Here is a 72,089-nt window from a genome sequence, read left to right on the forward strand (position 1 = left end):
ATATAATCCCTTTGATCAATTTGATGAATCTTTTCTAAACAAAAGCATTATTTTTTATTTTATTTTTTATGTACTGATTCACACAATTTATTCACATACACAAACAAATGTCTCATTCATTAATTTTATTTGTTCTCAAACTTTTCTATGGTTATAAACCAGCACAAAGGACTCAAGATAAATGTTGCATACAGGACTTGATGTAGAACTTTTCTCTAAAATGAAAATGAATTCACTTACATTTTAATCATATGGGTTTGGAACCACACACAAGGATGAATAAACACAATTATTATTTGCACCTAAAATAAAAACCTGTAAGCAGATTCAGAATAAAGGTTTGAAGAGATTCTTTCAAGTGCTGTTTTAGTGCTTAGAACTGCAAAAAAATAAAATAAAAAAAGAAGTCAATTCCCCTTCAGCCCACCTTCTATAAATAAAACACCAGCTAACAATCTCAATTCCACTGACTCGACTGGACATCTCTCTTTCCACTGGGTCACAAGTTCAAACATTGATCCGAAGAATATATAAAGCCTGTTACAGCTGACTCAATAAAACAGAAGCACAACTCATTACAGAACAGCTCTGAAAGAATTCAGTCTTTAATGACTTTGTTCTTTATGCTTCAGCAAGCACAGACAAAATTCAAATCCTAAAGAAAATCAGTGCTCTAGGAAAACTTACTAATGTATTTTCTGGACATTAGGCTTGGTTGTGTGATCAGCATGAACTGCGGAGTGCATTTACAAAACCGGTCCTACGAGGGATAGAAATCATGCAAAAAAAACATGATTGCATCTACACGGGGTATATTTATGTAATAAATAATATGGCTGACTGGCAGTTATCTATAACTATTTTTGTTTGAGGATGTTTGTAATGAAGTGTATGTGATTCATCCATTTTTAGCATGTTAAAAATGATCTTCTACAGTTGAGAGAAAAGCTGGGCAGCATTATCCACATTGACAGCTTCTCGTGGAGCTTTCTCTGACCACCTGAATACAGTTTACATGTGACGGTCAACATTACGCATTTACAGCACACACAAAAAAAGTATTTGGACACGAGGCATTAAATGTCAATGCATTTGATAAAAAATGTATTAAAAAAAAACATGACAGTGACATTTAGAGACAAAGAACAAAAACACTTAATGGAAAAACAGCTGATAGAAAGTCAAGTTCCAGATTCATTTGGACATAGTTTACAATTTAAAGCTACGAATAAAAAATAAAACAGGAAAATCTGACCTTCTGTGCTTTTTGGGGTTCACTGGATGTTGATTTTGATATACTTCTGACATCTCGCTGTACTTCTGTGAACATCTGATTTAAGCTCTCCACTTTTTCATTTCTCAAAGTGTTTATCTGTGGGCAGAATATCATCTTTTATATTCCAAATCTCTAGAACTGTGTACAGTCCTGATGGCGCATTACTGATGTAAACAAAACTTGAACTCACATGTTTCAAAGAGGTCTTGACGGGTTTCGCTTTGGTCTTGGGTTTGATTGTTTGTTCGCAACCTGAAATACATTCTGTTGCTTTTTGCCTTTCTGTTTATTTTTTGCCATTTTCCCCTGTAGACCTTCTGATGAAAACTCAACTCGAGGCCGCAATCTGGACGTCTAAAATAACGTTTAACGACTGATCCAAACGCAGACAGCAGACGGAGAACAGTATGTGGCTATATCACGCTTAGATGACACTCGATTCCAAACTAAACGTGTCTAACAAAAAATTATAATTACTTATATTCACGTCGCATCTATTCTATAAACAGAAAAGCGTTGTTTCAACTATCAACTATATTTTCCCCACATCCACGTGCCTGATGTGTGCTTTTTCTTCACTCTACAAGCGCATTATCGCCATCTAGTTGGTGTGGAGAGTACACGAAACTTTAAATAAGGTCACGACGACAACTGATCCAGGCATTACAAATAATAATAAAAAATAAAAAATAAAATAAAATAAAAAATAAACATTGGAACAACATTGGTCAATTAAACTCTACAAATATGACACTGACCTACTCTCAGTCGCAAGAATACAATCAAGGTTCATATTTATAAAAATAATCAATTAAAAAAAATCTAGATTGACGTAATATACATATTAGCTAAATTAATTTGATTAAATAGTGAAACTGTACACACACACGCGAAATGTATAAATTCATATGAGGTCTTCACATATTCTTACAAGAAAAATTTGAAAGCTACATTTGGCCCTTCTTTGAATTTAAACATGAATTTATTAGTTTTTTTGTTCAGTTTGCGGTCAATAGTAGTTTCAACACTCGACCACCAGATGGCAATCATTCACTTTATATTGCAATTTCAGACACAAGTACAATGACAGAGCTTCACAAATCAGAATTTTGTAACTTTAAATATGCATATGCATGAACAGTTACAAATAATATACACGCTATTTATATAAAAAAAGACTAAAATAGCATTGGTTTCAGTATCGGCAGAAATTACAAGCCATATGTATCCTGCAATGTTTATTAAAATCTACATTTCATATTTTTATTCCCTATTATTTATTCTTGAGCCAATAATAAATAGTAAACATAATAATTATAATAGGCTAATAATTACAACATGACACAAATTACTCTGGCTACTAGCTATTAGTGTATTTGTTAGTGATATAGGCTACACATATTAAAGAATTATGTTTGTAATACTAAATTCATTATGAGTAAGGTAGCCCGTTTATATATCTATATATTAAACCTTCCTTTTTCCATATATCTATTTTCAGTTACGGGCTCGCTCTTTGTAAAAAAAGCAGAGTGTTGCGCAAAACCGCCATTCATTCGCTGTGCTAGTGATGAATCATTACTGCACTCATTGTCATTATTACTAGCCTGTCACACTGTCACTCTACGTCACCAGAACCAGCGCGCCACAAGTATCTGATTATGCAATCACAGGATGGTAAAAATGCAATAACATAGCAGCAGATCACAGCAGGAGATTCCCGCATTCCGAGAGAGACGCGGATGGAGAGCGCGCAGGATCGATCGATCTCTCTGTAGCTCCTCCTGCTGCTGATCACACCAATGTACGGTCATGTGAGCGAACAGCGTCCAGAAAGCCGCTATATAAACCCCCAGCTCATCTGGCCGAGGTCACTAACACTGCTTCAGGACACTTGAAGACTCTTGCGGCGCAGCTGTCATAATGTCCAACGAATGGGGATACGCAGACCATAACGGTAAGACCCCTCATGTAATTATGATTTCAAAAATTCATTCGCGTTTTCATAGGATGTGTCAATATGAAATCTATCACAGGTTCTCTATTTTTCCCCTCTGTATCTGCATGTGCCCTCTTTGCAACTGTTCACCTTGGCTACTGCACAGTCAGCACTATCAGTGACAAGTGCAAAATGTACAGATTTTACATATATTATGTGCATAATAATGTATACATATTTGAATTTTTGTGTCAACTGTATGTACTTTTTTTCTTCACACGAATGTGGATTTTTATTTTATTTCATACCAAACGCAGGAAATACCTTAGATACTGTGCAAATGAAATGCATTTTCTTTCCATTAAAATGCACATACAATCATAATAATAATAATTATTCCAAATAATAGAATTAAATATAATTACTTTTTTGTACATTTTGTTTGAACATAAATACATTATTATTATTATTATTAAAGGCAATGATGTAAGGGCATTTTTCTTCTTCACATAATACATTGGTGGACACTGCAATTCAAATGCATGTTTTAAATGCACATTAATATATTTTTATATTATTATTGTTATTATTATGATAGTTATTAAAGGCAATGATGTAAGGATATTTTTATTCTTTAAATACTTGTGGGTTTTTATTTAATCCCAAATGCAGATTATATCTTGGACACTGCATATCAAATGTTGTAAATGCAGGTAAAATGCATGTAAAATATTTGTTTGTTATATAAATAATTAGTTATATTAGTTATTTAAAATATAGGCTACCATTAGTTGTTGTTGTTGTTTTTGTTTTCATTTTTTCTCCGATGCATTTTTAAAAAAAAAATTTTTTATAAAGGCATATATAATATTTGTCTTTTATTTTATTTTGCCTTAAAGGCAAGGATGTAGTTACTGTCAAATTTGCAGAAAGTGGTCTTTAAAATAAAATATTTTGTGCTGTAAATGTTTTTTGTCCCGGATGCATATTGTTTAACCTCTGTATATCACCTTCCACTGCAGGACCTGAGAAATGGTGTGAAAACTACCCCATTGCTAATGGACCTCGCCAGTCTCCAATAGACATTCAACACAGTGGAGCATCTTATGATGAATCGCTGAAACCGCTTCATCTGCAGTACGACCCCTCCACTTCACTGGACATCCTGAATAATGGACACTCCTTCCAAGTCACCTTCGCCGATGATGACGACAGCTCAAGTTTGTGACCTTTTTATAATCAACTAAGCTACGTCTATTCCTGTATTAATCATTAGCTTTGCTTAGGCAGAAGGTTCTTGAAACGACTGCAGTGTTAACCTTGATAATATCTAGAAGGAAAAGTTATATAATGATGAGGCTGCATCTGATACTAATGCAAGTATTACTGCAGTATTACTACTGAATATAGTACTAAACATGCTCTTTCAGGAAGCATTGGAAAACATTTCAGAAGTTGGCGTTTGCTCTAACTACATAGTTAAACATTAATTTACAAGAGTATGCTGTACTAGAGTGTTTAAAAGCCTTTGAATAGACCGTTTGCACACAATTTTTATAGGTTAGGTTTATTTATAGGTTATAGTTGATTTTATTGCATGTCTAAGCAGTTGTAAAGCCTAAAATTAAATGAATGTGAAAATATTAGTGTAACACCACCTTGACCCTTTAGCAATATCATCCTCCAGTGACACTTTTGGTTAGAAGTATGGGAAATCACACGTGTTCACACAAATGATTGCACTGAAGCTGCTTAGCAGTGAATGATTTAAGTGTCCTTCATGTGAACTTTGACAGAATCGGTAGATGGAACCTGTGTAGCAAGTTTAACCATGTTTAGCCTGTTTAACAATTGTTAGCTACTGTATAGAGTATGTAACAGACTTTGACATCACATTCATCATTTTTTCTGTGTTTGCCCACATTAGCTCTGACGGAAGGCCCGATCTCAGGCAAATACAGACTCAAGCAGTTCCACTTCCACTGGGGTGCCAGCGACGACAAGGGCTCCGAGCACACAGTCGATGGGAAATGCTACCCAGCTGAGGTATGACTATCTTGGAAAATTGGGGAAATGAAGATGTGAGATGTTTTCTTTTATCATTAAGTATTAATGTTTCTCATAATCTCAATTTTAGCTCCATCTGGTCCACTGGAACACAGAATATCCCAGTTTTGGGGAAGCAGCCAGTAAGCCTGATGGTCTTGCTGTGGTGGGAGTTTTTCTAGAGGTCTGTATGCAGTTGTACAGTTTTAGAGCCTATTTACTAACCACATCGTCAGCAAACACTGGGCTGAATTCATTAAAACTTTTTTTAGGGGCTATTTTCTAACCACTTTGTCAGCAAACACTTTTACAAATTTACTTAATAGATGCATCACTTTTGCTTATGACATTTATGCCCTAAAATAAAATAAAAATATTGTGCCTAGAGTTTTTTTTTTAATTAGTATTCATTTTTTCATTTTTAGGGCCTATTCACTAACCACTTCATCAGCAACACAGAGATGAATTCACTTAATCGCATCATCACTTTTGCTCATTGTGTTTTTACTAAATAATAATATAAAATTTAATTAAATATTGTGGCTTAGACAGATTCTTCCCACAAATTTGTAAAATTGGGTTGAAGAAAAATGCAAATTTAATTTAAGTCACACATTTAGTCTCATATTTATAAATAATATAAAATAAAATGCAAAGTAAAATTAAAGAAAATATTGTGGTTTAGTCATATTTATGCCACTTTTTTTTTAGTTTAATTAATAAAAATGTTTGTTTTCTCGTCAGATTGGTGCAGAAAATCCTAATCTTCAGAAGCTTCTGGATGCTATGGATGCAATCAAGTGCAAGGCATGTCTACCAATTCAATTACATTTTGTTTTCAGTTTTACTTCATGCTAAATATTGAAATCAGTTCTGCTTCATGGTTCATTTGTGGGTGTTATCTTGCAGGGAACGCAGACCTCATTCACAAACTTTGACCCAACCGTCCTGCTCCCAGAGTCTCTGGATTACTGGACGTACCTGGGGTCTCTGACCACCCCTCCTCTGCTCGAGAGCGTCACATGGATCGTCTGCAAGCAGTCAATCAGCGTCAGCTCGGAGCAGGTCCTGCTTATGACACAATTTATACCAGTAATACAAGCATAGATGTGGAATTTACAAGTCACATGCTTCATAGTGAAGTGTGGCATCTCGCATAATATAGATTTGGATGTGCATCTTATTAAGAACACCTTGCTGACTCAATTAAAAAACACAGGTTGCTTATTCGAACAGGATTAAGATCACAAATTATGTCTATAAAATACAAATGTGTATAACCTCCTTAGGTTGTGTAATCAATGTGAATGAATGAATAAATATCTATATAAAAAAATGTATTTATATACTGCAATCACTACTTAATGTGAGCTACCCAGAAGCATACAGTCTAGAAAAAAATGTATTAAACATTATTACTTGTTTCTTTAGCCTTTAGGCCTTACACTTTCAAAACCATCTCTCATCTGAGGAAATTGTAAGCAAGTGTACAAAACCTTCATAGTCAGTTGTATTTTCTTCTCCATTCAACCTCTGTGGCATCTAGCCCTCATGTGAAAATGAACACAACCCTGTCGAATGTTTACATCACAACTTTGGTTCAAGGCTGGTAATGTGTGCATAACCTCAGGTGGCATTGGCTCATTTCCTAGCTGCCTGTTCAATTATTGACTTCATAAATACAAAATAACTTAACAGGATATTCTGTTCAAAATGTAAGAATGAATGAAAATGAGTTTGCTTAGGACAGTTAATGTTTAACCAGTTTGGAGAACTATTAGCGTTTCCCCAATCCAAGTCAAATCAAGATTATTTATACAGCTTTATATAGTCAAGATCGATTCAAAGCAACAAAGCTGTGAACAGTTATTAACAGGAAAATGTTAATGTTTCAAATTCTGCTGTAAAGAAAATGTCATTATTCAGCTCAAGTCAGTTCAGTGTTGATTCAGAACAGTTCATTCACTGTGTAGTTCATCGATTGTGAAACAAGTTCAAATTAGTGATAAGCAGCTCTACACAATGTTATTACTCAGCTCGAGTCAGTTCAATCTTGATTCAGTTCAGTGAAATCCAGCTTGAGTCAGTTCAGTGTTGATTCAGTTCAGTTCAATGCAGCCCGAGTCAGTTCAGTGTTGATTCAGTTCAGTTCAATTCAGCTTGAGCCAGTTCAATGTTGATTCATTTCAGTGAAATTCAGCCTTTTCCGTTCAATGTTGATTCAATTCAGCTCAAATCAGTTCAATGTTGATTCAATTCTGGGTAATTCAGCTGGAGTCAGTTGATTGTTGATTCAGTTTATTTAAATTCAGCTCGAGTCATTTTAATGTTAGTTAAATTCCATTTATTTCAGCCTGAGTCATTTCAATGTTGTTTCAGTTTAGTGAAGTTCAGCTCAAATCAGTTCAGTGTCCGTTACATAGTAACAGATGCTGAAAACTCATTATTTGTCTTTCTTTCTCTTCCTCTACAGATGAAGAAATTCCGATCTCTGCTTTTTACAGCAGACAATGAGGAGGCTTGCTGCATGGTGAACAACTATCGCCCCCCTCAGCCTCTGAAAGATCGTGAGGTCCGTGCATCTTTCAAATAAAGGACCCACCCCCCGGACCTCACTTCCTCCCCTTCCCTCCCTTCTTTAGCATGATATGCAAACGCTATGCCCCCAGGTCAAAGCACCTTCACCCTCCATGCAGTGATGCTGTGCAACCTGCCAGCTGTCCAGCAGACCAGATGTGCTGTTTGGAGAGTAAAGAGGCTATGCAGGGAATCATGTCTTTGTACTGTCCCTCTCTTTCTTTCTTTCTCCTTCTTCATTCATTAGTGCAAATGCTTGAATTATTAGGACTTAGAATATGGTGCCAATTTTGTATAAGGCTCTGATTTACATGTGATGCATTGACAGACAAGAGGAGTAATATATACATGGGGTATTTAATATTTAAATTGAATATTTAACTATATTTGTATTGCTTTCGAGCAGAGATGACCAAATCTGGACAAAGCTGGGGCCTGTGATGACCTTCATTTTGGCCCGTCATAATATATTTACATTTATGCATTTGGCAGATGCTTTTATCCAAATGACTTATATTGCATTGATGGTATAATTTTTTTTTTTTTGTTCATGCATTTCTTTTTGCACCTCTTTTTTTTCACAGTAGATGGATACAATGCAACATTTATTTTTGAATAACAGACCTCAATCACGTTTGATTTCTGGTCCTTTGTATTAAAGTTTGAGCACCTCTGTTCTATAGACTAGACCAGCATCTCAGATTGAAATGCAAAGGTACGGCAGATTGGCAGATTCCCGAACAGATGCCATCTGTGCTGCTGTACTTCCCTGCCAGGCTGTAATCTCTGGCTGTCTCAGCAGTGCTGAAGCTTAATGAAACCCAATGCACACTGTTATCAGGCTGCAAGGTCTAGAAAATTCCCCTTTGGTAAACGAACACACATGGCAAAACATCCATGTCGGCACGTAGGGAAATAACGCACAAAATCTAGCATGTACTGTACAATCAGAGCAGTTTTGATTTGACGTATTTGTGCCTCATATAGTAATTGCATTTTCCTGTGTGTGTTTCTGAAAGATGTCATTGATTGCAACTGATATTCATAAGATTTCAGTTTAAAAGCAATAGCAATAATTGCATGAAACCCTTATAATTCCTTAATGTGCCGTTTCTTGTTCTATGCTTTAATCTTGGACTTTGAGTTATTAGTCTCTTCAGCTGTATTGCAAAGCGATGCACAAGCAACACAGTGAGTCTTAACAGAAGCCAAAATGCCAATAGACAAATCTTGCAGGTTAAGCAAGGAGGTCAACATCAGCTCTTCTAAAGCACTGGGACCAGGGCTTGTGTCTTATGTTGTGTTTGTAAAGTCAGCTGGTTGGAAATATATTGTGTAATGTGATATTGAATGTATTTTACTTGAATATGAGGGCTTTGTTAAGCAATACTGTTCAGCCATACTCTGTTCTGCTATTTTCAAAAAGGATATTTTAAGTAAAGATATTTTATGCTTATTCTGTGTTGTGTTTTTGGGATGATTAACTAATGCCCTATTTGAATGGTAACTTATTTAATATGAGAACATGATGTAATTGCAGCAGTTATAGATGCTAGGCAATGATTTTATTGCCATCTATTGAATTTTGATGTATGTTTTCTCCATCCATCCTTGCCGAATTACATTTTCAGGAATGAGTATAACTTAATTCCCAACAAGTCATATATATTTATCTGCGAAGGGGTCAAGCTTTTGTGTTTTCATCCAATAGTGTATGTACAGTTAGACTTGTACAAATGTATAAATGTACAAATATATAAATATATGAAAATTTTAACTAAATGACAATTAGGAATTAGGAAACATGACAACTACATGAAACAAAGAAAAATAATATATATTACTAATAATATATTACTAATACAAAAAATAAATAATAATTTATAAATAATAATAAAATAAGGAAATACTCAAATAAAGAGGGGCGGCCCAAGATCTGAAGAATATTGGAGAGATTTGAACCATTTGCAGCGTCTTTAATGATTTAATGATATTGTTGCCCTCCAAGTGGATCATAAAGCCATTAATAAAACCTAATATGCCATGCCGTCCTCTATGCTGTTTCCAGTTAAAATCAGTGGGAGCCAGAGGACTCTTCGCCTCACAAGCTGTATGGCATCATAATTCAATCTCATTTAAATAATTATTGATTTACCTGCCAGCGCAGCATCGCACACTGACGTCAAAGTTCACAGCGAGAGCCGAGGAACAGGATTATGCTAATGACGACACCATGACACACCCCGCTTTCATGACAAGGCGACAGACCCGAGCTCGCAGAAATCAATGCGTTACATAAGAACAGTGTCTGGTGATATAAATCAGAGCGAATAAGCGCATAAATCTCTCACTCATACACATGCCAACAAGCAGCTAATCTCTACTGCAGTAAATCCCAAAGAGCATCCTGGCATGTACACAGCAGTGCGGCATGAAACATGACCTACAGTCAAGGACACACAGACACAGTTTCCGCAGGCTTTCATGCTAATGCGATTCAAGGAGAGCAGGCATATCGTCACACATTAAGAAAGACATATATAAAGACGCAGTTTCAAATATACACATGACATGCCTTTCTTGAGTTACTGTTGCACTTAATAAAATCTAGCTTTGTGTAGTTAATGTGTACTGTGATGCTTAAATGTAAATCCCCTTAATTGAGTAAGAGACCTTCTTTGTGAACACATACACTGTTTTTATAGCTCTCTTTACTGTAAATTGCTCAATAAAGCTGTCATGAAGAGCTTGGGAATATCTGCTCTCTGAGGTTCACATGGCACTTGGCCACAAGGTCCGAGGACACAGTGAAGGCCAAATTAGCAGGTCTACTGTAATTTTAATGTGCAATGCAAAACCACTATTCTGAATCAGTATCTAAGCCTTGTTTTCATGCAACAATATCTATTTAAATCTGTTGTGTTTAAACAGCCATAAAACAAATATGTTTTTTGTTCTTATTATGATATATGTGACCCTGGAGCACAAAATCAGTCTTAAGTCGCTGGGGTATATTTTTAGCAATAGCCAAAAGTACATTGTGTGGGTGAAAATTATAATTTTTTATTTTATACCAAAGATTATTAGGATATTAAGTAAAGAGCATGTTCCATGAATATATTTTGTAAATGTCCTACCATAAATATATCAAAACTAGATTTTTGATTAGTAACATGCATTGCTAAGAACTTCATTTGGAAAACTCTCAGTACTCTCAGTATTAAGATTTTTTTGCAACCTCAGATTTCAGATTTTCAAATAGTTATATCTTGGACAAATATTGTTTTATCCTAACAAACCATACATCAATGAAAAGCTTATTTATTCAGCTTTCAGGTTTTGTGGTCCAGTGTCACATATTATATTTAATTGATCATGGTGCAGACAGATGTAATAAAATATATGTAAATATCTTGTTTTTGGTCTCATTTACTATGGATAAGAATTTACGAACTGGCATGAAAATGTCTGTTCAACATATTAATAATACTGCCTCTGAATGCATTTGACCTCAAAAAATAGTGGCCTCTAAGCAGGGGATTTCTCACTGAGGTGTTATCTGAAGGAAATAGTTTTTCTCAATAACTTGTGGTATAGGATATCTTAACAGCTTTGATCACAAGATAACTACTAATGCTACATCTTCTAAAAATCCCACATAACTTTCCTTTCTCTATAGAAAGATCTACTTTGATCAAATATATACTTGGCATCTTTAAGGTCAAATAAACCTACATACAAAGGATAGGAACTTCACACATCACTCTTATCTTGCACTTGCACTGTGCTTTCAGTTGTGTAGGCATTATAAAAATAAAAATAAACAGTTTCCATAACCCCCGAAACAATATATCATAATCAAAGAATTATATAATCTTTTAAACCGGTTTAAATAGCAGGTGAGCTATAAGCGGACTCTGAAATTCTGAACATTCACTGGAGGTTCATTTAAATATTCAGTTAATTTGATACTGCTTCCAGAGAATAAAGATTAACCAACTCAGACAGCCAGTGTACTGTAACTAGACCAGCCAAGCTTTCTCTTATCTAGTTTCTCCTGATAATGTGAGCTTGGACTTCAGCAGACACTCTCTCCATCCTGGCCAGAGCACAGAAGAGTTAGTGTGACAGGAGGAGAGTGTGTCACCTGAGACACCACAGTTCGCTTTGCAAATGGGTCACCTAGGAACTGCTCACCTTCCTTAAATAGATGAACGCACAGCTCCTGACTGCAGGTTAATGCAAACACAGGAACCAAATAGCCTAGAAAGTACAAAGTTAGTATATGAATAGTTCACCTTAAAATATCAGTTCTGTCATTAGTTGCTCACCCACATGATGAGCTGTGAAGCTCTTTCTTCTGCAGAGCATAAAAGGTGCTTTTGGAGCAAGGACTATGGATGTCATACTGAAAAAAATAAATAAAAAATAAGAAATCAGCATAGAAGCTTCATAAACGCGGCCTACATGACTCATGCAGCATATTTAGAGTCTTTCAAAGACGAACAACATTTATTGTGTGAGGAACATATTGAAATCAAGACACTACTGGCAAAAACATTACTTTTTCGTACATTGGTGCTGTAGTGTTAAGAAAAATGTAAAAAAAAAACTTATAAATGTTTACTTTATTGCACTTTATTTATTTGCATATTTGTTCAATTGCAATACATACATGACCTTTACTTTTCTCAAAATTATTATTGTATATTCTATAGGTTTTAAAACAGAGGTATGTTGATAAATATATAATTTTTTTTGGCTGTTGACAGTGTTCTGTGATTTATGGTGGTGGGGGGGGGGGTGACATATCAAAACTACTTTTTGGAAAAACCTCTGACTCTAGTACCTCAACAAAATGAAACATTTTTAAACTGGCTTTATACAATGTTTATTTAAATTATGCAGCCAACTATGTAAATATTGTGATATTTATAAATTTTAACCTATTAATGTGCATTTTATTCTGAAATACATTATTCATTAAAAAATCACTCAAAGCTGTCACAAAAAAAAATGACGGCATATTTTTAAAGAAAATCTGTAATGCTTTAGATTTGTAGGTATTAGGTAGGGGATCTAGAATATGGTTATGCAGAATAATGCATTAATATTTGCTTTGTAAGTTCTAATAAACATCCAAAATTCTAGCAATATGCATGCTAATAAGCAAAAAGTCAATAGTGAATAGCTTCCCTAATCTAAAGTGTTACCAGAAAATCGACAGAAGAAAGTGTCACACTCATGTTGGGAATGAAAATAGAGTAAATGATGACAGAATGTGGGTGAACTATCCGTTTAATGAAGATAAATGATGCATTCTGTGCTCATTTTTCCACAGTCTTTCATCTACCTTCTCATCTCCTCTTCAGCGTGTTGCAATGCAGAGCAAGCGTCTATACTCAGATATGCATCGCTAGAGTTTCTTTTTTAGCCATCGGAGGTTCAAGTTCCTCACATTACCACCTGTTGGCATCCGTCTAACCTGCACCTAAAAGTTCATTGCAGATCTTGTCTAAATTTGCCAGAATCACCACCACATTTTATTGTCCCTCCGCCTCTGATGTAAGCACATCTGTACATTCCAGAAAAAGCTTGCATGGCACATGCAAGACATATGCTGTGCATTCACCACACATACGGAGACACTGAAATGAAAGGATTCTGAAATTATTGGAATCAATCTTCATATAAGGATTATTTCTAAAACAGTTCAAATCCTCATTCCTGGAATAGATTAAAATAGGACAGATTAAGTCAGAACAGGACACAAGATAAGATCAAATACAAACCTGTAGAGACACACTCTAAAAAAAGGAAATGGGGATAGATGTTGTCTGTTAGTGGTGTTTATTCACGGGCAACAATATAACACGATATAATACTTATATTAAAGTTATAGCTCCCTCAAAAAAGTTTTCTCATTTACTTACCTGTTTAAATCTCATCACTTTCTTTCTTCTATAAAACACACAAAAAATTCAATTTCAAGACAAAGTAATACATATTAAAGCTTTAAAAAAGGCAAATAAGTGCATTAAGTATGAAAAAGATTTAATATATGCTGAATTAAATTCCAACTTATAATATGCTTAAATGTAAATACAGTTTTACATTTCAGAAACTGCCATTATCAACCTGGTGAATTTGGAGAAAACAGATCCTTTAATTTCTTGACTTGATCTGAACTTGAACTGATGTCAAAATATTGAAATGTTACACTAGTAGAACCAAATTTCAGTAATACATAACATTAACCAATGGCAGTGAGTATACACCCAAAACATTGTAAATAAGAACAGTAACATAACTTGATTCGGTTCTTTCTGTGTTCATAACCACTCAAATAAAACAATTATTCACTAAATATGAGTTCACTGTGATAATTTTCATTTGTCAGCTTGAGTCATAAGGTATAAGCTGACCTCAGAGTTGCTATAAGGTCCAGGAAACTATACAATTAAAAACTCAGTAACATCAACAGTGCAACATATCAGTTATGAGGGCTTTCATGTGGCCGAGTTAAATAAAATAAAGTGCAAATACAGAGTACACTAGCTGTACATTTATGTTGTTAAATAACACTGATCAGCTAATCATGTTGTGTTTAAACAGAAATGATAAAGCTCTAACGCACACACCTGCAGAACCTCGGCCGATACGTGGGATCCTAAGAATGCATATGCTGTACATTCACATATGGTACAATCACCATAAATGGGCCATCCGGGATAGAGACAAACACAATGAATCCTTAAATAGCTAAAACATAACAAAATGAGGAAACAACAGCTCACTGTTGTCATTTTCCTAAGAGAGTCTGGCGGTCTGAGAGCCGTCTGATGCGGAACTGTTTGAAAGGAAGCACTACACTGAAGTTTCATATTCTCCTACGTGCCAAAAAAAGGGTAACAAAATGTCACATGTAGCTGATGCATCACTAAATGGTTGCAACATAGTATTGAACAGTATTTTTGTGCAAAAACATGCATCTTACTCAATAAGAACCTATGAGAGAAAAACATGCTTTCAATTTAACAAAACATGCTTTTTTAATGCATAAAAAATAGGCTTTTGTTACTACTTATTTTGCCTCATTCACACATACACACCATTTAACATTGCACTATTACTGCCAACAGAAAACAGGAAAAGCATGTTTGTGTACATTTGATGTTTGTGTACATTCGATGGTTGAGTTATAAAAAAGTCATGCAAGTGCATTAAAAACAACTGGAATATAAGTGTCATTTCTTCAGAAATCATGGAAACTAAGATTCTGTGCAAAACTCAGTAACATTGACAAAGCTAATGAATCAGTCATGAGGGCTAGTTGTTTGGACAAGTTAAAGCGAGTTCACTAGCTATAATTTCTTTTTAAACTGGGCACACTTTGTTTTCTTTTTCCGATTCACTAAAAATAAATTAATCATTAGAATCATTCATTTGGGAGTCAAAATTCAATGCTCGCAGTGTATGTACTTGATTTAATAAAAATAAATGAATTATTAGAATCACTGGAATCAAACTACAATGGTCACACTGTGTGTTTTTGATTCACTAAAAATAAATGAATCATTAGAATCATTCGGTTTGGAATCAAACTACAATGGTTGCTCTGTTCTTTGATTCACTAAGGAGAACTGGCTCATAAGAGTCATTCTTTTGGGAATTGGACATCATTGGTCACACAATATGTTTTGCAATGCATTTTGATTCAGTAGCAATATTGTGGCACTGTTGAAAAATTAGGAAACACTCTCAAAAATATTTGAATACAACATTCTTTTTGATTCTGTGTACAAGTGCATGCAGTTTCTCTTGCTGCAGTTTCAATAAGGTCTCAATATGAATGCGCTCAGCAGCACACTGCAACAACTTACAGCAATAACCATTCTCATTTCTAATTTCCTCTTTCTTGACATTACCAAGTCATTCAGTTTAACAAGTACTCACTGTCAGGTGACTTTTACTATCGTCCCTCATGGAAACATTTAGTGACCAGAAAGTGACCCGTAGGAGCTCAATGTGGATGAAGATAAGAGCTAATCTGTCTAAAGCCTACTACCATCAGATGAAACAGTGATATTTTTTTTTTTTTAAGAAACTTAAAAAATGTGCTTATGATAAGGTGACCAGACATGCCACTTCTCGGGGATACATTATGCCGACGATTTATAAATTGCTGATAGATTGTTGTACGACATCAAAGTGCCAGAGCAGAGCAGATGGCTCCTTATGCTTTCAAATAGCTCTCATGGTACATTGATGTCATACAACTATCGATCTGTGCAGCGCAAACAACCAAAACCTGGTTATTTTTAGGCAATTTAGAAATCCTGGGCAGGACGTGTGGCCAGGAAGAGGCATTTCTGGTCACCTTAGCATAAGATAGTTAGTGGAAGATGGAGATTATGGTTTATCATGGTTTTCTCATGCACAAATGCATCGATTCACTTCAGAAGTCCATCATTACCCCCCAGAGCCATATAGAGCACTTTTTATGATGGATGGATGCAGTTTATTTCACTTCAAAATAAAAAATCTCAACCCCCATTCACTGCCACTCCAAATCTTGGAAGAGCCAGGTCATTTTTTTAATAATGACTCCGACCAAATCCAACTCCAATCCTTTTAGTTGCTTGTAGTGCGGGCAGCAAAAAAGAAAATGACCTAAAACATATGAAATCCAATCCAAAAATCAAGCTTACAAACCCAGATCCAACATCAGTCCTGCTGGAAGTGTTGTGGATCCCTATTTGCTGTTATTTATTTGGCAGATGCTGTAATCCAAAATTACTTATATTGCATTCAAGATTATATATTTTACCAATTCATGCATTCCTTAGCTTTGCCATTACAGCAGGATTATTTACTCTTTCAGATGCAAAACTTTCTTGACCATTAGCTACGGCTCAAACTACTCTAAATTTACCAATGAAAAAATCATAATGAATTTGTTGACTGCTTATGTATTCAAATATACATTCTCACACTTGCTACATTCTACACACTCACACATTTCTGACTCTCTTCACTCACTTTAAAAAAGTTGAAAAAGCTGCTTGATTCATGTCCTTATCAGATGAACACAAACATCCCAACATGATAATCTCAGTAAATCAAACTCTGTCGACAAATACAAGAATGCATTCTGTCTCTGCATGTAAGTCAAATCAAGTTATATAAGTAGACAATAGAAAAAGGTCACAGACCAGCACTATGGAAACCTAGATGTTGCCAATGCAAACACAAATACCCCGTCCTCTCTGAAATCAAAGCAGGTCGTATTAGACATGCTGATTGTCATCAGACTTCCTCCTTGGTGATCAGGCAGGTCTAAGAACATGAAAGTTCAGACAAACGTTCTGCAGTCAGCTAGCATGTATCAGGCTGCTTGGAGTCTGTTCATAAACATTCATGAGACAGTAAACATACGGTTTGTGATAGGAGCGATGAATACACATCCTCTAAACACATTGTGGTGTGATGTTTCTGAAGACAAAGTCACTGTCTGTATTTACAGACACAGAAGTAAGCGGCCCTCATGCGATTCCTAAAGATTCCTATCTTTTCTTTGACCTGTCACCTCCACTGTACAAGCAGCAAAAAATATTTACACTAAATATAAACGATTACATAAAGTTTAGCTGAAGGACAGAATCATAAGCAAATATTCCAAGTAAGATGTCAGTGGAGAATGACATGCACAGAAACAGAAAACAAATTATAGGGAAGAATGACAGACTGATGATGAAAGTCTTTACTAAAGCCATCAGTCTGCATTTCCTTTTTGTATCTAAACCATATTATAGTCCCAAAAGAAGCTTATTGAGTAACAAAGCCTTGCATTATTATTAATTTGGCTATTGGTTTAATGGCTCTAATTCACTTTGCACATTGAGCTCAGCTGTTTTCCAGGTAAATGAAAACGGCCAGAAATCCACAATAGCAAGTCTTTGGCCTCTCATTAAAAAACAATAAGGCTCATTGTGAAAGATGCCGAGTTAAGTACTTCATGAGGCCAAATAGTTCTTCTGTGCAATTTCATTGCAGATCTCACGGTAGATCTCATTATCTTTATATAGAACTCGGAGCAATAAGCATCTTACCTAAATCCACATCATTACGGCATATGGAGGCTGTTCCAACCCTTCACAACAGTATCCGCGGTGTTAACTGAACATCTCGACACAGTTAACAAGATTGCATTACCTGGTTAATAAGAACAGCAGATACAGCAGGATTAGAATCACATTATACAAGCACATTCATTTTTTTATTTTAATACACTATACATTTAAATTAGATATTTATATTTCTTGTGAGGAGAATGTGAGATCTGAGGAAAGGTGTTTGCTCCTCACTCGGTTAGACCTTCCTGGGTAATAAAGAGATTTGTACTGTATATATACAGCTACCCATAATCCACAGCATGTGCCAGATGCAGCATTATTCATTGCTGAAAGATGTGGTGCATGTGGGTTTAGAAACAGCAGCTGTTTGTCCCTCTCAATATATCTACCTTTACTTTTTTGTCTCATGTGCTATTTTCTGACAGAATGGGACTGATAAACATTAGGAAGAACGGTTTTGCTTGGCCTGCTTCCTTTGACTTCTAATTTAGTCACAGGAGAACAGAGAATAAAAATATCGGTTGTATCAGAACACAGCAGGATATTGAAGGAACATTTCAATATCAGTACACAGTCATTTTAATCTCTGACAGAAAAACGGCAATGAAATTACAATGAATTATGCAGTAGCAGTATTCATGGCTGATGAAGTGTTGTTCTATCCATGACAAATGTGCTAATTGTGGGATGCTAAAAAGCTCATATTTGGCAGGAACACAATAGTGCACCACTGGGTATTTTATCCTAATGTGCACAGTGAGGCAAGCTTGAAAACACTAACAATATCATGATACTGAGTGAATACAATATTTATGTACTGTGGTGTTTACGTCTTCTCCTATTTACCATGGTCTCTGGACTATGGAAGTCCTTGAAGTACCATATAAATAATATGGTAATTGTTTATTACAACTATATCATATTACCAATGTATTATATCTTGGACATATTCAAATATCCATTTATAGACACTGAAGGGATTTTGAAGAGTACAGGGCCAACATACTGATTTTAACATACTAAATTGCGCCCACTTTGAGTCAACTCCAAATAAAAAAACCTGAAATTTGCATCATGAACTTTTGAATACAATTATGAGCACCAGATTCAGAACTCACATTTTAAAGTGGACAATTGTTCTGGTCTGTTTCTGACTACCTGTAATGATTAACTATACAGTAATTGATTTGGAAAAAAAGAAAAGAAGGCAGTAACTATATGGTGATTATTTCTAGCAGAACAAATGTGACCTGAATTGCACACAGAATAACTTCCAGAGAGATCAATAGCGTGGGGTCAGAGTTTCCTCCCTAACAGCAAAATACCAGGATTAAAATGGGGAATCCCTTTACCAAACAACTATTTTATGTGAATAACTAATGTCATTTATTGCTTGAGGTACACCAAAATTTGTAATATTCTGAACAGCATCACCCTGATATGGCTTCAATAATTAAAAATAAAAATATATTAAATGATCTGCCAGTGATCCTCTCTTAAATTATGTGCTTTTCTCACAGGCTTTGATTTAAAAGCAACTAATAAGCTATTCGGTACAAAAACATAAGCAATCCAAAAATAACTTCAGAAAAAGACAATAACAAAATACATGGACTGTCTTGTCATTTTTCCCCTGTGAGTAACAGAATAACTTCGGATCTTTTTGAGGGCTTCATCTCACTATAAGGGTTGGTTTATTTGTTCAGAGACAGGAAGAGCAGTGCATTTCCTTTCGATTAGCCCAGAGTCTTCACACATGACTAACATCCCCCACTGACGCCAGTGTCCCGTGTGTCCTACACCCAGAGGGAAATAATCTCAACCCTGACTCTGAACCTATAACCTTCTGGCCAAAATATATATAATCCATAATAACCCTTCCTCTAGTGAAAAAATCCCATACATCCCTTGCTGTCCTATCACATCAAAAACCACCAACATAGTTTTTTTTGGCCTGCTTGATTTATGCATATTTCCCTGCTCATTCAGATTACTTTTTTCCACAGGAGAAAACATTATTATTTATAAACAACTCATATTTTAGAAAAAAGAAAAAAATTGAACTATTTGAATCTGTCTTCATGATGGTTTTGTTTTTTTGTACAAATATTCAGGTTTTCGAGTAACAAGATGTTCATTGATATGGAGTCCTGTGGATTACTTTTTTTAATCAGCTGTTTGGCCCTAAATAACATCTAGCATGAACATACTTTGCAGTTCCTCTGCAATGTTATTCATATTTTTCAGGTAAAGGTGATAAAAATAACAATTTCAGCGGCCAATGCAGACATTGAGGGGTTTTTTTTCCTACTGGTTACTAAAAGTGCACAAATTAAACACCACAATGACAAAGTGGTCAACAGCTCTTCCCAGCATGGACTGCCTATGCATCACCCAGAAATAAGGGAAAATAGGAATGTAGTAAGATATGTAGAGCCCTCATCAACTTAAGCAAAATTTTAACCCATTTAAGTATGCAACAACATGAACAATTAAATTCAAGTTTATTTGTATAACGCTTTTTACGATACAAATCATTGCAAAGAAACTTTACAGAAAAACCAAGCAACTTAATATGGGTAATCAAACCTTATGAGATTCATGAGGCAAAGGAATCTCGAGGTAGTGACTAAATGATTGAACTGTGTGATGGGATATAGTGAGACATATCTTAATCACCATCACACTGTACACTCGATCTGTCTGAACATGCTACTTAAGGGTGTAAACCATGAGAGGACATCAAAAAAGTTGAAAAGGACATAGAAGCTTGACCCATAATACAAATGTATTATTCATATAACCCACCCAATCGTCTCAATTACATCTCAGTTCAGCAAAGCCAGACTTGTCCAGAAATATCCCTGTCTGAGGGTGTGACCCTGCTGAGTTATACTCTAGCTCAGACCTGCTGACCTATGAAATCACTGTAAATCCAGCACATTAGAATTACTACATTACATTCAGAATGCTTCACAAAGAGAGACTTTAAACTCTCAGTGATGCAGAAAGCCAAAGCCACATAGGTAGAACAGAACCCCTTATAGCACAAACACAGTCATTACGGTATGAAGGTGACCTGTTCTACCTAAAGGGTCGAGATCAACAGGAATTAGAGCTGGTAATTTAATCTCAGGAGAACAGAGATAGGGTTGGGAGTTGCGTCTGGGACATTTCTATGACACAAGACAACAAAGAAAGTCGGCGGCAGCTAAAACTTAATTGGATTTTCTTGTGTTTGATGAGTCTATAGACTCATGGAGACATTACAGGAAAAAATACTTTATTATCTCAATTGACATTGAGATTAAGATGAATTGAGATCAACTGAGATTAAGTGGAAATTACCTAGAAGAAGAGCCCATATTACAATTTTCAGAATCATTGTTTAAAACTTTACTCTGATTTCCCAAGAGATTTACTAACATTTCAAAATGTCAAAATACACAACCAATTAAATGTTTTTCAATTTTTTGATTAATAATTAAATACTTTAATTCAGCAAGAATGCATTCAATCAAGAATAATGTTACAAGCATTTTTGAACAAATGCTGTTGTTTTGAACTTTTCAGTATCACACTTGTACAAAAACGCTTAGCAGCAAAAGTGTTTTCAACATTGATAGTAATAAAAAAAAATTCCTAAGTATACAAATCAGCATTTTTGAATGATTTCTGAAGGATCATGTGGCACTAAAGAGTACTAATGATACTGAAAATTCAGCTTTGATCACAGGAATAAATTATATTTTAAAATATATTCAAACAGGAAACAGTTGTTTAGAAATTTTTATAATATTTCACAATATTACAACATTTTAGCTTTATACTCATTTTTGTCCATTTTCCAAAGGAACGACAGTTGTTACCTGAAACATTATTCATAATTCAATTAAGCCTCCTCAGCAATGAGAGCAATAAGTCCTCAGGAGATTGCTGGTTATTCCCATCAAAAACAACATGATCCAACATGATCTAAAACTGGGAATCAGGTGCCTGGAAATCACTGAAGAATAAATGATTATGTAATTCAGACACTTTTAACTTAATCGAAAATTAAAATACCCACACTGTGTGTTTCCGTGGTTCATGGGGGTGATTAATTTCTGTGAATTTCTCAGATCAAAACAGGGACGATTCAAAAGACAATGGGACACAATGATCAAACCAGCAGTTTCTGTTATACACACAAGAAAATGTCAACACAGGTACCTTCACTCAAAAACAGTGATAGAGTTTCATAAAACGGCAACGAATGTCACTCATCAAGGGATTCAGAAGGATAGAGAAACACAAGCGACATTATGCAGAAACACACTAAAATCTGATACAGGCTCATTACATTTCTGTTGAGACCAGAGAGTTGCAAAAGAAAGAAGATAAAGACAAAAGAAATTCTAAGGCAATGTACTTTACAGAGAAGCTAGAAACAACTGCTACAACATTACTAATGAGAGAGAAGAATATTGATTATAAAATACTTACATTTAAATCAATGCCTAAAAGTATCAATCAAAATGTTCAGTGTAATTGATAAATAACCCCATTCTTGTGTGTGCTGTCTTTTTTGTGTTAAAAACAACAAACTCTGTTGACGCTCATGTCATGCATGAAGAGGTACTGGCTGCCTAGAGTGTTCAAAATCAGTCACTTATGAGGTCCCTTGGTAGGCAGCTGCCTATGTAAGCAGTACGCAATTAGCCTTTCTTTATATCAACAGATTTATAACCATCAGTTTTTTTGCCTCCTCTTTAGGGGTCTATGGCTGCATATGAAAAATCGCCAGAAGTAGTAGCCTTAGGCATGGATACTTTTTGCCTAATCTTAGAATTGATGAAATAATCTTATGAGTAGTGATTTCAGATTAATTAATTTTTTTCACAAAGGCTACTATATTATAGCTGCTAGTGAAATATGTGATTTGGGATAAATCATATGGCTTTGTGAGGAATAGCATACTACCATACTATAACCTACTCCTTTTCTCTAATAAGTAAAGCCTATATACTGTGCACAGTATGTACATTTTAGAATAATTTTACATTAGCCAAAATACGCAGACATTCAATGCACCTTAACTATTTAATCCTAATGTGACAAACCAGATATAGCCAAATATAATTTAGAATAAAATTATAATTCATAAAAATATAGCAATACTGCTATGTTTATCGCTGCATATACTATTTTGAAGAGAAAATACTAGTAGTCAGTAAATACCGTGCAGTATTCAGTAAAAATAAGCGTGTGTTATTTTTCAAAGATTGTCTGTTTAGACTTTAATTTCCTTGAAAACAATGTTTTCACTCAGGTCCTGTAATTCTACAGCAGCCACGTTCTTTTTTTATTATGAACTGACACACATCGTGTTGACAGAGCAAGCAAAAGAAAAAAGTCCCATATTTAGTAGTGCACAGTAACTAATTATATAACCGAGTTAATTGGCTGGCCCGGAGTGTAATGGTCAAAATAAAGCAACGCTATTAAATTTTATATTCCTACTCTTTATATTCCTCGAGTCAGATAAACCATACTGAGGTAACAATGCATTGTCGTTTTAAGGCACATTGATTAGTCCCATAATAATCACTCAAGATCAACTATATTCAATGAAATCTAGTAAGTCACATTTGTAAAGCGTTCTCCAAAGTGAAGGTGAGTGAAATTATATTTTTTATGGCAGCTTCGGGTGCTCTAAAACTCAAAGTTTGGCCTTTAATGTGTCATCGTTGAAGTGACTATTAATCAGAGTTGATTTAATTATAGCTCTCTCTCCCTGTTAGTCGTACCGTCCCGTTTCAAATGGTGGAAGGAAATGTTTACTCACACATTATCATGTGATGCCTGACAACGCACTTCCTGTTAAGATAGCAAAGTGTGCTTTGACCGGTGTTGAGGTGTGTTGACATTTAAGGTGTCATGAACATTTATAGTAGGCTACACAAGTAAACATTTGCGGGTACGTGAATAATAGTTAACTAATAAATCTCCACACGAATAAGATTGAAGTAAAGGCAAACATTTTAAACAGTAATAGCTACTGTCCCCTGGTGGCATGCGACCATCATGTATCATGCGATATGCATTAAGTCAGCCTTTAATTTTTTATTTAAGCTACATGCAATGCATGGACAGTGAAAAATAATTTTCCACTAGTCATCTACAGATTAGCCGTGCAACCATATATACGCACAATTAAACGTATGTATATAAATGCAGTTATATAAATGTTAAATGTATATGGAAGATGTCATTAGTCCGTGCAGTATTTCATTGCATCTACGCTGAATTACAAATAAGATTGTGTCACTGCGATGTGAGGAACTTTGCAGTAGTGTTGTAGCCTATGTTAGACAGGCTTATATACTTTTTATTCAATGTGCCTTACCACAGCGTGAGATGTGGTGCAGTTTCTGAGAAACATTTACAGTTCAAATCTCACCATCACTAAAGTGTAGGTGGGTTGGAGTGAGAGCGAAATAGAAGTGTGTAGAAGCCAAAAATATATGATGCAGCGGATGGCAGTATATTTAAAATTTTAGTGAAGTTGTGAATTAGTGAAACAAATTAAGGAATGACAAGGTAGTCTTTCTAGAGAGTTTTTACTGGGTGATCTTGAATAATTGTACATGCTTAAAAATTCATTTGTTACAGGACATGTTGAAAATTAAATGGAGATCAAGTTGTGAAACACTGACGTCAAATTGTACTCAAAGTTATGAAGTTTATGCCAACAAGTGCTGCTGTCATTAAAGCAAATGTGGGTTTTTTAACGTTTATTATTATTATTATTATTTAATAATAATAATAATAATATAATTATTGTAAGTGCAATGCATCGACTTATTTTTTCCTTATTTAAAATGCAAGGTAGAAGAATTATAAAAATTTCAGTCCCTTGTATAAAAATGCTAACCTCAAACTTTTAAAGCCTGCTTATTTCTTTACCATGAATCTACTGACATCTCCTGGTTAAAGTAAGAATTTCGTCAACTAGTCATTTTTAAATCTTAAATATTCCGGTTCTTTCCGTTTTCCAGATACTAACGATATGATGTCATATAATAAATAAAAGTATAAAATACTTTTAACATAAAATAATGAATTTACAGTTGAAAAGAAAAATACAAATACGTAATAAAGGGTGGAGCTTCGTGGTCTCTGACCAATGACAAATCCACTTGTCTTCCTTATACATCATTTGACTCCTCCCACTAGTGACAGAGCGAGACTTTTGATCAGGCTGTTTTTGTCTTATTGATAGTTTATGAACTTATATTTTTGTGTCTGGATACGAATCACAGGAAAATGCAAGCTCTAAGGTATGAACAGATATGTATATGTTATATTTCAGATGCTTTATAGATGTTGACAGTAAAATGTTGCTCAATAACCTGTTACAATTGTACCGAGGAAGTAAAGCAAAGGGATTTTCATTCATGCGATGAAAATAGTTCAGTTGGTTTTAATCGAAGACAGGCCATACATGTCTGGGCAAAAACGAAGGATTATATTTTATAACTTTAACACATATTTTAACGTGAAATAGTCGTCATATCAAACCAACGCCCATATGAATCAAATTGAGTAATAACTGCATTAACGTTACGTGTATTCTATGCATTTCCTCCTCAGAAATATGATTCGCCCGTGGTCGTCTGATGCCAGACTTGACGGTAAAACCGTTATAATTACTGGAGCCAATACTGGAATTGGTAAAGAGACAGCCATAGACCTGGCAAAGAGAGGTGGGCATTTCTAAACAGTTTAATTTTAATATAATGTGAGTTGTAAATATGTCATCTTCCTGTCTTTGCTGCTGTCTTGTCTTTAGGAGCACGTATTATTATGGCATGCAGAGATACTGAGAAAGCTGATGCAGCCCTGAAGGAAGTCAAGGATGCTTCAGGTAACCAGGATGTTGTTACCAGCAGGCTTGACCTGGCAGATTCCAAATCGATCAGAGAATTTGCAGAGAACATCAATAAAGGTGAGATCACCAGGATATGGTATAAAGTCCTTTACAAATGTCTTCCTTATATAGGGCTACAGTGATGCATCTGGGTTGTCTTTCAGAGGAAAAACAAGTCAACATCTTAATCAATAACGCTGGTGTGATGGTTTGTCCTTATGGAAAGACGGCAGATGGTTTTGAAATGCAACTAGGAGTGAACCACATGGGTAAGCATGTGTAATTTGTCCGAATCAGACACCACTTTTAACCCTAAAAGAAATTACGGGGAGACATCGGAACTGCTCTTCTTCCTGTAGGTCACTTCCTGTTGACATATCTGTTATTGGATCTGATTAAAAGATCAACACCTGCGAGGATCATTAATGTCTCGTCCATGGCACACCAATGGGGGACCATCAACCTAGAGGACATCAACAGTGAGAAGAACTATGATAAACAGAAAGCCTACAGTCAGAGCAAGCTGGCGAATATTCTGTTCACTCGCTCGCTGGCCAAAAAACTAGAAGGTACATCTTTTTAAACATGATACTTGCGTTAATAAATATAAATATTATCTGCTCAAGCAGTTTATTTGTTTTGGTATTTTGCATTATTTAATTTAGGATAAAATTAATCTAATTATTGATCTAAAAGCGATCTGTTCAAGCACAATTTGTATTTTATATTTAATATTTCATTAAGTTCCTTTGTTAGTGTCAGAAGTTTTGTTTTTGCTCTTCTTCAATTTTTGATAGTCAATAAAATGTCTAAACCAGAGGTGGCCAAAATGTTGACCATGACGGACCGTGGGCTGAAAGTAAATGTTGTGTTATAATAAGTATATTATATTAAAATTGACATTAAAAATGAAATTGACTTAAAAAAAATATAATGAAATATATGCTTCAATTGCAATTAAAAATATATATATTATTATTATTTCCCCCCTCTTTTGTGATTAGTCATACGATTTAGGCATCTCTGGTCTAAACCAGTTTGATTAGAACTAAAATAGTGAATTAAAGTCTAGATAACCATTCAGTTGTGTGGCATTTTGCCCCTAGCGCTGGATAATTTCTGACCTTGTCCTTGGGTAATCTATTCTAATAAAATAACTGATGCTTAAGTAATCCTAATAATCCTTCTCATCTGGTCTTTGTGTGCATCTCAGGTTCTGGAGTCACAGCGTATGCTCTTCATCCTGGAGTGGTTCAGACAGAACTGTGGAGGCACTTGAATAAATTTCAACAAGCTGCCATGTGGGTAGCAAAGCCCTTCACTAAAACATCCGTGCAGGGAGCTCAGACCAGCATCTACTGTGCCGTGGCCCCTGAACTGGAGACAGAGAGCGGAAAATATTACAGGTTAGTGGATTTTCATCTCAATCCCAGCTCTACTGTAGGTTGTACCTGATTTATAGCTGGCATTACAATATCATGTAATGGTGTTTTATTAAGCAATCTGCAAAAGTTGCTGCAGATCAATCTGCAAGGCATGTTTTCATTTGTCTGTTAGACCATCGTATCTCATACTCACCTGTCTCCTGCTCTCCACGCAGTGACTGCACACCTGCAAAATGCTCCCAGGCTGCCATGGATGATGAGGTGGCCCAGCGCCTCTGGGAACTCAGCTGTAAGATGCTCAGCATCACATGGGAGTGAAAACGCATCTCTCTTCCTCATGAGTCCAAGTTTTACTGCAGTCTGCCTAAAGCTGGCCCATCTACTGTCAAAATCAGAAATACTAATAGTTAGTATTAAAAACACTAGCATTAAAAATCACTAAATATATATAAATGTGATATATTTTATACGTGATGTGAAGTTTAAATATTACATTTATTAGACTTAGGTCTGAGGTTGCTTATAAGTTAATTTTCTATAAAATACAGGTACGTATTTATGCACTAAATGATATAAGAACTAAATGCCAGATTCAGGCGGCTGAAAAAAAAAAAAAACACTGGGTATATGTGAATAAATAATTTGGAATACATTTACAATTTTGTATCCTGGTTTTAATTTTGAGTTTCGAATGACCCAAGGAGAAGAGAATTCAAAATTAATTTATTCAAAAATATATTTAAAATATAAGGAAAATAGGATAGATTTAATTGAAAACATGAGGGTACATGTAGAATAAATAAACAGTCAAGTACAAGTACAAGACACACATACACACACACACACACACACACACACAAAACTGTTGAAGTCAAAGATGCCAGCACTGCAACCCAGCTCTGCTCTCTCTCTCTCTCTCTCTCTCTCTCTCTCACACTTCGTTGCCATGACAATCTCTCATTTCTGATCTCACCCTGACCTGATCACCATGACAACAGCTCATTGCCCAATATAGTGTGATGCAGGAGAAAATACAAAAAAGGTCACTAGCTCCATCTAGTGGACAACAAAAACTGACAAGGCCTGTCAATTCTTATGTCTAAAAAGAAAAAGAAAACTAAAGCAGTTAAATTAAAAAATACTAAAGAAATGACTTCATCCAACAGATGTTTTCAGATAAGTAGACTACTATCTGACCCTGTAAAATACAAGAACAGTATCAGTTGTGCAGAAATAATTTGAGGCCCTCAATTATCTCCTAATGGCAAATCTTGAGCACTATGAGAGTCGAAGGCATTTTTGTTGGGTAATTAAGCATTGAGGTAACTGAAAGGCATGAATGGAGCCTTGTGTTCAGTAATGAACTTTCATTCTCTCCTCACATCTTCTGTCCTGATGGAGCAAAATGAGCAGAAACCGCGACGTAAGTCCTAACTCAATTGTTCTATGTTTCTAAAATGTAGTTTATTATATATTACTTTTCTAGATGTTTAGAAAACCATTCATGATGATTTCAAGACTTAAAAGCAATACACTTATCTGAAGAATATATAATGTGACTTTGAAAAAGTTGTAAGTAATAATAATCCAAAGAACCATAAAGCCATCTCAGTCCTGTACACCAAACTTTTTTCTATTAAGATTGTTTGCCAAATCTGATGAACTGCAACCAATTGTTAAATAATCTTTATTTATAATTGCTTTATAAACTCTTTTCAAATATATATTATTTGTGTGGGTTGTAAACAAATCTGCATCCATTCAATAAACCAGCAAAAAATGAAGCTCTTATTTTTTTTTTTAAAGTGAACATAATTATATAATTTACATAATAAGATTTTAATTAAATAATATAACAGCTAAATAATGTATTTTATTATGCATAATTTAATTATTCATGCATCAGGTTTAATTGAACCATACTTCAAAACATTTTAGACAATATACATAATTATATAATATGTGGACATATTTATATATAATAATATTTTAATAAAATAATCTGACTGCTGAATAATGTATTTTACTATGCATAATTTAATTATTCATGCATCAGGTTTAATTGAACCATACTTCAAAACATTTTAGACAATATACATAATTATATAATATGTGGACATATTTATATATAATAATATTTTAATAAAATAATCTGACTGCTGAATAATGTATTTTACTATGCATGATTTAATCAGTCATGCATCAGGTTTAATTGAATCATCAAACATTTTGGGTAATATACATACATATGTAGGCTAATACATAAGTATATATATTAATAATAATTTAATAAAATAATATATCTGAAATGATGTGTTTGTATGCATAATAATCATTCATGCATCAGGTTTAACTGAAGCATACTTTAAACATTTTGCATAATATACATGAATATATAATACATACGTGTATATATTTATATTTAATAATAATTTAATAAAATAATATACCTTTTAAATAATGTATTGTTATGCATAATTTAATCATTCATGCATCAGGTTTAATTGAAGCATTCTTCAGACATTTTCGGTAATATCTCTTTGTGGTTATTTTGTCAGTCTAAATATCATTTGCTGTTTGTGCCCCTGAGTGGTCGCCCTTGGCTTGATCCCTGTAGATTTTCACGCAAAAATGCGTCAGGATATTCACATACCACGCATGCATTATGAAGTTCTTTCTAAATCAACTTTTATCTAATTGTTATAGCTAATTTAAACTTTAAGTGCTTCAGACACAATCAGAGAAAGTTAGGTTTACGTTAGTCTCATTTATTTAGCACAGCCTTTGCCCCCACTAAACTTTTCTTTTAATCTTTCCAAAATGCCGCTGAACATGGCTGGATGCACCACAGACTGCGTGGAGAAGCCGATCTCCATCTGCTTCCAGAAGTTCGGTCACTTTGTGGGAACTCACCCGTGGTGGTTCTTCATCTCTCCTCTGCTCATCTCTGCGGTGTTGGGGAGCGGGTTTTATTTCTTAGAAGATCGCGAGGCCAATGACATTGAGGATCAGTTCACACCTGTGAACGGTCCTGCCAAACTGGAGAGGCAGTTCGTGCAGCAGAACTTTCCACAGAACGACTCGGTGTTCTCCAACCAGAGACTCTACACGGATGGAGTTTACGCGTCCTTCATAGCGGTATCGAGATCCTCCAACATCCTCACAGACGCTGCCTTTCAGGAGATAGTAACCTTACACAGGAAGGTCAAGGGGCTGAATGTGTCCATGGGTCACGACGTGCTCACTTTTGAGGGACTTTGCGCAAGACGATACAAGAAATGCATACCCAATAAGATTTTGGACATTTACAAATATTATGGTAATAATTTAGAAACGACCGAGCTCACCTTTCCCTTCTTTCGTTTTGGATTCTCGTACATCTTCCTGGGCTATTCGGTTGGTGGAGTGAATATAAACTCTTCTGTTATTAAAAGTGCAAAAGCAGTGCGCCTGTTTTATTTCCTAAAGGAGGATAATCGCTCCAGAACAGATTTATGGCTGAATGAATTCCTGAAGGTTTTTCCCTCTAATTTATCACTAAACCTCATTAAGGTAGGTTTTATTTTTTATTTATGTTTTGCTTGAGGTCTTTGTTGATTGCAATCGATGCTAGTTGTCGCCAGGGCTGTAGGCCCACTGCATAATTAATGTTTGAAAAGTTGCACAAATGCTTGTTTTTGATTCCAGAGTTATTACGTCGTTTTCAAATACATGGTTTATGTCATATATCATTTTGCAATAGCTCTTGGTTTTACAGGTGACCTTAGTATGTACTAGGCTGTTGATATGGCTTTTATAATATTTATTTATTTAATAAACTTAAAAGTTGTAATTTTAACTTTGCTTTCCTAATAAAGTGTTGTAATATTATTTAACAGTTCTTTCAGCCAACACTTTATTAGGAAAGCAAAGTTAAAATTACAACCTTTGAGTTTATTAAATAAATAAATATTTTAAGATCCATGCAATAATTTTTCTATAGTTTATTTGCAATACATTTTTGCAATAAGTTTTTTTTATTGTGTTTTATCATGTTAGTTAGCTGTATTTTTAGTTCTTTTTACCCTAATCGAAATAATCCAACTTCAGTTTTATTGAGATTAATTGGAATGTGCAATGAAAAAACATGATTTTTTAATGAGTTAGCTGTTTTTGAAATGAACTATTCATATATATATATATATATATATATATATATATATATATATATATATATATATATATATATATATATATATATTTTTTTTTTTTTTTTTTCCTAAAATGCTCTGTAATTTATTTATTTAATTTTTTTTATGGGGGGTTTGGCGGGAAATGTTTATGTTTAATTTATTTAAAATCTTTTGATTCATTCAGTAGTTTAATTAAGAAATGTTTTTGTAACTATCCTCTTGATGTTGATGTTCTTTTGATGTTGTCAATATTATAATTTACATCCTCAGGTCACCTATTCCACATCTTTGTCAAGGCAGGTGGAATTTGAGGCAAACACAAAGGATGTGATTCCTCTCTTCTCCATCACATATGTCATTGCCATCGGCTTCTCCATTCTCTCTTGTTTGAGGTATGTTAACTTGAATATTTAGGTTATTTTCTGTTTCCCAGAGTATTGTGCATTTTCTTGCACATGATGTTTTTACTTGTTCTCAGAACCCACATTTGACTTTTGTTTCTAGATAATTTGCATTTTAATTGTTTTAAAATTTGAAAATGTTCTGAGTAGTGATGGATAATTGGATAATTTGATTGGAATGAAAAATGAACAAATCTTAAATCAAATTCGACAAACCTGTACACATATGCAGTGTTTAATCATGTTACAAGTTTGGAAATAATTTGAACACACCTAAATATATATTATGCATAATGATTAGTTCACCTTTTCAAGGCTGTACTGCATCTTCTCATCCTAGTCTTTCGTCATTCATTTTTCATGATAAAGCCTCTGTATAGGAAACAGAAATTATTTGTTCAACCCACATTTCCCAACTGCATTCAAATCAAATGAACAAATCTTGTTTTAAAATGAGTTCAAAATGACTATTTTTAACTGAGTTGAATAGTTGAATTCTATTTTGTCTGTTTTTCCAGGTTTGATTGTGTCAGAAACAAAGCATGGGTTGCTACATTTGGGGTGTTCTCTGCTGGACTCGCTGTACTGTCCTCTTTTGGGATGATGTTACACATTGGTGTCCCATTTGTCATGACAGTTGCTAACTCTCCATTCCTGATATTAGGTAAAACTTAACTATAAAGCCTGTTGTCTGCAGTGTTGTATTGTGTATATTAGCAGATTAAACAGATTTTTAAAAAATGTGTTTTAAATAGGGATCGGAGTGGACGACATGTTCATTCTCATTTCCTGTTGGCAGCAGACCAGTGTTCACGATCGAGTGGAAACTCGCCTGTCTAATACATACAAAGAGGCGGCCATTTCAATCACCATCACCACGCTCACAGACGTGTTCGCTTTCTACATCGGCCTCATGACGCCCTTCCGCTCAGTCCGCTCTTTCTGCTTGTACACCAGCACCTCCATCCTTTTCTGCTACATCTACAGCATCACATTTTTCGGAGCGTTCCTCGTTCTTAACGGACGGCGAGAAAACAGTAACAAGCACTGGTTGACATGCAAGGAAGTACCAGAGGAGTGTCCAGTGAGTCAGTCCAAACTGTATGAATTATGTTGCGTTGGAGGCGCTTACGATCCCCATACTGGCAGAGAGGAGGTACAACCGATGAATCGCTTCTTTAAAAAATACTACGGCCCGTTTCTGATGAAATCGTGGACGAAGGTCTTTGTGATTGTGTTGTATTGCATCTATTTGATTATCAGCATTTATGGCTGCTTTCAAATTCAAGAAGGAATTGATCTCCGTAATTTAGCAGCTGATGATTCTTACGTGGTGAAATACTATGACAACGAGAAGGAGTATTTCTCAGAATATGGTCCAAACATCATGGTTGTCATCCGACGGGAATTTCCGTACTGGGATGCAAAGTACATGTCAGATCTCGAAACTTGCATTGAAGATTTCAAAAACTTATCTTTCATCGAAAAGGATATATTCACCTCCTGGATCAAATCCTACAAGTACTATGGCTATCACACCAAACTCAATCTGAGCACTGAAGACTTCTTCAAAGATAACTTGGAAACCTTTCTGCGATTGTATTCTGATTTTAAACAGGATGTCAATTTCACCAACAACTCCATCTACGCATCTCGCTTCTTCATACAGACGGTAAATATCTCTACTGCACTGGATGAGATGAATATGTTGAATAACTTAAGAGAGACAGCTCAAAAGTGCCCTGTTCCTTTACTAGTGTACCACCCCGCCTTCATCTACCATGACCAGTATGCGGTGATAGTCAGCAACACCATCCAGAACATTGGGGTCACAACGGCTGTAATGTTGCTTATATCCCTTCTCCTCATCCCAAACCCTCTGTGTTCCCTTTGGGTCACGTTTTCCATTGCATCTGTCATTGTTGGGGTCACTGGGTTTATGGCACTGTGGGATGTTAATTTAGACACCATCTCCATGATCATTCTTGTCGTCTGCATTGGTTTTTCTGTAGACTTCTCTGCTCATATATCTTACGCCTTTGTCTCTAATAAGAAACCCAGTGCAAATGAAAAGGCCGTGGAAGCCTTGTTTAGTTTAGGATACCCTATTTTGCAGGGGGCTGTGTCTACTATTCTTGGGGTGGTGGTGTTGTCAGCTTCTAAGAACTATATCTTTAGAACTTTCTTTAAAATTATGTTCTTGGTGATCTTCTTTGGTCTCTTTCATGGCTTAACTTTTATCCCAGTTTTTCTGACCTTCTTTGACATGTGCAGTGGCACACCAGCTAAGAACAAGTCAGGCCCAGAACAGCAGGACGTGAAGAACAGCTACACCAACAACATTCAATCAAAGGATGGTGAGCTGAAAGAGCGGGAAATTTATGACAATCACATTTTTCAACCAGACAACCACCGCACATGTCAGTCTCAGCCCTGCTCTGCTATTTGGATGATAACCGGCAATAACCATCATGTTCAAGATAACCATATGTGTATGGCAAGCACTATCCCAATGTTCAAGGTTGACAGTCACACTTATGAGGTTCACATGTATACACCATCTGATGACGGCATGTTAAGAGTCACATGTCCATCAAAAATTGTGTTTTAAGAAATAGCAACCACGTTTATGATTCAAATGTGCCCACTCCTAACTGAACTGATTTGTAAATTTTGTAAAATCCTTTTACTTCTATTTCTTCCTAGTATATTCTGTTTGTATGTGTAACATATTTTATATGTTACAAAGAAAATTACAGATGCAAATCTAAATTGACAGGAATGCAACATGACACTTGATACATCTGGGCCAATTATTTTTATCGAACTTTTTATGGGTTTCAGGATGTAGCCGCCCAGTTAGCTCAGGTACTGTTAAGAGATAAAACTTTTAAGAATGCATTAGTAAATGTTGAAATAAAAATTAATTTATTCATTGCTTTAGTAGTATTGTGTATTGAATCCTTTTGCTGTATTATCTGTTGGCAATTTGATATGCAGTTTTCATATGCTACAATTTGCCCACCCAGTTTTATGTAGGCCCATCCACTTAAAAATGTAGTTATAAATATAAAGTACAAATACTGTGTTGCTTTCTTAGATTTTGTGAAATAACAAACTAATTGAATGTACATATGTAACCATACTTTTCTCTGTATTTATTAGAGGTTTGCAATGTTTTCTTATAGACTGATGATTGTGTAAAAGCCTATTAAAGACATATACAAATTGATATAAACTGCTATAAAATTATTCTTGCCTTTTATTTTTTCACTGTTTAAAAACACAAAAACACATTCCCTTTGCTAATGTAGTGCATGTGCTGTTGTGTTTTCCTTGAGGGAAGAGAAGTGCCTGAGTAAGGATTAGCAGAACTTTGAATATTTTAACTTTTTGCACCAGTGTTGTTTAATATTTTTTCATTTTTATGAATGTTAAGAGTATTACAATTTTTGGAATAATATCAATTTTCTATTAAATATTTCACATAGTTTACCATGTTTCATGAGTTTGTTATTGCAAATGCCTCAAGCCTCAGTTGATCTACACATTTTTTAGAAAAAAGATGACCTTTGATCTCTGACTTCTTGGTATTATTAGGGCCGGAAAAGTATAGGTTCAATCAAATATATAAAAAAATGGATGCTTATTGTTTGACATCAAATTTGCAATTCAATTTGTCACACATTATGCAATATTGTGGTTTTCTACAATTAAGCAATATAGCATTTTTGATAATATGTTTAGAACACAAAATTTAAAAAAAAAAACTATTATTACAATTTTGACAAGCCTTCTTCTTCACTACAGTACACAAGGTGGCAGAAAAGGAAAACAACTGTAAATTCAGACAGAAATTCCTCATCAGTGCTTTGTTTTACAAATTCAGTCAATGAGGAAAGTGTACTGTTTGGATCAAGCAAAGCAACTAAAGAAATATTCACACCTATCTCTTGAAACAAGCGATTTTGCAAAGTCATGGCCAACATCGAGTCAATTCCTAATGCAGTGAATGCAGTTTCATCACTAAGATCATCTGTATTCACACACAAATTTCATTCAGGATCTGTCTAAAAAAGTAATCTACCGATGACTGAACATTTATCCTAGAGTTCTCAACAACCTAGTTTTTTAGTCCCTACTCCACTAAAGCAGACAGGCAAACTTGAGACACTTTGAGAGAGGACATGGTTCTTTAGGTTCCTGAAATTTGATTTGCAGACCACCTGCTGGGGATAGTAATCTAACAGGCAGTTCTCCAGTTCTTTGTGAATCTCTGACACACTCCATGATCATTAGCCCTTTTGTTTCCAAAAACGTTTGGAAATGGTCTTTGTCCATTAGTTGGCCTAGTTTAAGAGGTCCCCATTTGATTGACTGTGACTGGCAAGTCCAATATTGCGTCGGAAGTAACAAATTAGCTGCTGCATAGTTAGCTTGTGCAGCATTTCCAATGAAAGAAGAGATTGAGGAATAACACACAAAGTAATCGAGTGTTTGGTGGTGCAGAGTGCCAAAGTTAAGATTAAGAGCACCACAGACTTTAGGTTGCAGGACTTTTTGGAAAAGAGATCTATCAAGAGTTCCCAGTCATCCATCATGCAGAACAGCAGCACTGTGAAACACCCCTCTGACTGGATAAGAGGAAAAAAAAAATGTCAATCACAGTAATGGCTTCCATCACCTGCTCTGAAACAGAGACATCACACTAATGTGTGAGAATTCTTATCCCATATCTATGAAGGTATTTTTGATTCAAATTAACTGAGCACCTGTGGCAGTGCGATTTGTAGTTGTAGAGAAAAGCCACACATGTGTATCAGTAAATTTGAAGTCACAGAGTGAAATGTTTTTAAGAGTTGCAAACCTGTAGCCTTTTTTTCTCTCCCACAAACACAACACAACAGTTACACCTTCTCAAATTCTTCATTGCAGGTGCACAAATCCTATTCTACAAATCACACATTTAGAAACTCGTACGCTCACATTTTTGAAACAATTGCTGCAGTGAATGTGGTGCAAAACGCATTTACACACCCGCATCAAGAAATGTGCAGTCGTGGAGAAATGTTGAACATCCGCAAATCAGTACTTGAATTTATCAAATGAGAGTTGCACACTTGTAGAATATTTTCTCAGAATGTCTTGTATATTTTTCTAACACAAACACAAAGTACATAACTACAGCTTCTTGAATCTGCTGCGATGAAGCTCAAACACTGTTTTTTCGCTTTCAAGCGACAAGTTTCGCGCTCTCCCTTTTGCACCGAGATATTTGGTTCAAAAGTGATTTGTGCATCTGTAGAGTTAGTGGGCGGGACTGTTTAGAGATTACAGAATTTCAGCCAATCAGAAGAGCTACTGAGCCAGTAGATATACGCCCCAAGCAGTTTTACGCCCCTGTTGTTCCTCATGCGTCCAGTAGGGGGAGGCTGCAGACCTATGACCTACTGTAAAATGTATTATTTATATATATTTATAAACTGTTTTTATATACAGAGATTGACTGATATATGATGTTGTGAATTTATATTAAGTTATATTTAGATATTAACCATATTCAGGCCATTAGACATACAGTACTGTGTAATCATATGGATCCTAAATGAAATATTTGCTTTACAATTCACAATTGCTCGTTATACAGCAACAGAACATGTTCTACATAGCATTTTATGAAGACCAACAAAATTTAACAATTTTCTAAAGTTCCAAGGGTCATTTAAAAGAAAGACAATATTGTTGTTCACAAAAAAAATTTATTAACACCATGACTTGGTTATTTCTTAACAGCATGACTCCTGTAGATGACTCTCCAATGGTTTGCCACTCTTCTTTAATTGTTTCTTTATCCTGCGGTCAAAGTGATCCCACTCACTGATAAAAATAAATAAAAAAGCAAAAGTTGCATAGTGGTAGAAAACAATGGTTATTTATAAATAATGGCAGGATGTCATGTTTCAATTTTTTTTTTCCTTTATAGGATCCTTACAGTAGCTTGCGTCAATGACAGGTCCTCGAAGGAATTTCTCCTCAGCCTCCAAGATGGACACATCTTTCACAACAGCAAGAGCACAGATGATGGACTACCAGAGAAAGATTTATCACAGCCCAAATAAGCCAAGCATCATTTTGCTTTTTTTTTTTTTTACAACAAAATCCAAAGTTCCTTTTCTATATTAAGCACAAAACTATTATTTTATAGAAATTATCTAACATTATGGATAAACTATTTGACATTAAAAACAATGTGAATATGACACCATGCAGAGCACAACTAACACACAAGACCATACCTCTGGAAAAGGGACATCCATAATGAATCTGATCTGGTCACTGTGGGTGTGTGTAGGTGTGCCATCCAAAATTGAAGTCATCTGAGTGTAGATAACATCAATGGAACACTTGGAAAAAGTGTCAAGTCACTTTGATTGTTTTTTTTTTTTTTTTTTTTGTCCATTGATGATAGACTGTAGTTAGTTAAGTTTGAGTCAGACAGAACATCTGACTCAATCAAGTACTTTTGCCTCTCGAAATAAACTGATCCATCTTTTGAATTGATATCGCTATTCTTTCTTATTTAATTGATCAATCTTTTATAAATAATAAATGTTGCATCATTACACAATACAATCAACAACAAGTACTTTAGCAGATTATTTAACATACCTCATCCGTATCGCTTCAAGAAGGTCTGCTGCTATCATACATATAGATATGGTCTGCTGTTCTTATAAATGACTGGGCTCATATACTAATATACTGCCTCCCCCTACTGGACGCATGAGGAACAACAGGGGCGTAAAACTGCTTGGGGCGTATATCTACTGGCTCAGTAGCTCTTCTGATTGGCTGAAATTCTGTAATCTCTAAACAGTCCCGCCCACTAACTCTACAGATGCACAAATCACTTTTGAACCAAATATCTCGGTGCAAAAGGGAGAGCGCGAAACTTGTCGCTTGAAAGCGAAAAAACAGTGTTTGAGCTTCATCGCAGCAGATTCAAGAAGCTGTAGTTATGTACTTTGTGTTTGTGTTAGAAAAATATACAAGACATTCTGAGAAAATATTCTACAAGTGTGCAACTCTCATTTGATAAATTCAAGTACTGATTTGCGGATGTTCAACATTTCTCCACGACTGCACATTTCTTGATGCGGGTGTGTAAATGTGTTTTGCACCACATTCACTGCAGCAATTGTTTCAAAAATGTGAGCGTACGAGTTTCTAAATGTGTGATTTGTAGAATAGGATTTGTGCACCTGCAATGAAGAATTTGAGAAGGTGTAACTGTTGTGTTGTGTTTGTGGGAGAGAAAAAAAGGCTACAGGTTTGCAACTCTTAAAAACATTTCACTCTGTGACTTCAAATTTACTGATACACATGTGTGGCTTTTCTCTACAACTACAAATCGCACTGCCACAGGTGCTCAGTTAATTTGAATCAAAAATACCTTCATACATATCTCCTCTGGAGACAACTTATGTCCTCTTGTACCTTTTCAGATGGTGCACTCCTTGAGAAAGTGGCAATGCATCCTCCATCCCTGTGAGCAATAAACCTAACGGTTTTAAATCCCAAACCGGAAAGACCACCTGTAACTATGTACACACCTCTCTTTGAGAACAGCTGTTTTTTTTCTTAAAAGCAAAGGGATAGCAGACAACTTGCTCTTTGAATTGTCACTGGCAAGAACTATCAAATTTATTTTGTTGCAAAAAAATAAGATCCAGAATGCACTGCAGACTGAAAAGGCATTCCTTCAGGAATGACCAACTGAAAAGTGCTGCTTTGTATTGATGGGCATGCTTTGTGCAAGTGCATTCTCTTGATTATGGCATGGGCTTTGTTGCCACCAAACCCAAAGCTGTTTAATCCAACCATCCTTACCCTGAATCCAGAATAAAGCCATTTTTCAGCTCTGGTGGGGATTTTAAGATTGAGAGATTTAGCATCTATGCTTGAATTTTCTGCTGAGTAGAACACAGAGGGGACAATAGTTTCATGTTTCATCAATAACAGAATCATTATGAATCCTGCCACCCCTGCTGCAGATTCTGTATGTCCGATGTTACTCTTAACAGAGCCAATAAACAGAGGCCCTGAGCTTGAATGTCTTGCTTTGGCAATGATTTTTTAGATACTTCCTGCTTCAACTGGATCTCCTGCTGGTGTTCCAGTCCCATGAGCTTCTACATACTGGACATTTGGTAGATAATCCTCAGAGTAGATCATGCGCAATAGAGCTTCCTGCTGGAGGGTTTGGTGGTCGGTGTGACGGTGTGGCCATCTTGGTTTAACGCAGTCTTCTTCAAAATTCCCCAAATATGATCTTCAAGAGTCTTCAAGAGCCTGAAAAGAGACTTTTGCCTTATTATAAACCATAAATGAATAATGAATTAAATGAATTAACATTATGAATGTAAAATATCTACCTTTTTCAAAGGCTTCAGCAGGACTATACCACATCCCTTTCCTCTACCATAGCCATGTGCTGTATGGCAGAAAAGCTTGCTTGTGCCCTCAGGTGAGATCATCTTTGCCTTGCTGAAGGCCACAAAGACTCATGGTTCAAGGATACAGCTGACCCCTCCACACAGAGCCATTTCACCTAGTTTCATTACCTTGTCTGATGGCCTGACATGCAGAATGAATGAATGTTCCAGTGCCATTATAGTGAATTATTGTGTTGGGACAGTTGTTCAAAATTGTCTCATAGTCCCTTTTCATAAGACCTGAAATAAATGAACATGAGTGTCCTAAAATTAAAAACAAACAAAAAAGTGAACTTGTAAACCCCTGTTCTGGTCCCGCTCACTTTTTCCAAGGGTATCCCAGCATCCTCTAGAGCACGGTATGCACACTGCAGCAACAGTTTCTGCTGAGTGTCCATGTGATCAGCTTCAGCTTCACTGATGCCAAAGAACTTGTGATCAAACTCATTGAAACTGCAAAAAAAGAAACTTTTTACTTCATCATTTCACCTTTTTTGTTATCATAAACCTCAAATGCATCATCATGCACTGATTATTCCTACCCTTCAATGAGAGCAGCTTTGTTTTCTGTGTTTTTCCTGGTTTGCTCTCATCAGGATGAAACCACTCTGATGTGTCAAATCTTTCATCTGGAATCTGTTCCACACAGTTCATTCCCTCTACAAGAACTTTCCAGAAACTATCAACATCCTCACCTGTGAAGGTAGTAGATAGTCATGCAAATGCAAAGAGCATTGTCACAAAAAAAGGAAAGTACACAACACATTAATATAGTACATTTACCTCCTGGGAAGTTGCATCTGATTCCAATGATAGCAATATCCTTGACGATTTTAGTGATTAATTATTTTTTTCAAAGATCATTGTCTCTTTGCAAAAAAAAAAAAAAAAAAAAAAATACCGGAACAGGCATCTCTTTGCTATGATGGTCTTCTCATGGTTGTGACCACTATTCATCAGCTCCCGGTAGCATCTAGGCATTTTTATAAAGCCTTTCTTAACTGAAAACCAATGGGAAAGCACATTTCTTTCAACAAAGGGTCTTTAAATGTGCAATCCTTCCTTTTGTAACCAGTTATTGTGGTGGTTTGAAACAAAACTCTGTAATTACAGACTTGGGTAAAGATGCAAACACTGATTGCAGTTTCCCTCACTTGACACAACAAAGCTATTGTCTTAAAGCTATCGGGGTGATTCTCTCATGATTGGCTTTAACTGGCTTCCATTTAGAAACATGTAACAAATTATGAGAAAAATATTACCTGAATATGTGTAGACCACCAATTTGAAATGAGATAACCAATGACTACTTCAACACACCTAACCCGATACCTGCAATTTTCAGACTGAATGGTTTACTGCTAGTCTTTTATTTCTGGGCCTCTGAAAAAGATCCATGAAATTAAATCTAAATTCATTTCAGTGTTAATTTCAATCTCAAACAAAATCCCAGCTTAACATTCTTGCTTTCAGGAAACGACAAAGAAATCAGCTTTTTTTTTCTTTTATTTTTTTTTTCTTGCCATATTGATTTCTGAGATAAATAGAATTAACATTTTTCAAACACATATAAACAGTGCAGTCACCTGAGCCATACACAGACATGCAGACAGCCAAAATGTGGAGGAGGATGGAGCAATAGGCTTTTAGCTATACCTGGAAGAGTATATTCAAATAAATAACTTGAAGAAACAGGGGATAGTAAGGTCCATTGGAAACATTAAGCAAAAATCTACAGAACTGTTAGTCAACTGTTCAGATACGCATTTACAGATATATTTATTATTTATCTGTAAATGTTAAAATAATACTGACATTCTGAGGTCACATTCGTAATTGATTTGTGGTTTAGGGCTATACGGGAAAAGTGAACAATCTATACTACTATGATTACTTATAATGGGACAACCTGGTTTGCCATTTGCTTTCAAGTAAAATGCACCATTTACGAGCTTACTGTTTTTATCCATTCCATAAAATGACTTATAAACAAGAGCTTCAATCTGGTGACAAATAATAGGATGAATAAAACATATAATGAACATCATCTTCTTCCTGTTATAGCTTCTTAAAACAAAGCAAAGAATTTTTGAGAACATTATTTCATTTGTAGCCATTACCTATTGGTTCAATACTCAGGCATATGTACTTCTGGCATCAATTTACCATCTTAAATTGATAGAAAATATATCTGAATTTCTGTTAGCTTAGTGTTTGAAAGCCAACCTGAAAAATGCAAAATATTAAGAGAAGGCTAGAAAGTCATTCAAAAGCCTTTCTTGTTTAAAACATTTACAAGTGAAGGAAGATTGTGCCTCAAAAATGTCACAGTTGATCCAAGACTTCATCATCTGGGATCCAGTGACTTTCCCTCCAAGATCATCTGGATTTCCTTTGCATCTAGAGTCTCGTAAGTTAGCAGGGCATCGGCCAGCAGCTTGTGTTCTTTGCTGTAGGTCTTAAGTAGCTTCTTTGCCCTTTCATAAGAATTCTGAAAAAGACAATTAGAAGCTGAATTTACACAATCCTCAGTCAATCACTTACAAACAAAAACTAAACACCTACCTGCAACAGCGCTCTGACTTCCTGTTCTACAGCAGCCTGGGTCTCCGGGCTGTGGTTCGTCAGGTCTTTGTAGGTCATGACCCCCAGCTGCTCAAAACACAGAGAGGTGGGTGAACTGCAGTTACAGGCACAATAGTAACGCACAAAGGCTTCACTCAAGTTTCTGATTACGACAGGATCCTGACGTTAAAGATGGGCGGACGTGAGTGTAGTTTAGACCCTGCATGTGGGCTGCTCATTTTTGGAAGTTGAGTATGAACTGTGTGCCGGGGAAGGGATTAGGATGAAACACAGACTTAAGTCTGGAATGTGAGCGCTTACACATCACTAATGGCTTTGAACACGTGGAAGGACTCAAATGGCTTCTCCAAACAGCTATTTGACTATATTAAATATTTCACTTCAAATATGATCTAAGTCAGATCCCTTTACCAACAATAATAACCTGAAGTAACGCTTGAGATTTTTAGCTAATATTTCAGTAATTTACAAACACATTTGCATTTTCATGGTTCTTTTATGTCTGATAAATGACATGCAGGTTAACAAATTAATTATTTAATAAGAAATAATGAATTTTTACCTTGTCACTCATTCCAAACCGTGTCACCATCATTTGTGCTATTTTAGTGGCTCCATCAAAATCACTGGATGCGCCTTGAGGAGGAACAAATAAAACATCATGATGTTGATATTTCCAAGAATTCAAAATAGCAGTGATCAGTTAGGGACACATCTCACCGGTAGTGATGTGATCATTTCCAAACACCAGTTCCTCAGCAACCCTGCCGCCCATGCTGACGTCCATCTGGGCCAGAAGCTGGGCCCGAGTCTCACTCCAGCGATCATTCTCTGGCAGCAAGGATACCTGTGAGGAGGTGGCACAATGGATCTATGATGTATAACCCTAGAGAGCAAACACTTTAATTTCATGCAGGGTAGGCACTTTCTGTAAACTACTGTCAGATGTTTTTAATTTGTCTGAAGAGTTTTTTTTGTGAAATAGATTTAATGTTCAGATCTCAAGGCAGATGAGCTAAGAGTTCAAAAGTAGTTTTTTATATGTGAAAATTTAAAATAATTAAATAATTAAAGAATAATATTTTCCATTTTTGAAACCCATAAGTCAGGGTTATTCTCATTCAGGTACTACACTACCCAACTTTTTTTTTTTTTTAATCATTAATATTATAATAATGTATTCATTTTACTGATATCAAACTTCTATAGTATTTTGTTTAAAATACATTTAAAATAAAACAAAAAAACTAAGAAATTATTTCTATATTCTTGTAACTTTTAATAATCTAATAAAATAACTTATAAGTAATATATTAATAATATAACTGAAAGCAACACAACATGATATTGAATTGTATGAATAATGGATAATTATTAGAGATTTAACAGTGTTAATAAATGATTTAATTATTTACTTTAAATGACCATTATATGATGGCGAATTAATCTAAATGTAAAAACTGAAATAATAAATGTTACCCTGGACCACAAAACCAATCTTAAGTTGCTGTAGTGGAAAATTTTTGATTTTTCTTTTATACCAAAAATCATTAGGATATTAAAGAAAGATCATGTTCCATGAAGATATTTTGTCAATTTCCAACTGTAAATATACCAAGACCTAATTTTTTATTAGAATTATGCATTTGATAAAACTTAATTTGGACAACTTTAAAGGTGATTTTCTCAGTATTTAAATTTTTTTTGCACCCTCAGATTTCAGATTTTTAAATAGTTGTGTCTAGACCTAATATTGTCCTGTCCTAACAAGCCATACAACAAAGAAAAGCTTATTTAATTAAGCTTTCAGATGATGTATAAATCTCAAGTTCAATAAATTGACCCTTATGACTGGTTTGTGGTCCAGGGTCACAAAGGAGCATGCCAACTAAATATCCAACATTAACCTATACTAATAAATTAACAAAAAAAAATAGTATCAGCTAATGAACTACACTATAACAATAGTTCCTATGTCACACTAAATTTTTATGAGTCCATCTAGAAAAAGTGCTTAATGGAACCTAATGGAACATTAAGACCAGCTACTCACGTGACCAAGTGAAGGGCCACGTGGCATGATGGTAGCTTTATTGATGGGCATTGCGTCTTTGGTGTAATAAGCCACTATAGCGTGTCCAGACTCATGATAGGCTGTGATCATCTTATTTTTCATGTCGATCTCCACGCTCAGGCGCTCTGGGCCTGGACACAGACAGAGAATATAATTTCAGAATCTCTTGATCAAAGCATTAATCCCCATCACATGTTGCAGAGACTAAGCTGTACGTCCCTACTGGCCTCACCCATCAGGATCTTATCCTTCGCAAACTCCAGCTCCTTCATGGTCACCAGGTCCTTCCCATCGGATGCTGCTTTCAGCGCCGCCTGGTTCACCAGGTTCTCCAGTTCGGCTCCAGAGAAACCCACTGTTCCCCTAGCAATGATCTCTGCATCAACAGCTAAAAGACACACTCTGTTATTGGACTGTCCAAACAAGAATCTTTTAAAACGCGTTTGTTTTTTCTTAATCATTCTTACCAGAATCCACTTTAATTTTTTTCAAATACCATTCCAGGATTTCTGTGCGTCCCTTCACATCTGGTCTTGGGACCGTGACCTGCATGTCAAACCGGCCTGGTCTTACCAGAGCACTGAAATATACATTAACAGAAGTTTATAGATTTAGTTGATCACAAATATTGTATAATCTTGATAGTAAAGTGTTAACTAGATAGATAGTGTAATATATCAGAAGGATACCTGTCTAGATGGAAACAGTTCAAAAGCAGTAGAAACTACCCGCTTCTTAGTTAAAGATGAATAACAATGGGATTTGCGTTTGTTGCTTTATTGCCTTAAGTATTTCTTAAATGAGCTGTTATATGCAAATTATGGAGGAACCCACTTGAGTCTGTAAGCCTAAACCTACTGTTTGTATAAAATTATAAATATACCTGCATGTAAAAACATGGAATCACAGGGATAGTTAACCAAAAATAAAAATTCTGTCATAGTGATAGTATCTCTTCACAAGACTAGGATTAAACTTGCTGATTTATATGGACTGATTCATTTTAACTACACATTTATAACACTTTTGGATCTTCTACAGTTTGGTCACCTGACTTCCAACTGAGGGAGAGAAAGTTTCAAAGATGTCTTAAGAGTCTGGACATGAAGGTGAGTAAATGATGACAGAATTTTCAATTTTGAGTGAACTATCCCTTAACGGATATAGAAACCTACTTGTCCAAAGCTTCAGCAAAGTTCGTAGCTCCGATCACAATGACTCCTTCATTGGGTTTAAACCTGAAATCATCAAAATACTAAAATCAGACCTCTGCAGTTTCTTTCAAAAATTAATGATATGTAATAAAAAGCTGATTTACCCATCCATCTCAGCGAGCAGCTGGTTAATGGTTTGTCGTGAGTATGGGTGCATGGGAGACTCAATTCTCTTCCCTCCGACACTATCCAGCTCGTCGATAAATATTACACATGGTGCACTAGCTTTGGCTTCCTCTGTTAGAAAAAAACAGTAGTGAAGTGATTTTATTAACAGCAAAAGCATTATGTGCAATCCAAGATAATTTTTTTTTAAAGACTTACTGAAGAGGTTTCTGATGCGACTCGCGCCGACTCCCACAAACATTTCGTCAAACTCTGACCCGGAGGCGTAGTAAAAGGGCACGTCTGCTTCACCTGCTACAGCTCTGGCCAACAGGGTTTTTCCTGTTCCTGGAGGCCCCACAAGCAAGATACCTAAAATACACATCTAGTTTAGATATTTCATACAAACGGGAAACAAAACACCTATTTCCATAATTAATGGAAGCAAAGAGTTTCACCTTTGGGAAGTTTACCACCGAGCACGGTGAATTTCTGGGGGTTGCGCAAAAATTCGACAACATCCTGAAGTTCGTTTTTGGCCTCCTCAACACCTTTCACATGTTCAAAGGTGACATTCTTCATCTGAACGGGGTCCACGGCTGAATCCAGACCAGAGGTGGTGCGGAAACGAACTGCATATGTAAATAGATCAAATGAAGACTTAACCATATTGCGTTCTAATCAACTGCTCAGAACTTAAGAGTCAGAAAAACAACAAATAATTTTACATTACAGCAACAAATCCTTTCATACATTATGCTGTTACATTATTATAAAAGCTGCGAATAAAAACAGCTATAGCCAAATGCATGCTATCACTCAAGCAAACATAAGGAAAGAATAAAATGGGAAACAAACCGGTGTCTGAAAACGACCCTTTACCCGAGAAGAGAGGGCTTCTGGACACACCATATAGACCCACCAGCAGGAGGACAAAAATAATCAGACGTGTCCTCTTTACAGAATCTGTTAGAACAGCAGTAGTAAGAACGAAACTCCTGCAGCAAACACGCATTTTACTATATAACTAATGTTAGATAAGATGCTTTAATAAAATTAAAGCATCTTATCTAACATCAGATATTAGATAAGTATAATTCCTTTAATAATTTAACATAATGCCTGCAGAAAACACATATTTTACTATTTAACTAATGTTAGAAAAGATGCTTTAAAAAGGACTGAAAGCATTACCTTGAGTCCTCTGTGTCAAAGCCTGAGCTTTCATGAAGCCCTCAGTGAAGCCTGTCTTGAAAGCATCCTGGAGAGGTTCTGGCAAGTTATTCTGTTTCAGTAACTGCTCAAGATTCCCCATGTCTTGCTTTTCCTTCATAAGGAGGCCCTGAAGAGGACAGAGGAAAAGATACAGAAAATACAAATAAAAGGCGAAGGAAAAATACAAGAGAGCAGGTTTAGAATATTATTTCCTCATTTTTATTCAAGCTTACTAACCTTCATAAAGGCTGGCGTATAATTCTCGGCATCTACTGGACCTTCATAACCAGACGGCAGATGTCTAGTCTTGGACCTCATTGTCTTGAAACCTCTGTTTTGGACCCATACTAAGCATAAACACAATAAGACACACTTTTTAAAAATAAACCCACAACTCCATTTATAGCCATTCACAACAAGAATGATAACCTTAACAATAACTATTTTAGCATCCAAACCAACAGGGAATAAAGTTTGGTTTATAACATAAGAGAGCACTGCAATTTTGTCATCTGTTTCTTTAAATGTTCAAAAAATTATATTTTAAAATGATTTCAACAACAATGTTTTATCTATGTTGTTTTCATTATAGCTGTGGTGTGAACTTCACTATTCCAATAGAAATAAAACGGTAATTTAAACTTCATAGTTAGAGTTATTGTTAAAGTTAACATCCTTTATGTGAATGTCTTTAACTTTTGGTCACTTGTAGGTAAAGATTACGTTGCAGATGATGCAGATCTACGCAGGCTGCCTGGAGGGGGCTGGAGCTTCGCCTGCGAAACACCGAAGAGCCAAAGAGTCCCATGTGTTTGTGAGAGAACCCTATGTTAACAATAAAACATACAACTTAATTCATAGCAATCACTCTGATGAGAATAAAATGTGCCATTAATGTCCGAATGACAAGAAAAAAAAAATTTAAGACTGAAAAGCTGTTTGTGCATAAAAAATAATATTTCAACGTCCTAATAAACATGTTACGTGTTTATCTACTTGTGATCTAGCTTATACAAAGTATTTAAGTACAGCAGGTTTGAAATGGTACAGTGTCATTTCATGTGAAGCTGGACCAGCCTATATTTAATTTCTCAACAGCACTGTTGATAAAGAAAGATTGCATGTGATTGCATAAATATGTTCCTTAAGGGAATAAACCTAGTTATTAAGCCACCAACTCGATATCATCACCTCATGTTGTGGGTAATCTCACCATATTTGTTTTGGAAGAAGGTGGGGGCAGAAATGTGAGATGTTGTCCATGCTGTTGAGTTTTGAGCGGCGCTGGAGATGGATTTCTCCTCTGGATATATAGAAGGCAGCAGGCGCTCCAGAACATCATGTACATGACTGAACCTCAGCTCTGACAGACCCAGGTCCTTTAAGTTCACTTTGGGCTGTGAAAACAGGCCAATTAGAATTTTTAGGATTGTATTTTAATTTTGTATTATTTAATACAAATTTTGAATGTTTTTATTTTTCCATTTTTCCATTTTAATTTCAGCTTTTTTTTATATATATATTTTTATATCTCTGTATAGTTTTTATTTAATTTAGTTATTTTACAATATCAGTTTAAACTAAATAAAAATAACAAATGTTGCACTTTTTCAGTTTAAGTATATATATTATATATATATATATATATTTTTTTTTCAAGTAATTAAACTGGTTTGCTTTTCGTTAAATTATAAAAACCCTGCTGTAAAGAAGAACTCTAACATGCACATGATATACAGCACTGCGTGGTGTTGTCGCGACTGTCATACCTCACTGAGAAGTGGGTCATGTTCAGGTGAAAGGTCTCTCTGTAGACTCTGCACTGATGTGGTTACGGCCGAGTTGGCTGAACTCTTCAGGTACTGGACCACATTGATCAGATGGGTCAAAGGCACTGTTCCCTAAAAAAAGAGTACATTTTGGTCACATTGCATAACCTAGTGTGGAAGAAAAGTGTTAAACAAATAAAATAATACAATTGTCAGTCCTTGAATGATCATACAGGCTAAGTGACTGATAAGATCTCTATATATATGATTGCTAGAGTATGCTGTTCTGTGGGTCAGTTATGTCACTCTGACACACTGACACACTACAGAAACTTCCCTCCAGACACGTACACACTCTCAGTGTCTCTATTAAACAGCTGCTGTGAAGGTACTTTCACATAACAATGTCATCAGAAAATACGAAAATTAACTAAAAATACTTCAATACGATATATGCATGTCGAACATCTGTATAGTATATGTTCAGTCAACAGTGAAGAATAACTAAGAGGAGTCTGAACAGATGGAAATGAATAACGTCAGTCAATCAGATGATGTAATCTGTTTGAAGATTGACTAAATGGTGTCACAATGAGCCATCAACAAGATGTTCTTAAAATAAACTTTTAATAGTAAACGATATTACTGTTTTAAATATCTATTTTAATCAGATTACATTTATATATATATATATATATATATATATATATATATATATATATATATATATATATATATATATATATATATATATAAACTATTCGTTTTTCATTAAGAGTCTCATTAACACTGTTCTGTTTCTGTTTCTCTTTCTCGTTTATTATTACTCGCTAAAGCCACTCATTTATTCATAAAAGGCCTTTGACTGTTACTATGTAAAACAATTAAATGTCCTCATACCTGCGATTGAAAGGTTGTAGAAAGAGAAAACATATTTTTGTTAGATTTTCGTTTAAAGGTTTTCTAACGCTCCCGAGACCTGTCAGATCCGCTGCTCCTCTGTTCTTAGGTAGGTTATGGCCATCGTTGTTAATCTCACCGGTGACTCCAAACTTCCCATTGTGTAACCGAGAGACAACGTTGTTAAATTCAGCGAATCTATCGCTATTACGTATGTCTTCACTTCTTCGGTGGTGATCTAAATCAACAATCATTATCTTTAGTGCCACCTGCTGCCCAATAACGGTAAGGCGTGAAAAAGTATTTTGCTAGATGTTTTGCTAGACCTTGTCAACAATTTTTGAATCACATAACAAACCAATACAATTACAAACGTTAGAAAGATAATTCAATTCAATTCAGTTTATTTGCCAGACTCATGTCCAAAAGCCACGCAAGACAGGACAGGTAAAAACAAACAAAACAAACAAACAAGTCAGTAAAAAAAAAAAAAAAAAAAGCAAATAATTAAAATACATACAGACATTTCAGCCAATGCACTCTCAGTCTGGATGTGTACCTGTAGCAACTCACTAAGGGATTTGAGAGTGCCACCATGATACTGTTAGTAGACTCATCCAGACGTTGCATAAATTTAAACATCAAATGTCTTAAAAGTGCTTTCAGTGTGGTTACTCCTACAGATACAAACATCTGACTAGCACTCCCTCCTCTGGGAACCTTGAGTAAAATTCTCATTGCATCATTGTAGGCAACTTGTAACTTCTGCATGGTAGATTTTTTGTAGGAAGACCACAGATGGGCTGTATAGAGAGGTGTACAGTAAGCTTTGAACAGAGCCACTTTAACCCAAGTATAACAGTAACTAAACTTACGTGCTATGGTGTTTGCCTGTGCATATAACTTATAACACTGTCTGTATATGTCATCATCATCATTCATATCATCTGCAATACAATGACCAAGGTATTTAATCTTTTTGCAGACCTCAAGACAATTATTGGCTAGCATGAACACAGGAAAATTAAGCAATTTATCCTGTTTCGTTCTGCATATTAACACAGCACTTTTGCTGGAATTGTATTTTATATCAAATTCCACACCATAATCAGAGCATATATTAAGAAGCTCCTGCTGCCCAGCACTACTCGGACTAAAAGTAACAAGGTCATCTGCATACATAAGATGATTCACCAGCATGCCACCAATCATACAGCCAGTGTTGCAACCATTAAGTCTTCTTGACAGTTCATCCATATATAAATTAAATAAGACAGGGGACAAGATTCCTCCCTGCCTAACACCATTGGACACTCTAAAGGGGTGGATATGCTACCCCCCCATTTGATATGCATCTGCTGGTGGGCATACCAATATGCAAGAACCCTCACAATATACCCAGGGACTCCCCTTTGCTTTAGCTTAATAAAAAGCTGTTTGTGATTCACGCGATCAAATGCTTTGGAGGCATCAATAAAACACATGAGAATAGTGGAATTTTTAGACTTATACAAATTCACTATTTCCTTAAGAGCATAAATACACATGTCTGTGCCATGGTTTGGCTTAAATCCAAACTGATTATCCAGGGAAGAGATATACCCACTCACTCTATCAAGGAGGATTCTTTCCATTACCTTGGATAAAATACTGGCCAATGCTATAGGTCTATAATTATCCAGGCAGCCAACTTTTCCAGCTTTGTCCTTAATAACTGGGACAAGCAGAATAGATAACATTGAATCTGGAAGTATGGCATGGATCAACAAACCAGTAAAGTTGATTGCTAAGAGGGAAGCAAGCCTAAGACTGGCATTTTTCAGATGCTCTGCAGTTATTGAATCCATACCACATGCTTTATTGTTAGGTAAATTCCATATGGCACCAAATACCTCATGTGTCAGAATACTTATTGATTCATTACTGATAGCAGAGTCCTCCACGTGTGGATCATGTTTTAAACAATTAAAGAGGGAACTATAGTGCTGTCTCCATATTTCAACAACATTATCTTCTCCGGAGACTCCTTCAACAGTACAAGGAAGGGAAGATTTACAGTTATTGAGGGATCTCACCTGCACGTCCTGATTTTGCCAAGTCCGATGTGTTCCTAGGTCAACATATTTTGTTGACCCTGGAACAACATTTTACTCCAAAAATATATTCTTAACCATATCCCTACACCTAAACCTAACCTTAACCATGAGTAATCCCTAAAATCAGAGGAAATGATAGATGAATGACACTGATGTACAAGCACCAAACACTGATTTTAAGCGTAAACTTCACAAAATCTATAAACTGGTTCTTCAAATCTGATTGGTTAATCACAATGTTGTTCCAGGGTCAACAACGATGTTGTCCCAGGAACATGTCTCACTTGGTAAAATCAGGTTAGGCATCTCACCTCCTTCCAAAAGATAAGAAAACGTCACTCTGTAAAAAAGATAGTCATTAACTTTAGTTCCATTTCTTATTCAGATCAAAACAAACATTTAACATAAAGTGAAAACGTATATAGGAATATTGTGTCTTTATTATTACAGTAAAGCAAACCCAATGTTCTGTCTTTAGCGTCCTCTAGTGTCCGCAATGGTCTTTGCCTGTAAAAACATTACAGGCAAACGGATACCTTTGTTTATTTTATTAAACGTTATATAATATACACCGCTGTGCGAGGCATAAATATTGTGATGATAACATACAATCACTCTACTTCCAAAATGGCGTGTTGGAATCGTCTGAAAACGTGAATTTATAAAATAAGTGATTAATTAGCTTCACTTCCGGGTTGTTTAAAGACCCCTAGAAGATTTTATTTATTTATTTATTATTATTATTATTTTTTACATATTATTATTTATTAAACAACTAGTAGGATGGTGTGAATTTGTAAATTGTTAAAAATGGCCTTGGATTATTAATTCAATTATTTGGATTATTAATTTAAAACAGCAATTTTCAGAATAGCAATTTAGTATTTTAATGGGATTCGCGTTGACAACCGTATACAATCAATAAAACATTGGGGAGAAAAAGGAAATTGTGAATAGTGAATTTATATATATATATATATATATATATATATATATATATATATATATATATATATATATATATATACACACACACACACACACACACACACACACACACACACACACACACACACACACGGTAATCTTGTTTTCTAATCTACATATTTATGATTCTAAATTAAATGCAGCTGAGAATGCACTTAAAGTCTTTTGTGGTCGTGCATTAAAGCACTTCCGCTGTGTTCCACGTTAGAGGCTCGCGAGAGGTTGTATCAGTCAGATTAAAAACAACCGCGCTGTGGTTTCAACGCCGTTTTAACGACAAATCTAAGCATCAGCAAGCGGCTCTGATCGCCGAGATCTTTCCTCTGTTAAAGTAATCGCAGTAATATCGCATGTCCAACATACAGAACCTCCAGTCCTTCGGTAAGTTGCATGCATCGTGCACGAGTGAACAAACGGAAATCATCTCGAGCATTGTCCGTGTATTTTTTTTTTTCTGTGTGCAATGTGCATTCGTTCGAAAATATTGCTTAAATGCTATGAATTAAATGAGCAACTAACAACTTTTTTTCTTTTACAAAAAGTATAAAATGAGTGGGAACAGGAATATAGGATTTTTAAAACCGTAGGGATTTTTTGTTTTTGTTTATTAGACTACTTATTTTCCTATTTCTACTCCACTCGATTAAACTTTGTTGCCTCTTTTAACTATATGTGAAAGTTTACTCTTAATTTCTTATCCAGTAACCGAAGTCTATGTTTGTGACCACGTTTTTGTCTAAGGTCACTTAGAAGTCCCCCAATGATGAGGGTAAAAAAACGCTTGTGTATATTGGTGGCATAAACCAATCAGCTGTTGCTCGCTACTTGACCTCCTTCCCATTGTGTGACATTCAACTCCTCTTCAGTCTTGAGCTCTTATTGCGTATGTGTGACTATCTTCTTGTAACCAAGACTGAAGCGTTTGTTTCTATGTAGATCCCTTTGCTGATGCCACTAAGGGTGACGACTTGCTCCCGGCTGGGACTGAGGATAAGATCCACATAAGGATTCAGCAACGGAACGGCCGCAAAACGCTGACCACAGTGCAAGGCATCTCGGATGAATATGATAAAAAGAAGCTTGTAAAAGCCTTTAAAAAGGTATTTTCTAACCTGAGAACATTTCTTCCCACATCCTATTTGATGTTGAGTAGTAATTGCACGCTTTTATTTTAGAAATTTGCCTGCAATGGTACAGTGATCGAACACCCGGAGTATGGAGAGGTGATTCAGTTACAGGGGGACCAAAGGAAGAATATCTGTCAGTTTCTGCTGGAGGTAATGTATGCTTGTGTTTGGAAAGTCATTTATTAGTTGCAAGCGGTTTCTCAAAGTATGTTTGAATTGTTAATTTGACTGCCCTTGCCTGACTACAAATCAAATTTGGTTTTCACAGTTCCTCACTTTCACTCTTGTTTTACAGATCAACATCGTAAAGGAAGAGCAGCTGAAGGTTCACGGGTTTTAAAATGCTGGCCCCTCCAGGGCTTTCTAAAGGACCGCACCAGCATGTAGCAATCCTAGTATACTCATGGCAGGGTTTTTGTGACCATATGCTGACAGCAGGGTAAAACCGTTTGTTTTTTGCAATCATTTCAAGCTCGACTCTATTTAACGACCTCAAGTGGACCACTAATTCCAGGCTGGTCTGAATTACATACTGAATCCATGTTGCTGATGCTCGTGAAAGTTTTATGATAGATGCACTCCGTTGCACGATATGTTTTTATCAAGGACAATAAAGTTATGTGACTTTGCACATTTTTGACTATTTGTCTTTTCTTCCCTAATAAGATTTAAATCTAGATTGCATGAATAAAATGGGTGCATGTATATTTGTTCCATGTGCTTTTTTTTTTTTTTTTTTATAACATGGGCTAGAGGTTTAAGAAGGAAATTCTACTGAATGTACGGAAGAAGTTTAATGAGACCGCTTCTGGTTTGTAAAGTGCTTTTGTTCATGCTTGTAGTTTGGCTCATTGTCAAACCTGGAAATCCTTTCAGCTGTGGCCTAAGTCTGCAGTGTCCTGGTTGTCTTGCCAGGCTCAACACATGAGTGTAATCCTCTTTAAAGGGCATTGAATGGCATTCATGACTGGGGGACGAAGGCTGTGTGAGCATTTCGAACGCCTACCACAGCATGACAGTCTGAAGTTGAATGTCAGGAAAATAATTATTTGCAATGATTAAACCATTTAACCGTTTGCATTTTGGGACAACGCAAGGTCCTTTTTAATAACTCAAAAATGCAACATAAGTGTGAAAAGTAGTGTTGGGCATTTTGTTTCCACCAAAAATATTTGTTCACTGAGTTGTGAGTCAGCTGAATCATTCATCATTTACCTTCCATATCAACTGCACGGAGTGACTTTTACCAAGCTTTAAAAAAAGAATAAGCCTAAATAAACTTAAAAACTATTTAAAATTGTTTCTAGTGCAAAAATAAAAAAAAAACCACACACCATCACAACCTTGTGAGTCTCTACTGGTAATTGGTCACGTTCTATTGGTGGCTTGTTAAAACAAATTCTATTAGAATATGTCCCAAAACACTACAGAAAACTATTTTAATGGTTAAAAGTTGATGGTTTGTAATAGTAGGTTATTTGTAGTTGAAACCATTAGAAGTTCGGGATGGTTCGATTGTTAGATTTGTTGTTTTCCAGCAGGGTCAATGTTGTAACAGCACAATTTTGTATATGATCATCAGTCATTTTTACATATTTCTAAACCCCATATCTCTTTGTATGTGCCTATTATCAAGCTATAAAACCGCAATAGCCCAATCAAACACAAATTATATATATATATATATATATATATAAGTCGCACTTATTTTCATAGTTTGGCTGGTCCTGCGACTTATAGTCAGGTGCGACTTATTTATCAAAAATAATTTGACATGAACCGAGAGAAAACATTACCGTCTCCAGCCGCGAGAGGGCGCTTTATGCTGCTCAGTGCTCCTGTAGTCCACCCCTGAAAACATAGAGCGCCCTCTCGCGGCTGTAGACGGTAATATTTTCTCTTGGTTATATAGGTAACGATTCGCTCGCTACGCAGGGAAATCTGTGTTTTTTCCCCCGGAGTCCTGCTTGTAAAAAAACAAAGACATTTTAAGACTATTAAGATGTGTAGCAGAGAAGTGCTGAGTTTAGTGGCTGGTGTCTGAATGAGACGGAAACAGACGGAGCACGTGTGGATGCCTGGGGCTGTCCACCGTCCTCTTCGCTCCACTCCATTACCTTCACCAGACAAACACACAGAGTTAATGATGGATGTCTCCGATTCATCAGCACGCGCTTCCTGCTCTTAATGCGTTATTGTTTTCTTTTTCCCCACTCATTTTAACAATCAGTCCATTCATATCTGAACAACTGATCGCTATCACTTTAAAGCCATTTTACAGCTAACTGAGTTTTATGCGCTTATTGTGCGTTTAAATATGAAAAAGGAAAGGAATGGCTACGCATGCATAGCCTATGTATTAATTCCACATGAGAGCTTGATATTGGACAAAACTGTTAAACGCCCGTCTGGCAGTCAGCAGATTCCATTATTTTGGTTTGTGTTTAGCCAGAGGCCAGCCAGCTGTTAATGTTTTTGTGTGGTATTGCATTCCCGAGCATTCACCCCTCTCCACTCACGTCTCTAATTGATTCAGCTTCAGATGCTGTTAATGCATTGCGGGTTGATATTATTGATAAATAATTCAAGTGACACTGACCCTGAACTCCAGGTTTTTTGAGTAGCCTATATCGGTCATTTCTGACCAACAGGCCGAGAACTAAATGCATTGCAACAGTTTCTCTGTGCAGTTTGGACATAATGAAGAAGGGAAAATTCCTTAATGCAAATAAATAAATACATAAAAATAGTACCCTGAAGAAAAGGCTAACTTAAACCAGCCTAAGATGATTTACCGGTCTTAGTTTAAGTCATTCTGCAGTCTAATGTTCAGTGGATTTAGCTGATGTGAGGAAATTGGTCTGACATTCTCAGTTCTCACCTGCTAAAGACTTTCCAAAACCCTATAAAAGCAGTTCTTTTTTTTTTTTTTTTAAGCAGGTTAACTGGACCAAAAAGTAGGCTATATTACCTTTGAGATATGAAAAATTAATTTATGAATTCTTAACATTTATAAACCAGCCTAAGATGAACACTGAAACAAGTAGCCTATGAAATAAAATAATTAATGAGCAAAATGTCATTAACAAATAGTTTAAAAGCATGTTAAAATAAATAAATAAATGTATCATTGTGACAACCTGCCCCAATATGTCATTTGTCTCAAGTATGGTTTTTATAATTAAATCTGTCAAAAGCATTATTAACTGAAGTAAAGCTGAAATTATAAATATATATGCAAAATGAATTTGTTAGATGAAAAAAAATAAGCAAAATGGGAAATGTTTTAAATTTAAGTAGAATTACTGAAATTAATACATTGAAATAAACAAAAACTGAAATGTAAAAAAAAAAACTACAAAAAAAAAAACTAAAGAGTAATGTTGAAAGGAAAAAAAAGACAAAAGCACATAATAAAATGACAATTTAAAAAAAATTATTAACAAAAAAATTTAAGAAAACCAAACTAAGGCTAATTCAAAACATTCATTAAAATTTTACTAAAATAAAACTGGTCTTGAGAACATGCTTCAACTTTTTCCAATGCTAATTATCTAATCCATCTTTATTTTCACTTGTTCATCCAGCAACTATACTGCAACATATATGATAATATTGTTATGTTTGTTTGGATGACAAAATTGAGAAATATTACTCTAATTTAAATGTATTAGTTGTTTAAAACTAACATATAACACAGCTGGTTCAATTAAACTTTTCAGTCTTTATAATTACCTCCTCTCACTCTGTGCTAAAAAAAAAAATAAACTTTACAACCAATATCTATGCGAACTCTTTATTAATCAATCATTATTCCTTTGAGAAAGGAAGAAAGACATGCTCAGAGAAGAAAAGTTGCACTGATTTCCCCATGATCTTTGCGAGAACGCTGTCTGTAGAAATTAATCTATATGTCAGTGCTTTTGAAACCAGCAGATGGCGATATATAATTGATATCGGTGTACACCTACCGTGCCAATTTATCACTTTTGATAGATTAAAAATCAAATATTAAAACTGTTTTCTGCGCACATCTTTAAGCAGACGCATCCTATACACAGATAACATATTCCGTTGAAAGCAAAGCACTGTAGGCCTCTATAAAAGTGTAATGAATGCTGACATAACATATGGTGTCAGTCCCTCAGAGCCCAAACACCCCCTCTTTTCACTCTACACACTCAACCTCAAAACAGCAGCTCCTCAAAAAGATGGCATTCATCCAGTTCTTCTGTTCTAGTCTTAGCTCACCCTTCATCAACGGAGCAGGTTGCCAGACACATCCGCCGTTTGCTTTCGGAGACACCTGAGTTTCTAGATTGTACCTGGTTCAGTGACCATGACGAGGTGCGGATCTGCATTTGTAATGTTTCACGGGAAGGAGGTGTAGAGCCTTTGCTGCTAATAGCACCAAAATATCCCAATTTAAATAGGGAACAGGGGACTGCGTGTTTTCATTGGCTCGTGCTCACGGTGTTGGCATCTGCCAGGGAAACGGACAGTCTGGCGTCGCTACAATATGTTTTTCTGAGTGATCCGTTTTTAGAGATGAGAAGGGAGTCGTTGAGAATGGCTGCGTACCATATGCATGCAAAAAGAGTTCACACTTATACTTTTTTAATATGCTCAGATAATGTATGTACAGGGTTACCTGGCGAGACATCAAACTTGATCGTAATTACATCTTTTGGAATTTTTATACTGGTTCCTCTGGGTTTTGTGGGTCATCCTGGATGCCTCGGGTGTTTTGTTCATGGAGATCAGCTTTATAATATCAGCCAGAGAGTATTAAACAGCTTTGACTGGAGGTAGATAGAACTGGTGATGAAAGTAAAGCTCTGTGCCTCATTGTAAACAATAGCAACGTTCCAAAACCAAGCAAGCTTCCTATCTAGACAGCTTGAGGTGTCACAGACTTGGTCCCAACATGAAGGCTGTTTGAAACAGTATGCAGAATACTAATTATTACAATCTAAGATATTCTAGACAAAATTTGAAGGCAGAATTGTATGTATACTTCAAGGTTAGGTTTATTCCAGAGCAGGTTTTTTTGTAGTTAATTAAAACTAAAATCCTACTTGAAATGAATTTATCTTAAACTGAAATAACACACACACACACGTTTGTTTCTGTGAACTGTGGGGACTTTCCATAGACTTATATTATTTTATACTGACCAAACAGTTTCTATCCCCTAACGCATTACAGAAAACCTGTTTGGATTTGTACACTTTTATAAAAAAAATAATTTACTATTTTTAATAATTTTTTCCCCCTCGAGAGGACTGCCTCTCAACGTAAAAAAAAGAAGAAAAAAAAAAGAATTCAGGTTTTATTATTCATCTAAAATTAAGTGTAATTTTCTACGTCTTGCAATATTCCAGTGCAACATTTGTTATTTTAATTTAGCTATAAAATAACTAAAACTAAATAAATATAAATAAAAACTATGTAGAAATAATTTTGGGGGTATTTAAAAAATGAAAAAATTTAAAGTGAAAACAATACACACACACACACACACGCACACACACACACACACACACACACACACACACACACACACACACACACACACACATATATATATATATATATATATATATATATACAAATTAAAAATAATAATAAAAACTTAGTATCTCAATAATACTAAAATAACCTATCCTGGAACACGTAGAGTCAAGAGTTTAGAGACATGTGAAAGCATACAAGCAAATACATTATTTTACCTGTTCAATGTGATGGGGTTTAATTAATGTCCCTAACAGCTCCTGTAGTCTATAGTCTGTAGCCTATTTCAAGACAAAACTTTAGAAAACACAAGTGATATTGACAATGGAACCAAAAGTGCTAAAATGCTAACTAGTGGCTGACAAAAATACAAGATCCTTTCAGCACTCTATTAGAGATTTCTTTGTTAGCTTAGCAACATGCTAACATTTGTGTGATTGTAATGATTTTGTAAACAAATAAATTTATTTATGCACCCTCATGTCATTCAAAACAGTTTTTCATACAGATATTTCCATACAAAGGTGGTTTAGTGTGAGAATCAAACATTTAGGACGTCATTGTAAGCAATAGGCAGTTATTAAGCACCTCAAAAGAATTTGAAAGCTTCTTATTCATATTAAATATAAGTACATGAAAATCCAAATTAAAGGACCTTACATCACAAAATCTGTGCATCAATGTCAACATTTCATGTTATGTAACGGTATCTGTGAACTGTAAGCTTTCACAATCTGTGCAGTCCTCGAAATGCTCCATATGAGGAATGTGCATGTGTCTCTTCTTGTATTTGGCCAGTTGCTGCAGTATGTGTCAGGCCGGTCTGTTGCAGTATGGGAGCGTGTTTTGATACAGGAGAAGATGACGACCCCCTACAGAGAAGCCTAGCTGCTCGCTGCATTTCTGAGAGATTTCAAGTGATTTACAGCCTCCTGTCGCACACAGAAAGACAACTTGACAGATACACACACACACAGTCAGACATGCTCGTAACACTCAGTCAGACATAAAGACAGGACTGAATACCAGCAGTCTGCCTTCGACTGAGAACATACGCGCTTTATAGAATTTCTTTAGACCAGAACATGTTTGTGGTTAGGCAAGGTTTGTTGTAGGGTTATGTTTAATTATTTATTAGATTTAAAGATATTTGTTCATTGTTTGTGCAAGCTTGTGTGCTGTATTAGGGTAAACACTACTTTAACTTAAAGTATAGATGATTTACTTTTTCAAACTGAGAAAACTCCCTAATTGTGGGCAACATTTTCATTAAAATACCATTGCAAGAGAATTTTCTTTAAGGGTTCCTTAGTATATTCCATTCAAAATAAAATAAATTAAAATAAACTAAAAATTTTTTTAGATTTAAATCAAACCAATCATTTACAAAATGAATAAAAAGCACAGAATCTGTAAAGAAATACTTACAGGTTGTAAACAGTTTGGGGTTATGAAATGATTCCTTGCTTCAAAATGTTTGAAGTAAGTAAACAAAAAGAATTTTACAAAATTAGGACATTTTTAATGAGGGGGCGGGGCAGAAGGTCATGATTGTTTTACAGAATATTAATTTGCCAAAATGATTCGCAAATGATTTTTGAAAATATTATATTTATCATATATATTAAATAATATAATTATCATTGTGTTAATGTTTTAATTGATCTTAAAGGTTGCACTTGGCTTCCTGTTATCAATAACCTGTTTATGTTCTGAAAAGTACTTATTTAGATTACTTAATTGTTAGAATTATATTATGTTTATTGTGGACTTTGGAAAGGGTGACAAAAACTTCATTATCCAAAAGTGAATTCCTCTCTTTCTCTCTGTCTCTCTCTCTCTCTCACACACACACACACAAAGTTCAACCAAAACCACATTTTTCACAGGTGTTTACCTGTTTTATTTTGAATTATCCATGGCATTGTGTTGGTTTTTTAAAGAAAATGTCCATAAATTAAACAGCAGTCATTTCCAGTACCTTTTGCATTTTTATATGTATTTTTGTCTTACATTGCATATAAATGCATATAAATTGTTTAGTTTAATTAGGTCTGAACAAAACTCGCTTGTATTTTCATGCAAATTCCCTGATGAAGACATTACCTCCATAGAGGCAACACACAGGCTACTGTAAATACCCTAATTGACTAAACAAACATTTGTCTTGATCAAACAGTCTTAATGTAACAACATAATCCCACTTCCTCTATTCTAATGAGCTGCACTCATTTCGAACAGCAATTCTATTAGAACTTAAAATATCATTAAGCAAATGTAATGAATGCATTTTGTTTTGTTCAGTTCTCTGGATGCATTTATAATGTATTATTTCACCACAACTGTTTCAAAAACTTAATTAAATATCATAATTAAACTTAGAGTGTTTTGTTAAATTCAAATGTGATTCAACAAAAAAAAAAAAAAAAAAAAAAAAAAAGAGAAAGAGAAAAAAGAAAAAAACCCCATTTGAATGGCTCAGTATGCTCCTTATGTTTATATTACATGCAAATGAATAAACACAACAATTTCTAGAATTCAACATGATGGAGATTTTAGTTTGCTTTGACATTTGCTTTTTCCCAAAAGACAGGGTTTAAGATACAAAATCCTTTCCTTTTCACATTTTCTGTTCCATCGTCTTATTTTAATCTTCCATTCTCATTCCAACACTGTCAAACTTTTAAAAAGTGGACCAAAGTGCTTTTAAATAGTACGGAGCATGACTAATGAGAGAAACATGTTAAAATCATTGCAAAAAAGTCCTTGGAAGACAAATGAATTTTCAGCAGAATAATTAACTTAATTAACAAATTTGCATGCATATTCATCAAGCTACTGAAGTCTCTCCAGCCCGGCTTGATGAACGTAGCCGTAATAACCATCTCATTTACATTCTACCATCTACTGCTATTTAGAGATGAAAATGAAAAATAAAAGAAGTGGCACATTTCTGAATGCACACGCACGAATGATCGTCTGGTGTATGATTTCACAGAACCTCAGCCCACGTTTGCTCTATCGTGTTGAGGTATCGCTGTAATGAGCTCCAGAGGAAGTATCTGTGTGTGTGTGTGTGTGTGTGTGTGTGTGTCTCCTGCCCTCGGCCCCATCCTCTCTCTCCTGGGCATTGTGTTGGCAGCCGTCCCTGACTCGCTGTTCTCTGGGGCTGGCAGACTGTGCTACTCGCTGTCTCTGCAGGGCAATCTTAACAGGCAGCAAGGTGTAACAGCACAGACTGCCGCACAAGGCCCGAGGATACCATCTCAACCCAGCCCACCTCAAACACACACGCTCATCCAAGCAGGCATCAGTGCTTTAAATGTAGCTGCATTTTTCTACATTATCCAAGAATCTTTTTAAGCCACTTTTATTCACAATTTTATATGAATTTACATTTATGAATTTGACAGGCACTTTATACAATATGACTTACACTGTATACACTTCAGTTCATGGGCATCAAACCCATGACCTTGGAGTTGCTAGCACCATGCTAAAAAATGGCAAATGGTTCTTTAATGATTCTTTAATCTAAAATATAGCTTATACTTCAAACCTATGACCTTGCCGCTGGCACCCTGCTCTACTCTTTGAGCTACAGAAATGCAATTAAGAAAAAACGGAAAATGGAATGCAAAGAGAAAAATAGGGAACAGGAATTCAGCAACATATATTTGCAACAGAGAGTTTGAAGTCAGATTCAACTTCAAACACAAACGCTTATTCAAGTAAGCATTAGTGCTTTAATTGTAGCTGCATTTTTCTGCATTATCCAAACATATTTTTTCCTATGTCACTTTTACTCACAATCTTATATGCATTTACAGGTATGCATTTGGCAGACACTTTTATCCAACTTTGTATATGCTTTATTAGTTTATAAATTAATTCCCATGGGAATTGAACCCATGACCAACATAAATATGCAATAGTGTTTTAAAGTCAAATTCAACTTGAAACCAGCATCAGCTCATTAAATGTCACTCTATTTTTATGCATTATCCAAGCACTTTCATTTACAGTACTATATGAATTTACACTCCAACACAACGTACATGCATTTAAGGTTTACATTTGTTCAGTTCAGATTCAGATTTAAAATTCATATCTGATCAAATACATAAGCAAATACACAATGCCACGGCTCCATTTGAAGCATTTAAAAAGTTAAAGGTAAAAACTGCAATTTGCTGCGTTTCCTGTGTGATTGTTTTTTTTTTTTTTTTTTTTTTAAACCTGTATGCTGTTATTTTACATTTACACATTTGGCAAATGCTTTTATCCAAAGCACCGCCATTACATTTCATTAACAGCCATGCATGCATTCACTGGGAGTCGAACCCATGTCCTTGACAGTGTTAGTTCCATACTCCTCTGATCAAGCTACAGGAAGGATAACTTTTTTAAACCTAAAATATGTCTAAAGGTGGCATATTTATATTCCTGCAGAAGCATTTCATTATTGCACACGTTAAATGTAGTACATTTATGTTGCTTTCATAAGATTTTTGTCATTTTTGGAACTTTAAAGAGCTGCATGATGAGCTGCATCTATTTGTGTATCCCACATAAAAAAAATAACAACATATGGATTTTATACAACATGGGTGATTAAATAATGACAGAATTTTCATTTTTGGGGGAAACTATTCCTTAAAGTGTGCATGTGTTGAGCATACAACAACTCTGATTTATGAATTTATGGGTGTGGATGACAGTTTTTATGTTAAATTGCTGGAAAATGCTTCAAACAAATAAGATGGTGAAGTTTTATTGGTTTATTTCATTCTTTTTTGTCATTTTAAATTTAAGAGAGTGTGTTTCTTTGCATATGGAACAATTAGGAAGTGACAGCAATTCACAGACATGTTTGAGAGGTTCATTATAATTGCTCTGAAACAGAAAAATCACCCAAAGGCCTAACCTGATCACCAATCTTATGACGGTTTCAACTGAACGTAACATATGCTCGACATATTCTAGAGGGCTATGTTTCAAACAGCATCTCCCTAAAGATTCATTCATCAGATTTATAGAGTAAGGGATCAGAATCAGGGAGATGAGTCTGTATTTTGTTAATGCATGTCACTTTTAGCAGTTTGTGACATTTTTATTAAGTTTCATAAAATGTGAGGAGACAGTCAAAGTGGTTTTTGTAAGTGTGGATAATTTGCATTATTGAGATTTCGATTTTAAAAACATTTTGCAGTTTTGCGGAAAAACATCATTTTGAATAAACAATCACAAAAGATACCCAAGGGATTTTCTCTACAAGCATTAGCTATTTGTCCAGCTTTTGTACATTATAAAAGGCTAGATGTTCTAATATGATGTTTCTGCTTATACTGTGTCTGAACCTTGTTGTTCAGAGATGTTTGAACTGATAGATCTGTCTTGAGGGCATCTCTCAAGGTTTATACACTCACCTAAAGAAGAGGAACACTTGTTCAATTTCTCATTAATGCAATTATCTAATCAACCAATAACATGGCAGTTGCTTCAATGCATTTAGGAGTGTGTTTAGGAGGTATGCAGCAAAGCATTTGTGAAGCCATGGGCTACAACAGCAGAAGACCCCTCCGGGTACCACTCATCTCCACTACAAATAGGAAAAAGAGGCTACAATTTGCACGAGCTCACCAAAATTGGACAGTTGAAGACTGGAAAAATGTTGCCTGGTCTGATGAGACTCTGATGATTTCTGATGAGATATTCAGATGGTAGAGTCAGAATTTGGCATAAACAGAATGAGAACATGGATCCATCATGCCTTGTTACCACTGTTCAGGCTGGTGGTGGTGGTGTAATGGTGTGGGAGATCTTTTCTTGGCACACTTTAGGCCCCTTAGTGCCAATTTGGCATCATTTAAATGCCACGGCCTACCTGAGCATTGTTTATGACCATGTCCATCCCTTTATGACCACCATGTACCCATCCTCTGATGGCTACTTCCAGCAGGATAATGCACCATGTCACAAAGCTCGAAACATTTCAAATTGGTTTCTTGAAAATGACAGTGAGTTCACTGTACTAAAATGGCCCCCACAGTCAACAGATATCAACCCAATAGAGCATCTTTGGGATGTGGTGGAATGGGAGCTTCGTGCTCTGGATGTGCATCCCACAAATCTCCATCAACTGCAAGATGCTATCCTATCAATATGGGCCAACATTTCAGCACCTTGTTGAATCAATGCCACATAGAATTATGGCAGTTCTGAAGGCGAAAGGGGGTCAAACACCGTATTAGTATGGTGTTCCTAATAATCCTTTAGGTGAGTATATCTATCTATCTATCTATCTCTGCGATTGTGTTTTGCATGTTTTTTGAGAGATATTCAGACATGAGTGCTTAAGGTGCTTTACCCTCATTATCATGTCTGTGACTCGTCAAAGAGGTTGGCACCCGAAGGCAATGATGGAATGAACACTTGTGCCTAAATTGTCTTTCAGAACTGTACACCATGCTGATTCCTCCCTCCAGTGGAGCTGCACAGCTCAGGAAGTGTTTGATGGTGATATAGATAGAGAAAGTTCTGAAGAAAGTCCCAGATTTACAGAGGGATTTGATTACATCTATCCATTATCCACACAGTGAGTGATGGAGTCGCTAACCATCTGTCATCTGATTCATTTGCATCATCAACACCTGCCTGCCTGTTTATGGCTCACCATATTTTTTTTATAACCCTCTCACACTTTTTTGCCACTTTGATGGAATCTGAAAATGTTTTGTTAAAACAGAAATGAAAGCACCCTTGCTTAAAGCTATGCTTCACTTCATTACGCTGAGGCGAAGCTGTCATCCCTGGCTCGAAATGGCACAATAAGGCAAAGAGAAATGTGCGCTTGATTCATGATGCTTTGGCAGTAGAAGACATGAATCACTCATGTTTGAAATTTTTTTTTTTATATCTATTGTGATAATGCATCATATTGCTCTATTTTGAGTAAAACTGCTGTTTAATTGGAGTTGATCAAAATGTCCTTTTGTATGGGTCATACTAACTGAAGCAAACAACCAACATGAAATATTTGTCCTCTTACATGACCAAGAACATTACAAATCTAAAGTTCAGTTTAAAAGATATTTTAATATCTGTTTCTGACATAACACAGATTATTGTATATATCTTTGATGCTTAAATTTGTAACTATGTAACAAAACTATGTATAATCTATAGTTTTCATATTATACAATATTATTAGAACAGTAGCCTTTATACTCTCTCTCTCTCTCTCTCACACACACACACACACACAACAGTTCAATAAAAGAGACGGTTTATAGAGTCTTTCATTTCTGGAATCTGCTCCACAGGTCACATGTGTGTGTGTGTGTGTGTGTGTGTGTGTATATGTATGCCTCCTGTTACTTTTAATGTTCACATGATATAGTTTATTCTATAACAACACAAAAGACAAAGCCTACCTTGCTATGCTGTTAATGTCCAATGGAATCTTGGGGAATGTTGTCCACTGGAAACAATTAAGCATAAAGGCTTTGTCGCATATGAGATCAGACCTCTTGTTGATTTTAATGAAACAGCCCACTTGACCACTTAATTCAGAACCAAAATAAATCTTTAGAAACTTCTACTGTTAGACTGAAAACCTGTGTATTTTTTTTTTTTGGGGGGGGGGGGGGGGGGGGGGGTGGGGGGGGGTGCATTTGGTCAGTATCTAAAAGTGGGCTTGCACTGTTGCCTTTTATGGGAACAAAAACGGAGAGATTTTCGCCTGAAATCTTCTTCACCATTAACTGTGGTGATAATTTATGGCACTGAATCTGGTGCCAAGAGACCATTTGGTCATTGTGTCTGTGTCTGTGCCATTTTACAAAGACACACACACACACACACACACACACACACAAACACATGTGCATTCTTTTTCTCAGTCACCTATGTTTTTTCTCTTTTTAAATTTGATAAAGGACATTTTCATCATGTTTTTTGTTGTTCAGTTTGAAATAACTGAATTAAAATAAGAATCGAGTTAAGTGCAAAAATATCAGGATTAATGATCACATTTAATACAATACAACTGATTTAGGAAATAATACATTTTAACAGTGTCTGTCTTCAGCCTTGAAAACCAACCACTGACACTGATCTTATAATTCCCAGAATAAAGTCACAGAACAAAATTTTGGACAGATTCATACACAAGTTTATGTAATAAATAGCAGGTGAGATGAACATGGAGAGAACATGGTTCAGATTTGTAGATCAGGCCTGTTTCTCAAAAACCACTTAAGCATTCTGATTCATATAAAATGAGGTTCTCAATTGATCTTCATGCCGAGATGTGCGCTTAGGGTCCAGGCAAAGACATTCATCAGAAAGAGTCATTAACTTTCCTTTAGTCTAGATTTAACATGGAATACAAATTACTTTACTGTCCAACGTTCGGTTTTAATGGCTGCATAATGTGTCTGTGATTAGCCAACATCGACTTCAGACAAACTTCATGTAATTTGTCCAAATGGGAATAGTTCATACATTTTTAATATTAGGTTTTGAAATTCACATTAACGACCAACCAGATTGATGAGCTCTAGGGCCTCTTGATGTCACGATCTCTGCCAAATAGCTGAAAATCAGCTTTAGTTGAAATTCAGATGACTTTGTGACCACTGACGGTCAGGTTCAGAGATTTGCACCCGAAAAATCGCAAGTCTCTATTAGTTTAAGTTAAGCTTGTGGGTCAAATTTAAGGGCTGTAAAATAACAGAGAGATCAAGTACCCCGGAACCCTCATACTGAAAACACAATCACGTCCCGTGCCAGGATACGCACACACCGTGCCAAGTCTAGAAATAGGGGCGTTCATCTCAGCCAGGATGGGTGCCAAACTGACACCAATCTAATATGCAAATGAGTAGCTGGCTGATGATGTGGTTGCTTCTGTGGGTAGGATCACCTGCACCTCCTCTCGCAGGACATGGTTTTCAAAGGGGTTTATCTCCTTAAACCCTCTAATTAAAATGAGAAATCCCTAAGCCACCAGCACTAGCGCGAAAAAAGAAAAGAAAGAAAGATTGTTAGGAAAATTCTATGTCCCTCACCATCTGCGACCCGGGACTTGTGGAGATTTTTTGGGAATGAGACGGAGAGAGGGAGCAGGAGAGGGACTAACGTATGACAACACCCTTTCTCCACCCGTTAGAGGGGCGTCGAACAGATAAATCAACATCGCACCAGCTCTACATTCTTCATTCCTAATTACCGTTATTATTAACAAGCAATTCATTCCAGAAACTGTCTCTGAGGCTCTCAGGTGTGAGTTACCGAAAGCTACTGAGTGAACCTTCATTAACAACTATAATCAAACGACCTCCCTCTGAAGCATGCCGTCAGAGATCTCGACATCTGCATTGCATGTTTAGCATGAGCTCGGAAATGTGCGCTGCGTCCAAATTCCCCGCACTTTCAATAGTGTGCATTAAATTTAAGAGCTTCTCAATATTAGGTGTGTGTTTATTAGGAATACACTTCTTGAACATCTATAAAGCTATTTGTTACGCATTCCCATTCATTTCAATAGCATGCAGCCCTGGAAGTACACAATCTGAAATCTGCCAATATTCAATTTTGCTGCCAGGTTGTTTTTAAACAGTCACTTGATCTGTGTATGCCATGTGACTCTGAGGCCATTGTGACAAAGCTGATTGGCTGAGGGCCAAATAGCTATGCATAAAAAAACACATTTTGAAGAATTTTGGTAACCAAAAGGTTTCGGGTTCTATTGACTTCCACTGTACGAACAAAAAATACAATTGAAGTAAATGGAACACAAAACTGTTTGGTTAACAAAATTCTTCAAAACATCTTTTGTGTCCAACACACACACAAAAAAAAAATCAAATTTGGAATGACACAAGGATGAGTAAATAAAATAAAATAAAATTTTTAGTTTGGACAGTCTATCCTAGACTTGAGATGAAAAGTCCACTGCATGCTTTAATATCCCTACAAAAACTGATAAACAAATACCGAAATATTATTTTAAATGTTTTTTTGCTATCATATGATGTAGTTGGAACATTGTCCAGCTGGGGCAGAAGGAACAATGATAACTAGTAGCATCCATAGGCTGCATCCAAGTATGCACACTTGCCTTCTGGTGAAAAACACAATATGAAATGAGTAAAACAGTATGTTGAAATTCCCAGTACCATCTTAAATATAAAAGAGAAAATAACCATTATCTGGTTCCTCAAAGAACCTTTCAATGAAGAGTTCATAAAATAATTATTTAAGAACTTTTTAATAATCCAAAAACCTTCTGTCCGATGTAAAGGTTCCATGGATCTTAAAGAACCATCAATGTCTATAAAGAACCATTATGAGTGTATTCATAAAACAGCAGGCAAAAAGTAAGAAGAATACAAATATCTACTCAGAGAGTATAATGAGGTCATAATGGCAGGTTGGCATTGACCTCTGACACTTTATTTGCGTTTTGTTTAACAAGTCCAGTTTAACCACAAGAAACCACTTGCTTGGTCCCTTGCACTTACACTTAAAAAAAGAGCCATTTATAAAAACAAATCTCATGGCCAATGCATACATTTCCTATGGCCTTATGGGATAACAAATTTGAGAACTGTAGCGTTAAGGATTGTTTAGCATAACACTTAGATGTTCATTCTGTTCACATATATATCAGGATACATAACTGGATGGGTCATTCGACCCAACTGACCATGTACAGCTTAACCACTCTGGAGAGATTGTATTTGGTGATCATGTTTGGTGTGACTCATCCTTCAATGATAGGATCTGGAACAGAAGGGTTGACATTAGAACACAGAAGGGAGCATCACACTTGGACAAGAGCTGAGTGATCGTGATTGGGATCGTGATCATGAACGTGAGTATGTAGTAATTCACCTCCAACTGTCCACACATACTAAATATACGCCCACAAACTTGTATGTATACACTCACATACACCCACCCACATACATCTGTACCATATGCTCTTCCGCACAATCAACTCAAGTAATTTCATTTAATCCTTCAAACGAGATGAATGAAATTCATACTCACCTAGAATATTAAAAACAAATGACAACTAAAGTTTTTAACAAGGGTATGGCATCTTTTAGGTTAAACGCCATATTGAATTCTACGCGGATGAAAACGAGGCTGTGAGGATAGACTTTACAATGGCACGCGCTATAAAGTCCTAGATCACGTAATTTTCACAACTGACAATTTTCCAAAGGTTTTTTTTTTTTATTTCTGTATGTTGTTGAACACCAGTATAAATAAACACATCGTGGCCTCGTTTGTGTTTCACAGCCTAGTTTTCATTCCTGTCAAAAATTAACATGGCTGTACTTTGACTAAGGCCGCTGTACATTATGTGAGCTAGCTGATAAAGTTGAGTGATGATATTTGAAAAATATATACTATATTATGGTCCTTGTCACTTATGCACATTTGCATAGCATTTTCGTTTAGTCGTCTTTTACATTTATTATTTTTTTTTTATTTTTACTTTTTTATCATTTAGGCCTAGCCTAATCATATAATCGTATTTTAATAGATACCATGTTGGGACAATAATTCAACTGTCACATTTGTTGTAAATTTATTATAAACAGTAGCCTATATGCTGGCCAGAACAGGTGTTTCACAAATTGGTTTGTGTTTCATAATAAAAACATAATAATAATAATAATAATAATAATATTTTGCAGTTTCAAAAGTACTTTAAAGTGTATTTTATATTTTACATTTTATATCGAGTGCTATCTATTTGTTTAGGAATATAATAGGCTATCTATTACATATAATTTAAATAGGCTAACTTGAAACAGGGGCTGGCTAAAATAAGGCATGCATCTTCTCCCTCAGTAAACATATTAGTTAGGTTTATCTAAAAGTAAATAACGCTCTAAAACGTCGACAGAAAGCGTGTAGTGAGAACTTTCCACTGTTCACATAGAGAAGTGTTGCTGCTCATTTTTCAGCTGTTCGTTCCTGACAGCTTCGTCTCTGGGGTGGCATATGTTCTGCCTCTCTCGGAGTTGTGTGAAATATCGCCACTGTGGGGTTTTTCTGACACCTCAACATCCCCACAGCAAATCAAGAGTCTCGTCTCACACGAGCGGTGATTGTGCAGGTTGAATTTTTGCACCTGTCA

At 35.6% G+C, this 72,089-nt stretch overlaps 5 protein-coding genes and 2 pseudogenes across 5 annotated transcripts; 4 read left to right on the top strand and 3 right to left on the bottom strand.

Annotated features, from left to right (window-relative positions):
• Positions 1-930: 930 nt before the first annotated feature.
• Positions 931-1,576, bottom strand: LOC113077756 (uncharacterized protein C8orf59 homolog; annotated as a pseudogene).
• A 1,359-nt stretch (positions 1,577-2,935) lies between these two features.
• Positions 2,936-9,294, top strand: LOC113077757 (carbonic anhydrase 2). The gene is made up of 7 exons (XM_026250024.1): positions 2,936-3,233; positions 4,238-4,435; positions 5,143-5,261; positions 5,353-5,445; positions 6,006-6,068; positions 6,171-6,326; positions 7,735-9,294. The coding sequence occupies exons 1-7, from the start codon at positions 3,200-3,202 to the stop codon at positions 7,852-7,854; spliced, it is 783 nt and encodes a 260-aa protein (XP_026105809.1). The 5' UTR covers positions 2,936-3,199; the 3' UTR covers positions 7,855-9,294.
• Positions 9,295-25,174: 15,880 nt separating this feature from the next.
• Positions 25,175-27,915, top strand: LOC113077762 (retinol dehydrogenase 12-like). Its single transcript, XM_026250027.1, has 7 exons — positions 25,175-25,296; positions 25,610-25,722; positions 25,809-25,964; positions 26,051-26,155; positions 26,246-26,455; positions 27,100-27,292; positions 27,487-27,915. The coding sequence occupies exons 1-7, from the start codon at positions 25,283-25,285 to the stop codon at positions 27,587-27,589; spliced, it is 894 nt and encodes a 297-aa protein (XP_026105812.1). The 5' UTR covers positions 25,175-25,282; the 3' UTR covers positions 27,590-27,915.
• A 1,900-nt stretch (positions 27,916-29,815) lies between these two features.
• Positions 29,816-35,152, top strand: LOC113077761 (patched domain-containing protein 3-like). Its single transcript, XM_026250026.1, has 4 exons — positions 29,816-30,823; positions 31,714-31,835; positions 32,363-32,508; positions 32,600-35,152. Exons 1-4 carry the CDS (start codon positions 30,092-30,094, stop codon positions 34,453-34,455), a joined length of 2,856 nt encoding a protein of 951 aa, XP_026105811.1. The 5' UTR covers positions 29,816-30,091; the 3' UTR covers positions 34,456-35,152.
• A 502-nt stretch (positions 35,153-35,654) lies between these two features.
• Positions 35,655-41,320, bottom strand: LOC113077759 (reducing polyketide synthase PKS1-like; annotated as a pseudogene).
• Positions 41,321-41,823: 503 nt separating this feature from the next.
• Positions 41,824-50,235, bottom strand: LOC113077758 (ATP-dependent zinc metalloprotease YME1L1-like). Its single transcript, XM_026250025.1, has 18 exons — positions 50,203-50,235; positions 49,303-49,434; positions 48,747-48,930; positions 48,257-48,358; positions 47,771-47,880; positions 47,513-47,660; positions 47,177-47,284; positions 46,777-46,950; positions 46,538-46,690; positions 46,318-46,450; positions 46,175-46,237; positions 45,467-45,579; positions 45,232-45,387; positions 44,979-45,130; positions 43,646-43,772; positions 43,488-43,561; positions 42,905-42,991; positions 41,824-42,830 (listed from the first exon to the last, which is right to left on the bottom strand). Exons 1-18 carry the CDS (start codon positions 50,233-50,235, stop codon positions 42,687-42,689), a joined length of 2,193 nt encoding a protein of 730 aa, XP_026105810.1. The 3' UTR covers positions 41,824-42,686.
• A 3,229-nt stretch (positions 50,236-53,464) lies between these two features.
• Positions 53,465-55,045, top strand: LOC113077763 (eukaryotic translation initiation factor 1b-like). The gene is made up of 4 exons (XM_026250028.1): positions 53,465-53,666; positions 54,222-54,385; positions 54,461-54,562; positions 54,708-55,045. The coding sequence occupies exons 1-4, from the start codon at positions 53,636-53,638 to the stop codon at positions 54,750-54,752; spliced, it is 342 nt and encodes a 113-aa protein (XP_026105813.1). The 5' UTR covers positions 53,465-53,635; the 3' UTR covers positions 54,753-55,045.
• Positions 55,046-72,089: the final 17,044 nt, after the last annotated feature.

The sequence above is a fragment of the Carassius auratus genome, unplaced genomic scaffold (genome assembly GCF_003368295.1).
Source record: "Carassius auratus strain Wakin unplaced genomic scaffold, ASM336829v1 scaf_tig00023198, whole genome shotgun sequence".
Classification (NCBI taxonomy): Eukaryota; Metazoa; Chordata; class Actinopteri; order Cypriniformes; family Cyprinidae; genus Carassius; species Carassius auratus.

Excerpts from the sequence above, each read along its gene's own strand:
- LOC113077757 (XM_026250024.1), top strand. The coding sequence starts at position 3,200 with ATGTCCAACGAATGGGGATACGCAGACCATAACG. Across the intron at positions 5,262-5,352 it reads GGAAATGCTACCCAGCTGAG|CTCCATCTGGTCCACTGGAA; the intron begins GTATGACTATCT and ends TCTCAATTTTAG. Across the intron at positions 6,069-6,170 it reads TGGATGCAATCAAGTGCAAG|GGAACGCAGACCTCATTCAC; the intron begins GCATGTCTACCA and ends GTTATCTTGCAG.
- LOC113077762 (XM_026250027.1), top strand. Across the intron at positions 25,723-25,808 it reads CATAGACCTGGCAAAGAGAG|GAGCACGTATTATTATGGCA; the intron begins GTGGGCATTTCT and ends TCTTGTCTTTAG. Across the intron at positions 26,456-27,099 it reads GCTGGCCAAAAAACTAGAAG|GTTCTGGAGTCACAGCGTAT; the intron begins GTACATCTTTTT and ends TGTGCATCTCAG.
- LOC113077761 (XM_026250026.1), top strand. The coding sequence starts at position 30,092 with ATGCCGCTGAACATGGCTGGATGCACCACAGACTGCGTGGAGAAGCCG. Across the intron at positions 30,824-31,713 it reads TATCACTAAACCTCATTAAG|GTCACCTATTCCACATCTTT; the intron begins GTAGGTTTTATT and ends TTACATCCTCAG. Across the intron at positions 31,836-32,362 it reads TCCATTCTCTCTTGTTTGAG|GTTTGATTGTGTCAGAAACA; the intron begins GTATGTTAACTT and ends CTGTTTTTCCAG.
- LOC113077758 (XM_026250025.1), bottom strand. The coding sequence starts at position 50,235 with ATGTTTTCTCTTTCTACAACCTTTCAATCGCAG. Across the intron at positions 46,238-46,317 it reads CTGCTCGCTGAGATGGATGG|GTTTAAACCCAATGAAGGAG; the intron begins GTAAATCAGCTT and ends TGATGATTTCAG. Across the intron at positions 45,580-46,174 it reads TTTGCTGAAGCTTTGGACAA|TGCTCTGGTAAGACCAGGCC; the intron begins GTAGGTTTCTAT and ends TGTATATTTCAG.
- LOC113077763 (XM_026250028.1), top strand. The coding sequence starts at position 53,636 with ATGTCCAACATACAGAACCTCCAGTCCTTCG. Across the intron at positions 53,667-54,221 it reads ACAGAACCTCCAGTCCTTCG|ATCCCTTTGCTGATGCCACT; the intron begins GTAAGTTGCATG and ends GTTTCTATGTAG. Across the intron at positions 54,386-54,460 it reads TTGTAAAAGCCTTTAAAAAG|AAATTTGCCTGCAATGGTAC; the intron begins GTATTTTCTAAC and ends CTTTTATTTTAG.